The 72,089-nt window shown below is 35.4% G+C and overlaps 3 protein-coding genes across 3 annotated transcripts; 2 read left to right on the top strand and 1 right to left on the bottom strand.

Annotated features, from left to right (window-relative positions):
- The first annotated feature begins 25,106 nt into the window (after positions 1-25,106).
- Positions 25,107-25,964, top strand: LOC112770377 (uncharacterized). Its single transcript, XM_025814743.1, has one exon. The coding sequence runs from the start codon at positions 25,107-25,109 to the stop codon at positions 25,962-25,964; it is 858 nt and encodes a 285-aa protein (XP_025670528.1).
- Positions 25,965-37,957: 11,993 nt separating this feature from the next.
- LOC112772641 (SAC3 family protein C) lies at positions 37,958-43,112 on the top strand. The gene is made up of 8 exons (XM_025817605.3): positions 37,958-38,348; positions 38,426-38,526; positions 39,774-39,995; positions 40,773-40,994; positions 41,101-41,186; positions 41,372-41,468; positions 42,018-42,110; positions 42,777-43,112. Exons 1-8 carry the CDS (start codon positions 38,102-38,104, stop codon positions 42,939-42,941), a joined length of 1,233 nt encoding a protein of 410 aa, XP_025673390.1. The 5' UTR covers positions 37,958-38,101; the 3' UTR covers positions 42,942-43,112.
- An 8,248-nt stretch (positions 43,113-51,360) lies between these two features.
- On the bottom strand, positions 51,361-56,328 carry LOC112771749 (transcription factor MYB33). The gene is made up of 5 exons (XM_025816558.3): positions 55,985-56,328; positions 55,746-55,880; positions 54,056-54,426; positions 52,370-53,363; positions 51,361-51,942 (listed from the first exon to the last, which is right to left on the bottom strand). The coding sequence occupies exons 3-5, from the start codon at positions 54,407-54,409 to the stop codon at positions 51,635-51,637; spliced, it is 1,656 nt and encodes a 551-aa protein (XP_025672343.1). The 5' UTR covers positions 54,410-54,426; positions 55,746-55,880; positions 55,985-56,328; the 3' UTR covers positions 51,361-51,634.
- Between the last annotated feature and the right edge of the window lie 15,761 nt (positions 56,329-72,089).

Here is a 72,089-nt window from a genome sequence, read left to right as displayed (position 1 = left end):
TTTAGTATGAATTTTGTTCCTCCAGGAAACAAAATTATAGCTCTTCCGGAGCCTTCAATCACATTGCCTGAGCCAATAATAGTATTAACATATTCTTCTTTTGACACAAGATGGGTAAAATATATATCACATTTGAGAATGGTATGCGAACTTGCACTATCCGCAAAGCATACATCTTCATTACATATCCTTGCCATTTTTTTCAAAGATAAATAATAATAATAAAATAAGTAGTAATACAAGCACAGTCAAATTGAATTCTTGATTGGAATTATTTTTCTAAGAAACACTGTACATAAAAATAATGTCATATACTAAAATTTTATTTTAAAACTTGACACATTTAATGATTTCAAAATTCATAAACATTAATATTTCATTATTTATATACATCATATTTGAAACTTAAATACATAGAAAATAAAACTTAACAATAAGTTCTTTACATTATTTATTTACATGGATACTTAACAATCTCACATATTAAACTATTCCATCATTGATCAAATGACCAATATTTCCTTCACGATCCTCAAAGAAATCAGAAACATCATAATGAATGGTGAAATTTTCAGCATCATTTGAAACAAAATTTGTTTCCTTTCCTTTGTCATCATTTTTCAAAGATGCTTGATAAAGATCGACTAGGTGCCTTGGTATATGACAGGTACGTGAAGTGGCGGAGCTTGAAATAAAATTTTGGGGGGCCAGATAAAAGATAATTGACAAGATATTTTTAATATGGACCCATTTAATATAAGCTCGTCTAACCTCATTTCTCTGATTTGGGTGACATTGCCAAATTTGAAGTCGTTTTCCAGTGTCTTGTTCTAAAGAATTAAGGTCAAACTCATCAGATGCAACTCTTTAAACATTTGAAGGTTGTATCTCACTTTCTTCGTGATTCATTAAAATAGAAGAAATATCTACAGGGGTTGATATTGTAAAAATTATATGTTCTCCTTCTTGAATATTAGCCTTCCTCTTAAAAATGCATCAATTCTTTGATTTTTATGATTATTTTATATAAAAATTTGAATATATATCCTGTAAAATATGTAAAAAGAAATTAAAAGGATAAATATTAAAATTTATAATATTTATTGAATTTTTTTAATCAATTTATACAAATACAATAATATCAATACTTATTGAATATTCTAATATTTTTTTATCATATAAAAAATTAAATTAAATAAAAAATAAAATATAAAATAATATTAAATTACATAAATAAAAAATACTTAATTTTTTATATTTGAACTCAAAGATAGAGGGAGTGTTACTTATTGAATAGAGAGCTGCAAAATACGAATACACTCAGTTCAGTCCAAATTCAACAAGGTTTGAATGTTTAAAACTAAAAACTATTGTGCAATAAAAGGAAGAGATGAAGATTGAATTTTGATATTTTAAATCATAGTAAAGTATTTGAGCCAACTGAAATATTTTTTATTTTCTGAAAAAGTACTACTAATTTTTTTAACAAAAGTTTGGGGGGCCGTGGCCCCCTTGTCTTAACTAAGCTCCGCCAAACGTGACCAATGACCCTTTCCACCACAACGAAAACATTTATCTTCTGTTGATTTATTTTGCCCAATTTCTTTCTTTATTCCACTTCTGGTGAGATCCTCTCTTTTGAACATAATTCATTTTCCTTCCATAATTTTTCTTGTTATTAAAACCTTGCCATTTACCTCTTCTGGGGTAATTTACCACATTTACTTCAGGAAATGGGGTGGCGCCAGTTGGGTACGTTTCATGATTCCTTAAAAGTAATTCATTGTTGCGTTCAGCAACAAGAAGGTAAGAAATTAACTCAAAATATTTTTTAAATCTTTTTTCTTGATAATGCTGCTGCAGGAGCACATTTGAGGCATGAAAGGTTGAGAAAGTTTTCTCTAACATATCATTATAAGATATATTTTTCCCACATAATTTCATTCGTAAGGTGATTCGAAATATTGCTGAATTATATTCATTTGTGGATTTAAAATCATGTAGACGCAAGTGCGTCCATTCATAACGGGTTTGAGGAAGTATCACCATCTTTTGATGATTATACCTTTCTTCAAGGTCTTTTCAAAGATCTGCAGGATCTTTTAATGTGAGATATTCATTTTTCAATCCTTCGTCAAGATGACGACGAAGAAAAATCATGACTTTGGCTTTATCCTTCTTGGATGCATTATTTTCGGCCTTAATGGTATCTCCAAGATCCATTGAATTAAGATGGATTTCAGCATCTAGTATCCATGATAAATAGTTGTTTCCAGATATATCAAGAGCATTGAATTCAAGATGAGAAAGTTTTGACATAATAAAAATTTATTACCTGAGTCTTCCTAAAAATTTGATCAGAGTCTCGTACTGATAACGTGTTGTGAAATAAATAAAAAAAATATATAATAAATATAAAATAGAAAAATATAAATATGTTCTTATTTCACTATAATATAAGTAATCTATATATATATTTACTAGTATTGTAGTTATTGTACTTTAAAACCACATAGAGATAAAAGAGAGAGAAGAATATTTATAAGGTAAAGAAGGAGAGAGAATTGTTTTATTGCTTGTGTATGATGGCTCGGATATGTGCCCCTATTTATACATGTATGGAATCTTTTTTTTTTCTTAACTTTCATTTAAGTTTATTCTTTCTTGAGAATCCATGTTGATTCTTATCACAACCATTTGTGGTATTTTTTTTTTTTTGTGGTGGTGTTTCTTGGTTTCCCTTACCGATCTACTTAGATCTAAGAAAAAAATATCCTGAGAGAAGATGTTGCTAGAAAAACTTTTAGATCTAGAAATTATCTAGACCTATATGAAAAAAAGAAAATATATTTTAGTATTTTGTAGTAAGTATGTGTAGATCTAAAAATAAAAAAGATTCAGTTTTATTTTTATTTCTACCTTTTAAGATTTTTAGTAATAAAATATTGTACTCTCTATCAAACTACAGTTCAATACATAGGATATTTATCTTCTTTGTATTGATATAAAACTGATATTTCTGTGATCCTTATAAGTATTTTTTGACTTTTCTTTGACTGAAAAATAATTTTTTTTTTCTGTTAAAAAAAAAAGTTTTAAAAGCCTAAGTAATGATATACATCGGTCGACTATTTGGATAGGATGTTTGCCTAATTTGAAAGGGTGTGTTTAGCAAACTTAATTGGCCTTTTTCATTTGTTTTATCTTTGTCATAGTCAAAGTCTTGTATTACAGTGCGTCCATAAAAAAAAAAATAGACAGAAATATTTAATGATCAAGTATCTTTAGTATTTAAGTGTAACTGTATGTGTAAAAAAGAAAAACATATTACATGTACGTACGCGTTATTTTTCTTCATATGTAACTTTCTTTTGCATTTTTTTATTTTTTTTGGTCTTCTCATTTTTTGCTTCTATGCTTTTTCTTTCTCCTTTCTCTTTTTTTTTTTTTCATCTTCTAATCTTCCATTCTCTTTTTTAATTTTAGGAACAAAAATTTTTTGTAACAAATATTTAAATAAAAAATAATTTTTTTAAGAAAAACATATAATTTTGTGGATTGAATTATAGAAAAATAGCATCATTTTATTTCATCTTTTTTCTCATAAATACAAAATTTTTAAGAAAAATACAAAAATTTATAAATAAAAAGATAAAAATTCTCTTAATATAACTGATTCCATATCTCAAATTAAATTTTAATAATTAACAAATACAAATATAATTTAGGAAAATTATCCCGTATGGCATTCGAAATAGCGGAATATGATATTCTTTGTACTAACAAGTAGCCTTAGACAAATTTATCGTGTAGTAAAATTTGAAGGACAAAATTAACCCTCTTAATGAACGTAAAATGTGTTAGATGATAAAAAAAGTATGCTAAATACATACGTATTTTTCATATATTTTTATATATATAAATTATATATTGTGAATATATACCTATATTAGCTATTAAACACATTTTAACAATTTATGTAATTATTTTACGTGGATTTTATCATGATGATATGGATAATAAGGTGAGAAATAAACATTTTAAAATTTATTAAAAAATATTAATAATTTAGATAGATTAATAATAATAATAATTTTCATTAAAAAAAATTAATGTATCTTATTTATTAAATTATACGCATATAAATATGATTATTAAATTGACTCACAATATGATCATTATTTATGGTTAGAATTATTAATATTTGTTAATAATAGAATATAATAAAAAAATAATATTAAAATTTTTTTTGGCATCTAACTATTATGATAATTATTTCATGTTATCATGTCTTTGAGAATTTTTGTTAAATAGTAATTTTAATTGGCAAATTTAGTTTGATTTGTTGTGTTTAAAATTTATAAGTTCATATACTAACGAGTATTTTAATATATTTTAAATTATTATTTAATTATTATTTTGATAATTAAATTATAAAGTTTGATTTGATCAAATAAATCATCTAAATGGAATTTGAATTTATTTTAAAGATTATTTGAAAGTTAAAACATGCAAATTCTTTTGCTTATATATTAACTAGTATTTTTACTCGTAATAATATTATGGGAATATAATTTTTTTTTAAATTACGATACTCTTTGTTCTGACAGTACGAATTATGCATGGCACAAAAGATTTATAAAATCAAACTACTTTTACAAAAAAAAGTTCTAGGTCAACAAAAGTCTCTGGCTAAGTAGACAAGTAGACCAAAGTATCTGTAAATAAAAAATCAAATAATAAGATTTTTAGTTATTATTTTTATATGAAAAGTCTAATTTTTATTAATAATTAATTTTAACATTCGCTATCTAAAATTTAAAATAATTTAACGTGTATGCTTTTACATTTAGTTAGGTGTTAACTGTTAAGTTTGTTGCACAAATAAAAATAATTAATTTTTATATTTGCTATTTAAAAATAATATTTTTTCTCTCTATGTATATAAAAATATAATTAGATATTAGCATAAGAAAATTATATTGATAGTTATAAAATTAACTCAAAATTAATTTTTTAAAACAATTAAATTTTGATTCTAACTTTTAATTATAACATTAGTATTCTCTCCAAATTATATGTAATAAATATTTGAAAGAAGAGAAATGAAAATATAGATTAAAAAGATAAGCGGTGAAAATTTAAAACTAAATAAAAAACTAAAAAATTATATATGCATATAATAACACTAATAATAATATTTTTATTTAAATTATATTATTTTGTTCATTTTATTTTTTGTAGAAGAGAAAAAATAGAAAAAATAGAGAATGAGAGAAAAGAGAGAGGAAGATAAAGATGAAAAATGAGAGTAAAAGTGAGAGTTTGTTAATTTTGGAAGAAAAATATTTATTTTAATTGTAAAAAAATATCGAATGACATATTTTGATTTGTCAAATTACTAATATAAAATATAAATTATATAAAATAGTAGAGAGAAATAGAAAAATGGAGAGAGGTAGATGAGAGAATTTAGGAAGGGAGTTTATTAATTTTGAAAAAAAATATTTTCTCTCAGTTTTAATAAGAGAGTGTCATGTGACACATTTGATTGTTAAATTAGATAGTAATATATAATTCATAATATAGGTATATCTTAATTTTAATTTTAATTTTAATGCAATTAAAGAATGTCATGTTGCATATTTTAATTGTCAAATTAGTAATTAGTCATTGATATTGATAATGATATATAAAATAGATAGAGTGGTTGAAGGAACGAGAGAAATAGAGGAAGGAAGAGGGAGGATAGGAGAATTCTTTAATTTTAGAGGGAAATATTTGAATTCAATTGCAATGAGATGAATTGGTTGTAAAATTAGTAAGAAGAAGAGGAAAATTTCTTAATTTTGGAAGAAAAGATTTGATTCTAATTGCAATGAGAGAGTGATATGTGACACATTTTAATTGTAAAATTAGAAATATATAATAGATAATAGATATTTTGCTATAAAAATATTTCAAGACTTTTATAATTTATTTTTTTCACATCAATCAAACAATCAAAACTTAATATATAAAATTTTACGTTACTTTATTAAATATTTTTTCTCTCTCCTGATTATCTATCTTTAAATAAATCATAAATAGTGTGATATTAAAAACTAAAATTTATTAGATATAGTTAGATATCATGTTTTTTTATTTTAAAATTTTAATTTAAAGGTAATTTTTTTAGAGTCTGTCTTCAGTAAGCTCAAGGCTTTTGAGCTTTTCTAATAGACACAAGTGATAAATTATAAATATACCCCACATGGGGTTTAATAATAATAATAATTATTTTTTGATGTTTACCATAAATTTTTTTTTTAAATTTAACTAATAAAATCCTTAATTCACCACCCCACAGCTCCACCCCCAAACTCACCATACGGTACCCTAATTTCCAAATCCTTTCCCTGTTAACTCACCACCACCTACATGACTCTCCGCTGGTCTCAGCCTTCGCCGTCGGCATCCAGCCGAGCCGTCGCCGTCCAATCCATCTCCCCGTCGTTCGTAGGCTCTCCCTCCCCGTTGATTGTTCAATAGCAAGTCATCCATCAAGGCCAGCGTCCACGTTGGGTCCAAAGGCGAAGCAATAATTGTGGCTTTCCTTTCAAGTAATTTTGTTTAAATGCCCAAATCCTTGATTGTTAGTAGTTAGAGTATTATTGAACGATGATGTATCATCTTATTATATGGTTAGTAGTTCGAGTGTGATTGAATGATGATGTGCCTTCTTGCTATACGGTAAAAATAACAATTTGTTGCTTTTTCATTTTCATGGCCATATTGTGATCTTTTATTTTTATTTTGGGGTGGAATCGAGTATTAGTGATTACTAAAGCAGGGATTGTATGCTATATTTGTTCTGTTCTGTGCTACAAGCATGTTGGTGTAGCTAAAATTCATGCCAATTTAGTAGTTATATGTAGCAATTATAATTCTCCATTATTGTGCTACACTTTTTTTTTTTCATGTTTCGAAGGAAAGGGGGGGTTCAATGCTGTAGTGGTTTGAATAAACATAGATAATTGAAGACTGCGTGTATAAACAATGAGATGGGGACAATAAGGTGGACCTTGATTGAAGTAGGAACTAGGAAGCTCAGGTTGATGGTTCCAATAAACTTGTGCATTTTGTAATCTACACCATATTGTGTTGGCATAACTGATAAAAAAAAATCAATAACTGCTGCTTAACTTGATGTTATAATACCCAATCTTAAGTATATGCAGGTTTTTTAGCTTTGAGGGAAGCATATCAAAGAAATCTGATAATATATTTGAGTGATTCTCATGACTACACTAATATGGCTGATATGACTTTGCTGATATTGTAACAAGATGTATATTCTGGATATTTTGTTGCACTGGGTTATCTGTATATTTTTGCTAGTATTTGTTGGTTACTTCTAAAAAATCAACCCTTTTTTTTTATTTTGCCTGTAAAATATGCCCAGTTGAACATATTCAAGTTATTGTATAGTGCATGTTTGAGATAGATAGTCATATAGATAAGTGGAAGAGGAAATAAATGGGAAGATAGAAGGGTGGAGAGAAGCTTTGGAAGCAGTTTTTTTTTATCTTATATCATTTATATTTTATATTAATAGAAGTAAGACAAAGTATATAGAATTTAAAGTTTCACAGAATATTGAGGGTGAAGACTACTCCTTCGTAGATGCTGAAAGTGATGAGTATGTTCACATTGAATGGTTTGAGGAGAAAGATGTAAGTACAATACATTTGTTGAGTATATTTTGTTACATATAATATTGTATGGCTAGCTCATAAGCCTTTGTATTTGTTGTTTTGATCCAGGAATATTTAGATTCCTCAAGGTATTATGAACAGAGTGGTGGCAAGACTGACTCCTCAATGGATTACGATTTTGGTGGTATAAAATGTTTTAAATTTTATTTTTTATTTTTTGTTATACTTATTTTACTCTTTTTAAACTTAAAAATATGTCGCTTAAATTTCAGGGACAAATGATGATGATGAGGCAGAGTTGTGTACCATCCGTTACAACAATCAAAAACAAGTTTAAAAGCACTTTTTTTTCTGTTTCTATTAATTTTACTTTTGGAACTTGTTTACATTACTCTGAATCTTAAATACTTTAGAACAGGAGAATGAGTTATTCATTTTTTTTTTGTGAATGCACTTATATTTGGATGGTTGTTGCTGCTTAGTGTTTGCAGCCAAGAATGCTTTTTATTGATGTTAAATTGCTTTACAGCTTGCTAGACTTCATAAACTGAATAATACATGGTTGATTGTGCAGCAATTTTAATGATTTTTAGAATTTTGATTTATGTTATGGCTTAGTTTCAATATGAAACCTTATTGGTGGCTGAGGTTTATCTATTCAGTTTAAAAATCTAATTTGAAGCTTGTTCTTTTCTTCTTTGAGTTTCATTATGTTATTTGATCAAAACAATTTTGCTGAGAAATTGTTGGTATCCATAGCTAAAATAAATATACATGACAGTAGTTCATGAAGTTCTATCTTTGTAGGGGGGAAGAAAATCAAAGCAATTACTAGCAACCATAGTTTCTTTTTCTTTTCTATTTTTAATGTGTATTTTGCTGAGGAATTAGGGAGAATGAAGTGGAAAAATACAAATACTGCTTAGTTTGCCATTCTTAAAGAAGAAGTGGATCTGAAATTTTATGCTTCCAATACTATCAACTAAGTTTTGGTCATTACTGCATTATAGTAATGAGCGAATCTATTTTGTTTATTTTTTCAATTTTTTATTCTTGTACATAACCCTTAAAATTATTCCTATGAGCATTGCTATTTTGATGTTATCAGGTTGACTAATTTTTACATTTTTTACTATTACAAAATATTTAATGAAAAATTAAAGGGTGGACTAATAGGACCCAACCTAAGTGGATGAAACAGAAAGGAATTTCAGGTGTTTTAAAAAATAATCTCTGGGATCTTTTAACACTTATTTGCTAAATTAGTTTGCATATTGTTCACTAGTAGGAGGTAACAAGAATGCATAAGGGGAATGCAGCCAAAAGATAAAAAGGACTATCTTCTGTCCCTCAAGTAAAAGAAAGTAGAAATAACTCAGAGCACTGTTACACCATCGCACATGATAAAGAGAAATATGAGGGGTATGAAAAACAAATTATGATTTTAAAAGTACAACGATACAGCTACAACCATGATAGAAATATCAAAAGTTCATTTATTATGTTCTTCTTTCTCTTGGCACTCCCAAACAGCATTTGCATGTTGTTAATTTAAAAATCTTCTAATGGAAAAAGTTTTATATGGACAATTTCCCTATAGATAGGGTGCATCCAACTTAGTTTATTCATTTCTGTGTAATGAATCTTACTTAATCTTTTACAAATGAGTTTTATATTCTAAATAATTTAATTAATTCATATACTTTAAAGTATGTTCACATTAGCATTTTCTTAATGATGTATATGCTCTGTTCAAGTTTATAATGTGATCCTTTATTATATCTAATAAAATATATAAAAAAAAACAGATAGAGAAAATGTACTATTTCAATATATAAGTTATCTGAATCTTGAGAGTATTGTAACGATAAAAATAAAATCAAATAAACTTTTGTTTGAATCCTTAAAAAGTAAAAATAAGCTATGTTGTGAAGGAACAACCTTGTGTTCCAACTTCGATATAAGTAACTTGAATAAGCTAGGAAAGATATCTGCTGATCTTGAATAGATTTGACTGTAATAAGAGAATATGTGATGTTTCACCAAAAAGATTCTCATGTTCATTTCTAAGACAAAGATCTCTAACAATATAGCATCTTATTCATAAAATATAATACAAGATGCTACTATCCTTGCAAACACTACCACAAAAGAGACCAAAACTTTCTTAGTCTTAACAACAGCAACCATTTTAGGAGGTCATAGACAATGGACTTTCACTTTTTCCTCACTCTATGGCCAACACCTTCCTTGTGAGACGACGAAGAAGAGGAAGACATCGACGATGACAAGCCAGAATGGCGTTTGTTTTCGGCCATATCCATGTGAAACGCCTTCTGGACATCGTCTTTGAGCTCCATGAATCGCGCCTTCTTGATTCGCTGCTCTTCTTCTGAGCCCTTCTCTAGGAAGAAAACATCTGGTATGAGGTCCTCCAAGAAATTGTCAAGCACCTCGGAGCAATGGGGAAAGAATCGCCTACCATTCTCAACTGGATACAAGTCCAAAGACAAAAACATACTCAAGCAACTTTAGCAATAGCATAACATTAAATTATGCTAAAGTGAAGTAACACCATTGTTTCTTATCATCTCAAATTGAAAATTGCATCAAATTCTCTTCCTATAGTTCAGTTACAAAGTACTACAAGTGATTACAAATGTTTCTTTCATACATAACATTATAACAATCAAACTATAAAGGACAAAAAGACACTCAAAAAGTAGTCTATTTTTCTTAATTATGAAATTCATTTAACTCCAGAATTTTAGAAAAAGTTTCAAAGTTGTGATGTAAATATCTTAGTTGCATTATCTAAGACAATGATTCAGGCTAGTTGGTCAAAATGGAGGAGTGTTTAGGAATTTTTAAGGGAGAAGAAAAACCATCATAAGGAAGCTACTTGAAACACTCTCTAGGACATACCTGTTTTTTGAAGGGATGGCAATCTTAGTTGCATCTTTTTGGTTTGAACAGCCGGAGTTTCATTCAGTTCTACTTCGCGATTAGCGCTTGCACGCTTCAAAGCCGATGATGTTGTATCCAATGAGGCTGAATCCACCTAAGCATTCTCAATGGCAACTCTAGCCTCAGCAGGAAATAACAGCCTAGCAAATGCAACTACAACATAGAAAGAAAAATGAATATTATTTCTAAGGTAAAATGATAAAGAAAACATGTCCAAATTGCCTAAGTTGTTGAAAGAATTTGCTACCTCAAAAATTATTAAAATAAATTAATCTGATAAACCCTAAAAAGAGAAAGCTCACCGAGATAGATCTCTCCAAAGAATCTGCCACAGATTTTTCGACCGATACGAAACTTGTTCCCAACTGGAGGCTCCATTAAAGGTCATCCTCTTTTGACCAAAATCCTAAAAAGGTTTGAGAAAATTGAGCAGAAAAACGAAATGGAGTCGTTGTTGAAGAAGGCAGAGGACAGTGAGTAGAGAAAGAAGCAGAGAGACATCGCGAAGAAGAAGAAGGCAGACCGAAAGGAAGAAACCATCGTTTCATCGTTTGAGGAAGAAGACGGAGGAAGTGGGTGGAGGGAAGAGGCAGGGGCGCATAGCTGTAGCAAGTAAGGGTTTGGTTATGAACTTTTATATTGGGCCATTTTAAAATATCAAAAGAGTTGATATCTTTAAGTGTAATTTTTAATAAATTAATAATAATTTAAATATAAATCATTAGATCGTTTGTCAATCTAATCTAACGCTTCAAATTGAATAGTGCATCAGATAAGTTCATAAGGGGTGGACTGATTTTAGACAGACCCATTTTGTTTATGAAATTACAACTTTTAATACTTAAGAGGCCAAAATAAGTTTAAAATATATAGTATATTCGAAGGTTATCCAATTTATACATATTTATGTGAATTTATAAAATTTACTCAAATTTATTTTAGTTTATTTAAATCTAAATTAGTAATTATTAAATTTATTTCTTTTATTAATCTAAATTCATAAACTTGTAAGAATTTAAAAGTTAACTCGAGAATTTAATAATTTTATTTTTTAAAAAATAAAATCCGTAAAAGCAAATTATGAATATATCAAATCAAAATTTACAAAAAAAAAAAATTACCAATTAAAGATAAAAGATTAACAAAATGATATATGAAAAGAATATTATTTAATTGTTAATATTAAATACATATTTTAATTAAGATAGACTCTTTATTTATAGTGAACAAACTTATATGCTAAAAACAAAAATAAAAAACATATATTACACTATATATATTGAAAATAGTTTTAAACTTGTAAAAAATTCTTAATAATTAATAAAAATTGTAAGAAAGAGTTGAGATTTACAAGGTAAAAAGAATAACTCAATTAATTTAATTTAAAGGGCAAAAAACAATAAATTTAAACTATTTAATGTAACATTTGAAAAATAGTTCAGATAAAAATAAAAAATAAAAAATACATTTAACGTAAAATACAATTTTTTATAGTAGGATCCAAAATATTTTTTTTTCTTTGGTTCGGTTCGTGTATATTTCACTTATATAGAAGTGAAATATTTAAGTAAAATATTTTTACATATTTTTCATATATAAAATTGCAAAATATGACTAAAATTTTTAATATATATTTTGTTAGTGAAATATGAAAATGATATATAAAATAATAAATTTTAAGATTTTTCACAAATTAAAAAATTTTTAGAAAAATAAAAAAATGAGCAAAATTAAATATTTTAACATTATTTTCCATCGATTTTTTAATAAATTTTTAATTCTATAAAATTTATGATAACATATGTATTTAAGAGTTAATTTAAAAAAATAAAAAATAAAGTTTTATTGTTAAAAATGGCTTAGAAAAAAATGGCTTGACATAATTCATATAAATCATTGACAGATGAATTCATTGTATATTACGATGAAACAGACCAAGTGGGGTAGATTGGACATTTTCATCCATTCTAAACTGAAAAAAGGAAAAATCGGTTGCAGGTTTTTTGTAGACCTTTTGTGATTGATATGCACAATATTTTTATACACTAAATCTTGACTACATGTATTATTTAATATATATCTCAATGGTTGTAAAAATTGAAATACCATATTCCAAATAAATAGAGTGACATATGTGAACATCTTCCTATAATTTAATTGAATCCATATTTCTCGTCCATCAAGTGTAAGTTTTACTAAGGAGGCAAAGAGCTGTCTAGCTGAACCTTATAAGGAAGCCATTGTGATCAAGGTGCTGGATAAGCATTATGGCTACACGGCTCTTATGCATAAGCTTCGGATAATATGACGCATCAAGGGAGGATTTGATTTGTTGGATGTGGGATTTGGGTATTTTTTTGTTAAATTTGATATGGCTGCGGATCGTGAGAAAGTCATTCTTGGTGGTCCGTGGTTGATAGACGGTCACTATGTTGCAGTAAAGCCATGAGACGTGGATTTTAGGCCATGTGAAAAATCCTTCAGATCAACGCTAGTATGAATTCGAGTCTGGGGACTTTCAATTTGGTGTTACCAGGAACAAGCAATGTTGCGAATTGCTTCTACAATAGGGGTTCCGGTGAAATAGACTTGGCCACTAAGCTTGCAGAAAGAGAAAAATATCCCCGAGCTTGTGTTCAAATTAATCTTGGATTGCCTGTAATCAAACATATTATAGTGGAGGGTATGACTCATGAAGTGGAGTACGACAGTTTACAGCTGATTTGTTCTACTTGTGCACGGTATGGGCATGATAAATCATTGTGCAGGGAGAAGGAGTCCTTGGAAGGAAACGGTGATTGTTTTGGTGATGATGGAAAAACTAATAAAGTCCCGACACTAGTGCCACACAACAATCTTGAGATTCAAAAAGAGGCTGAATTGGAAGCTGGTGATTTGGGTGAGAATTCTCGTAATTCAGGTGAGAAATTAGGAGTTGTTAAAGGGAAGGATGCGGTTACGGAATCATTGGCTCCTCACGTACCTGATGGTCATGTTAATGAAGCATGCATGAATGATGGAGACGGCTGGCAATAAGTTCTGCGTAAGGGTAAATTCACAATGGGTCAGCCATCAGGTTTGAAGGACCAAGATGGAAAGCAGCACAAGTATGGTTCGAGAAGGATTCCAAGGCCCAATTTGTATGGTGATGGAGGCAAATCAATTGGCATTAGGATGGGGAAGCGAGAAAAACATGAAATTGTGCCATCTCTATCGCGTAGAACTCCTGCACGTCGTAGAATTTCTCTACAGAAGCGTCCGCGGCCTTTCTCCCTGCAGAACTCGCCAGTTGATAAAAATGGTGGCGTAACGGAGGAAACCTTAGTAGATGGAAGTATGGCAGGTGCAGCATTAGGGAGTCCAAAGGTTGCAATTATTGAGGATCAGAGTGTGCCAGTACCGCAGGACAAACCACCTATTAAGGTTGGTGATTCTATTTAGAGTTTATGTTCTTATTTATTCTGTCCCTATTATTTATGGATAGTTTAAATATGATTGTTTGGAATATTAGGTGTGCTTCTAATAAGTTAGCCCGGGTGCATTGTAAGGAACTTGTTAGGAAATTTAGACCTGTTTTCTTTATTGTGGTTGAAACTCACTCCCCTTTTCAGCATTTAAAATTATTTTGGGAAAGGTTGGGGTATCACTCTGTTGGTATAGTGGAAGTATAGGGGAATAATGGAGTATTTGGTTTCTGTCCTCTATGAAGGGTGTTTGTTGTAAGTTCATTGATGCTTTTGATCAGGCTGTTACTGTTGAGGTTCAATCTGATAATTTAGTTTGGAGGTGTAGTGTATTTATGGTAGTCCTCAATTTAATAAAAGGATTCTCCTTTGGGATTATCTTGTTGCACAATCCATAGTATTTCAAGGACCTTGGATTGTTCTTGGTGATTTTAATAAAGTCAAATTTTCTCATGAATCTAAGGGCTGTCAATTTTCTCATCAAAGAGCAGACATGTTTGCTACTTCATTAGGAGATAGTGGTTTGTTTAATCTAAAGACTATTGGGAGGCGGTTTTCTTGGTACAGGAGGGTGAAAAATTATGTTGACGTGGCAGCAGTTTTAAATAGGCTTCAGTCTAATCATTGCCCTATTCTGGTGCGTTGTAAAGGTCGTCCTCAGCCTAAAGGGAATCGACCTTTCCGTTTTGTTGTTGCTTGGGCTACTCATCCAGGGTATAGGGATATTGTGAATCAGTCATGGTGGTCTGGTAATAGAGGGATTCATGGCAAGCTTTCAAAAGTACAGAAGAATTCACTAGAGTTTAACTCGAAGGTATTTGGAAACATTTTTGTTAAGAAATGTGAATTAGAGTAGCAGATTAATTATTTACAAAAGCGTTTGGAAGTGGTGGATAGCATTTATTTGCGTCAGAAAGAGCAACAGTTGCTTGATGATTATAATAATACTCTAGTGCAAGAAGAGCTCCTATGGTTCCAAAAGTCCAGAGAGCAATGGGTAAGGTTCGGGAATAGGAATACAAGATTCTTTCATATTCAAACTCTTGTGCGAAGGAAGCATAATAAAATTCATGGCCTTTTTCTCAAGGATGGAGTGTGGGAAACTGATCCAGAGGTTCTGAGTCAAGAAGCAGAGTCTTTCTATAAAAGCTTATTCTGTCATTTGGATGATGTTAATTTGGGTTGCCTTGGTGATGTGCCTCTTCCTTCTCTGAATGAGGAAGCTTGCAATAATCTTACGGCACCAGTTATTATGGAGGAAGTCAGAATAGCTGTTTTTCACATGAACTCTTTTAAAGCTCTGGGTCCTGATGGGTTTCAAGCTTTCTTCTTCAAAGAATATTGGGAGATCATTGGTCTTGATGTTTGGAAGATGGTTAAGCAGGCATTCTCCGGTGTTACTCTTGATCCGAGAATGTTGGAGACTTTACTGGTTCTTATTCCAAAGGTTGAATACCGGTATCTATGAAAGATTTCAGGCCGATTAGTCTCTATAATGTAATTTACAAGATCATCACGAAGGTCCTTGTTAATAGGCTTCGTCCTCATCTTGCGGAGATTGTTGGCCCGCTTCAAGAAGGATTTATTCCGGGACGAGGAACTCCTGACAACATCATTATTGCTCAAGAAGTTCTCTACTTTATGAAGAAGACTAAATCAAAGAAAGGCACACTGGCCTTTAAGATTGATCTGGAGAAAGCTTATGACAGAGTTGACTGGAGGTTTTTAGCTCATACCCTTAAGAGCTTTGGTTTTCCTATTCCTACAATTAATTTGATTATGAATTGTGTCACTGCTTCTTCCTTATCTATTCTTTGGAATGGGAATCGTCTGAATGGCTTTACTCCTAGTCGAGGTCTTAGACAAGGAGACCCTATGTCACCCTATCTTTTTGTGTTGTGTATGGAGCGATTGGCATGCTTTATTAGTCATCAGGTTGATTTGGGCTTGTGGGAGCCGGTTGCTATTTCTAGAGGGGGACCAAGAATATCCCACTTAATGTTTGTGGATGACTTGCTTCTATTCTGTAAAGCTACAAAGAGATAAGTGCGAAATGTGATGTTGGTTTTAGAGACTTTTTGCAAAGCATCTGGGATGAAGATTAATGTGGAGAGCGCTTTGCTCCAAGAATGTCTCTTCAATAAGGAAAGAGGTTTTCACTGGGGTATCCTCTATCAGATTTGTCCAGGACTTGGGCAGGTATCTTGGAGTTACCCTTAGCCATTCTAGGGTGACTCGTTCAGCTTTCAATGGTGTCCTGGATAAGATACGGAGTAGGCTAGCAAGCTGGAAAGGGAATTTACTCAATCGGGCTGGTAGACTCTGCTTGGTTAATTCTGTTGTAGCCGCTATTCCCACGTACCAGATGCAGGTCTCTATTTTTCCCAAAGAAATCATTAGTAAATTGGAGTCTATGATGAGGAATTTTCTTTGGAAAGGACAAGTTGATGGAAGAGGATTGAATCTTGTTAGTTGGAAGGTACCGGTTACTCCAAAAAAATATGGAGGTTTGGGGATTAGAGATCCTTATTGTGTAAATATTGCTCTTCTTGGGAAGCTAGTTTGGACTTTTTTCCAGCAGCCAAACAAGCTATGGGTCCAATTGTTGGATGCCAAATACCGATCATCTATATATGACTGTTTTAGTGATCCTAAGAACAAGGGCTCTCCCATTTGGAGGTGTCTTTGCAAGGCTTGGGAAGTGTTGAAGGATGGGTTTGCTTGGTGTATTGGAGATTTAAACCAGAATTTTTGGTTTTCTAGCTGGAGGAGAGAAGGACGGTTATCTAATGAGATGGATTATGTTCACATTTCTGATTCGAATCTCCGGATACAGGATATTTGGTCGGTTGGTAGGTGGCATTTGAATACTCTTTATTCTCCTTTATCTCAAAATCTGAAAGGTAATATTCTCTCTTACAATCCAGATGAACAAGCAGGTCCGGAAGTGGGTTGGTATTGGTGTGGGTCTGCTGCCAAAGTCTATGACTCACGCAATGGTTACTTGTGGTTGTGTAAGCAGCTATTTGGTTGGGAGGAGCGGGAGAATTGGCTTTGGCTTTGGCGTCAGCTTGTTCCAGAAAAGCATAAGTTTTTGGCTTGGTTGTGTCTTAAGGAGGCTCTTCCCACTGCAAGTTTTCGCTTTAGAAGAGGGATGTCGTCATCGGATAGGTGTCCAAGATGTCTTTCTAGCCAGGAATCGGTTTTACATTGTATTCGGGATTGTCCAAAAGCTCAGTTTGTTTGGCATAGGTTGGATATTTCTTGTCATCCTTTGGATTTGAAGAACTGGTTCTTGTATCATAGCAGAGAGCATCCGTTCAAGTTCTTTTCGGGACTTTGGTAGATATGGAGAGCAAGGAATAATGACATCTTTAATCCTCATGAAACTTGGCCTCCGAAAAAAGTGATTTGTCTTACATTAACTTCAGAAAAGGAGCTTAGGAATATTTTTGAATTACAACGTATGTCCCTTCCCTCTACTCTAAATGGTTTTTGGAAGCCCCCATCCATTGGTACTTTTAAGATTAATTGTGATGCTAGTTATTTTGGTTCGGGTGATAGTGTTGGTTTTGCTTGTGTTATTAGAGATTGTAATGGGAGTTAGCAAAGGGGGTGTTTGGAAATGATTGAGAGTAATAGTATTCTTCAAGGATAATTGTTTGCCATTTGGAGAGGATATCTCTTAGCTTGGGATGTGGGTCAACGCGATGTTATTTGTGAGATAGATTGTGTGGAAGCATTTAATCTTGTTACTAATCACCAAGATGGTTTTGGGTCTATTGATCCATTGGTGCTCAAAATAAGAGATATCATGCATTGGAATTGGCGTGTTGACTTTTGTTTAATTATGAGAGATGCAAACACGGTGGCATATACTATGGCAAAGATAGCGATGAAGTTACACCTTTCTCATGTGGAACTTCTTTCACCTTGGGAGGAGTTTAAGAATAGTCTTAAAAATGATTGTCTCTCTATTTAAGAAGATCCTTTATTTAGTTTTTCTTTTTTTAGTTTATTTCAGTCACCAAAAAATTTTGATAATTGAAAAATATAAATATAATTTAAAATCTAATTTTTTTTATCTAACATTTACTCAAGTGTTTAAAAAAGTTAGACGGTATGAAAAGAAGTTTTTTCCACTCTACTAATGCAAGTATAAAAAATGTCACGATACCTCTTTGATTACTAAAAAAAGGGTTACCATATGTGTTAAAAATAATGCACCCAACAAAAAGAACTTGTACTTCTTACACAATTTGAGGGATCAAACTAAGAATATATGAAGAATGAAGAAGTTTTGAATAGAATGTAATTTTCTGCTCTTTTTTTACTTTTAAGTAATCTTCTTAAGTACTTCATCTTTTTACATTTTTTTTATAAACTTTGTTTATCTTATGCCAACTTAGTATACACATGTACTTCTTCTCAACTCTATACCTCTTAGTTTATCTTGTTTAAATTGCACATATACATAAAAAACTACGTTTGGTACTGTTATGAGTATTCTGTATACCTAAAAAATTAATATTTTTACTGTTCACAATTTCTAAGACCTAATAATCTTTCTTAACTTCATGTTTCAAAAAGATATATTTAAGCAAGATTCAACTCACTTTCTCGTTTATTTTTTAGCCATTTCAAAAATAACTTCTCATGACTGTAATGTCAACGAAAATGCAGAGACAAGGGATTATTGTGGATGAAAAAAATTTCATGCCCTAAGCTGTTCAACCTGTGATGTTTATGGTTTGATGAACCAGAAGGGATTAAGAGAGGGAGAGAAATAAGTTCTTTTCATTGTTGAAAAAAATAAAAAATCCCCTTAAAAAATATTTGTTGAGTTTTTACACCTTATATACTACGTATTCTTTATGTACTCTCACTAAAAAAATAATTACAATGGTAAGCCTATTATTGATAAAGAAATAATCTAGGTAACACCCTCCCACAAGCTAGAATTGTGTAAATCTAACAATCCTAGCTTGGAAATATTAGCAAAAAAGGACTCGGTGGCAGAGCTTTGGTAAGAAAATCAGCAAGTTGATCCTTGGAATGAACTGGCATAAGATGAATGAGACTAGACAAATGCTTTTCACGAATAATGTGACAGTCCACTTCAATGTGTTTGGTTCTTTCATGAAAGATGGGATTATTGACAATGTGAATGGCTGACTGGTTGTCACAGAATAGAGTGATAGACTTTTGAAGCGGCAAACCAATGAAATCTATTAAGAAAGATAACCAACTAGCTTCACAAGTGACAACAGCAAGAGACCTATATTCAGCTTCTGCAGAGGACTTGGCAACTGTGGTTTGCTTCTTACTCTTCTAGCTAATGAGAGAGTTCCCAAGCATGAAGCAATAATCGGAAACAGAGCGACAAGTATCGGCACGGGTAGGCCAGTCAGCGTCGGCAAATCCTGTGAGATGCAGATTAGAAGTATAGGAGAAGAAGAGACCAGTTGCAGGTCGGCCTTTTAAATATCAGAGTACGTGAAAAGTAGCCTGTAGGTGAGAAGTGGTTGCACAGTCCAAAAATTAGCTTAAACATCCCACAGCATAAGAGATATCGGGTCTAGTGTTTGTGAGGTAAAGGAGTCGGCCGATGAGCTGTCTGTAAACAGTGTTGTCTGTTAAAATGGTGCCTGATTCCTTTGAGAGTTTCTGACTATAGTCAAATGGGGTAGAGAGAGGCTTGCAATCTAGATAACCAAAATCTCTGAGAAGGTCCATGGTGTACTTCCGCTGATAAATATGAATTCCAGAGTTAGAGCGTGCTACTTCCATTCCCAAGAAGTATTTGAGATCACCAAGATCCTTTATTTTGAAATTGTCATCCAAATTTTGCTTGATGAAATTGATTTCACCAATGTCATTACCGGTTAAAACCAAGTCATTAACATATACTAGAATGGCAGTCAAACTTTCAGATTGTTTCTTGATGAAGAGTGAATGATCATAAAAAACTGCTTATAACCAGCATCCACAAGAGTCTGAGTGAGCTTAATGTTCCATTGCCTGCTTGCTTGCTTAAGCCCATATAGAAATTTTTGCAATTTACAAACCAAATCTGGTTGTGACACAACCAAACTGGGTGGTATCTTCATATAAACTTCCTTGTCCAAATCTCCATGAAGGAAGGCAGTGTTGACGTCCAGCTATTTCAAATGCCATTTCTTTGCCGCAGCTAATGCTAACATTACTCGTAGGGTAGTCATTTTGACAACTGGACTAAAAGTATCACCATAATCTACTCCTTGCACTTGAGTGGATCCTTTTGCAACTAGCCTCGCTTTGTGCCTCTCTATGGTGCCATCAGGAATGAATTTTACCCGAAAACCCCATTTGCAACCCACAGCCTTCTTGTCTTTTGGGAGTTCAGTGAGACACCAAGTTCTGTTCTGATCTAGAGCTGTCAATTCATCTTGTATTGCCTTTCTCCAACATTCATATGCAGCCGCTTCCTCATAAGTGCTAGGTTCTTGATTTGAGGTGATGGCTAGAGAAAGTGACTTATATTTTGGGGTTAGTTTATCATATGACAAGTGTTGTGAGATAGGATATAAAGAGTTAGAGTTCGCAAAGTTGCTAGAGTGAGTTGTGTGGGTTATCATACAATGATAGTCCTTCAAATAAGCAGGTGGTTTCTTGACTCTTTCAGACTTTCTAGTAATGCAGTCATGCGTGATGTCAGAGTGTTGTGATACAGGTGCATTGTTAGTGTGTGGTGTGGTAATTGGTGCAATGGTGTGTGAGGAAATTGGTGAGTGCATTGAGTTTGAGAAATGTTCATTTGAATCTGTGAATGTGGTATGTGTGGGTGATTACAAATGATGTGTGGATGGTGTATCATATTGAAAAAGATTAATGCATTGTGGAGTACGAATGGATACCACAGAAATATCAGTACTAGTGGAATGTAAAAATAGAAAATGAGTTTCATAAAAAGTTACATTTCTGGATATGAAAATTTCCTTTGATTTTAAATCAATAAGTCGAAAACCCTTTGTTCCTAATTTAAAACCAAGAAAAGCTGTTTTTCTGGCTCTTAGGTCTAATTTTGTTCTTGAATTTGTTAATGTGGAGGTATATGCAAGAGAAAGAAATACTCTTAAATATGAAAGGTCAGGTAAGTTACCATACAAAAGCTTGTAAGGACTAGCATTATCCAGGTTAGTGCTGGGCAGCCTATTAATTAGGTGAATGGCGTGAGCAACTGCGTATTGCCAAAAACAATGTGAAATTCCTTATTGAAATAGCAGTGCTCTAGCAACACCTAAAATATGCTGGTGTTTTCTCTCTACAATTCCATTTTGCTTTGGTGTTTCTACATAAGAAATTTGGTATAAAATTCCAGTTGATGCAAAAAAAGGATTTTAGAGTGAACTCCAGCCCATTGTCAGTCCTTATACACTTAACTTATTTTTCAAATTGTACTCTGACAAAATTTACAAAATTAATAACCAATTGTGATGCTTCAGATTTGGTTTTCATAAAAAAATCCAAGTGAATCTGCTCTTGCCATCCACCATAGTAAAAAAATACCTATGTTCTTCATTGGAAGGGACAGAAATAGGACCCCAAATATTCATATGAACTAAGTCAAAACAATCTTTTATTTTAGTTATACTAAGATTAAAAGATAATTTCTTTTGTTTTGCAAAATGACATGAATCACAAGGAAGTTTTGAGCAATACAATCTATAAAAGGATAATACTTTTTCAGGAAAATTAATTTATGCATGGGTGTGTCCTAATCTAAGATGCTAAATGTTATTGTGCTCACTGTGTGAAGGTGTGGTGGGATGAGTAGTAGTCGTAGTTGCCGCCAATGAAGCTTGCTTTGTTGGAAGAGGAGAAAAGTGAGAGAATTCTGGTTCTCTACTCATTGTATATAATCCTTTTATACACTCAGCAATGCCAATCATCTTTGATGTGGATCTATCTTGTATCTCACAACACTTATCATTGATTAATAGTTGACAATGTAAGTTTGAGGTTAACTTTGACACAGATATCAATTTAAAATCAAGAGAAGGAATGTATAAAACATTTTTGAGAAAATTTTTTTTAGAGAATGTGATTGTGCCAATGATGGTGCTAACAGTTTTGGTCTCATTTTGCAATATCACATTGATTGGAGCAATATTTTGAAAACTTGCAAAATCTTTTAAGTCAAAAGTCACATGATCTGTTGTACCGGAATCAATGACCCATAGTGCAGATTTTGGAGTGATAATACTCATAATTCTCGCATTAAAATGTAATGCAATGATTTTACCTAGAGTGGAAGTCTGAATGGAATTAGTCAAAATTTGATTTGCATTATGAGGTTGTTGCTGCACACTTTTGTCTTTGATCAACTCTAACAAGACAAATCTTTGCTCTGGAGTGAACCTAGATCTTGATATTCCAGTGTTCTCTTGGAGACAATTGAGTTAGAATTGTTTGTCACTGAGTATATCATCATGCCCCTCAGTGACCACGTGATTGATGATGGTGTTATGTTGCTGCCGTTGATAGAAATGGGAGGAGTACCCATACTTCTTATAGCATACATCTTCTATGTGGCATTGCTTGTTGCAATGAGAGCAAGCCAATGTAGTTCCATGATTCAGATTAAAAAGGATTCAGATTTTCTTCCTTCCAACTCGTTGATCGGAACAGCTATGTTCACTAAGAAAGAATCTTACGAAATAGCCTCTCATCAAACTCTATTGGATGAGTTTGAAGGAAGAGGTAAGAATGGGGGAAAGAAAATGTCTAAAGAAAAATTAGGGATAGAAAGAAAATGACAAAATTGGATTGATCTCAATTCACAACTTTTTTTTTCTTGGTTGCTCTCCACACTCACCGCACCATGAAGAAAATCTCATGCCCTAAGTTGTTCAAGCTGTGATGTTGATGGTTTGATAAACCAGAAGGGATTAAGAGAGGGAGAGAAATAAGTTCTTATTGTTGAAGAGAATGAAAAATCTCCTTAAAAAATATTTGTTGAGTTATTACACCTTATATACTATGTACTTTTTATGTACTCTCACTAAAAAAATAATTACAATGGTAAACCTATTATTGATAAAAAAATAATTTAAATAACAGTAAAATTGATGAGGATAAGACAACTTAAGCCACAATGAATAAGAATGTCCGTGGAGAGTGTGGTGACGGAAAATTTGTCAATGCAGCAAGTGCCATTGGTGATGTCAATACAAGACGAAATTGTCACGTTGATTGGCCAAAGCCAAACCCACAAAAGGTTAGGCAAATTGAGATTTTGAACCAGCCAAACCCATTGCTTCCAGCTCTTGTATAAAAAATTAGAGTAAAGTACCATTTGTACCCATGAAAGTTGAAAACGCTGACAAATGTACCCACGAGAGAAGAAAACTACCAAATGTAACCATCAATCGTGACATTTGTGGGACGAAACTAACCAAGCCTTATTCCGGCGTTGACTCCGTTAGTAACTCATCCTCCGTGGCACTTCCCGGCGTGACATGGCTTGGGGGGGCCTCTTATGTGGAAATTATAAATAAATACAATTGGATTTCAAAATTAAAATTTTTTTTAAAAAAAAGGGGAAATTAGAATTGAACAGTTATTAAAGGTACACCTCTTCCCGCATTTCACAGAACAGAGGGTAGAGCCCTAAGAGTAGACAGTTCATCTTCTCCACTCACAGAAAATCTTTGGTGCCGACGATAATCTCCGTGTTCAAGAGAGGGTGCTTGTTGGTGTGTTTCGTGTCAGCTGTTGGAGTTGTGTGGTCTCATCCATAGGTAAGCACTAACCTTCGATTTCTCTGTGTTGGTTTTCCGGTTTTTTGGTGCATGGTTGTGGGTATGTTGTTTTTATTAGGGTGTCTTCTCAGTGGCTATGATGTGATTCTGAGTTCGTTTTCTCTTCTCTATACATGTGTGTTTGCAGATGGCAACTATCCACATTACGCTAGTCATTAGTCACAGAGGAAAATTTGAAAAAGGGTGATGATGGGAAACTGGCGTATGTTGGGGGTGAGAAAACAGAGATTGAACGAGTGAATGTGGACACGCTTAATAAGTTCTTCATGAATGACCTAGTAAAGGACATAGGGTACAATGATGTGAGCGAGCTTTACTGGCTTGAACCTGGGAAGGAGTTGAATGGTGGGTTGAGGTTGCTTAGACTAGACATGGATGTGGTGAGTATGTATGAAGCAGCGATTGCTAATGGGAGGAGAGTTGAAGTGTTCACCGAGCATCCAGTTGACCTTCCTGAGTTCGCAGAAGAGAACAACGAACCGGAGCCAGAGCTTGAGATATTAACTGTTAATAGGACCCCAGTGAAGCACAGAACCAAATTGTGTGTTAGGAGACCCCCAACCCCAAAGAAGAAGAGAAAGAAAGTGGTGAAATTGAGTGAGACTGTAGGAGGTGTGCCTGGACGGGATGCTCAAACAGAGGATGCTGCGGGAGAGAAAGAAGTCCATCATACCCCAAGAAACACACAACAACCAGAATTCAACAATGATCAACCAAATATACCCACCCATTCACCAAAGGTTACCTTCGATGAGGCACCAAGGATCATTCAGCTACCAAATCCACCCACTGAACCCAACTTACCGCCATATCAACCTCCGGAAAACACTCATCCACACCCTGAACAACCAAATGTGTCAGCTGCAAGTGAAGAAAATGGAAACCAAATTCCAGTTTCTGCGGAGTCAGTGGCTCCCACTGTGGATAAAGGGCCTGCCAAATCTGTCGAGGTTTTCACACAGTACATCCTATAGCCTTGTCAAGAACCCGGTACTGGTAGTCAACCCAGTAGTTCACAGCCCGAACCAGATATAAATGCAGATATGGGTGGTGGTAGTCAACAGAAGTCCAAGAGACGATCAACAGTCAGACCTCCACCTTCAGGGTAAACATTCATACCCAACCAGGATCCAAACAAGCATCCTTTATTCTATATACCTGTGGATGGTGAAAATATGTCAGAGGCAAGTGCAGGGATGCATTGTTACGAGTCGGAGGAGCTTGATTCCGTTGCAAGTGATGATGAAGACAGTGAGCAGGTAGCATTTCCTCAAGCGAATCCTGATGCTCCAGTGAGGGAAGTAAGGTTGGAGCTTGGCATGGAGTTTGAAAATCTGGACCATTTCAAGAAGGCAGTTAGGAAGTTCAACATCAACTTAGGGAGAAGCATATTCTTTCTAAGGGTGGATTCAACTAGGTGCAAGGCCATATGTTATGATGAGAGTTGTCCGTGGCAGATATACTGTGCAAAACGGTCGTTTCCATTAAGCTTTCAGGTGAAAACGTTTGTGAATGAACATACCTGCAGTAGAGTTAACAAGAATAAATCTGCAGATGGTAAATGGGTTGTACAGGAGCTTGAGGACAAGATCCTTGATCATCCAGACTTGACTCAAAGGCAGGCACAAGATTTTTTCAAGAAGGAGTATGACGTGATTGTGAACGAGAGGAAGATATACAGGGCTATGGTGAAGGCGAAACAACTAATAGAAGGGAGTGAAATAGCTCAGTATGCTGTTCTTAGAGACTATGCTAATGAGATTATGAGGACCAACCCAGGCTCCACTGTGAGGATTAGTACTGATTATGTTGAAGGGACTGTGCACAAATTCAAAAGGATATATATATGCTTGGAAGGGTGTAAAAAGGATTTTTCGGTTGGCTACAGGCCCTTTATAGGGTTAGATGGAACTTTTTTAAAGGGATACTACCCTGGGCAGTTGTTGACTGCAATCGGCCATGATACCAATAACCATATCTATCCGATAGCATATGCTGTTGTGGAGTGCGAATGCAAGGATAGCTGGAAATGATTTCTGGAACTCCTCCAAGAAGACATAGGTAATGCTGCAATCAATGGTCACAACCCCTCAAGAGTTTAATGCTGTACTGGATAGAATCAAAAGGGTTAATCCCCATGCTTGGGACTATTTGAACAGAATCCCTCCAAGTCAATGGAGTAGGAGTGGTTTTAGTGAGTACCCAAAATCTGACAATTATACCAACAACAACTGCAAATCATTCAATTCTAGGATCAAGAAAATGAGAGGGAAACCTATCGTAACTATGCTGGAAGAGGTGCGGTGTTATATGATGAGTATAATTGCAAGAAACAAGAAGGCTTTGGTGGGTTATAACGGGGTAATCACTCCTGTGCAGCAGAGTAGGCTTGAAAAAGAGAAAAGGGAGAGCAACAAGTGGCGGCCGTTTCCCACCGGAGATGATCCTGGAAATGTCTATGAAGTACAGTGCCTGCCTCATAAGGTTATGGTGGATATAGGAAAGAGGACTTGTTCTTGTAGGTTTCGGCAACTGACTGGCTTGCCGTGCAGGCATGCATGTGCTGCACTGGCATACCAGAATAGGAAGCCAGAGGAACATGCACATAACTGGCTTTCTATGGGGGCATATAATAGCACATATGAGTATGTCATCCAGCCTGTCCCTAGCCAGGAATACTGGCAATATGTTGATCTACCTCCTATATTGCCCCCAGTATACAAGAAGCATATTAGGAGGCCAAAATTGAAAAGAGACAAAAAGAATGACGCCCCAAAGGAACCCCAACCAGATCCTCATAGGGCCCCCAGAAAGTATGGCCCCATCACCTGCAAGTAATGCCTAAAGGTACACCATAATTCATATGCTCCCATTACTTGTGCTTTCAATGTCAACAAAATGAGAGTTCATGTTACATGTATTGCAGACTGGACACAACAGTCGTAGCTGTTCCAAGAAGAAGGAAGCCATGGCTGGGAGTGCTGGGGGACAAAGTTCAAATCCACACCCAGCTGCTGAGGATGATGGGGATGAGGCTGCAAGACTGGAGGAGATGTTTTGGGAAGAGACTCTGGAAGCTGTTGAAGCAGCAGCATCTCAGCCACCACATGTAAGTTTAATGATGTATTTTACAACTTCATTCTAAAAGTTCTTAATGAAATCAATCATATGTGTCTACTGTTGTAGGAGACTACCTCAGCTCCTCAACCGATTCCTAATCCAGTGAGGTCTCCTTCAACTAGGCCAACAACTACAAAAAAGCCACCAAGAAAGAAGAAGAATCTGCGAAGACCACCACCAACTACTCACCAACCACAGTCTGCTCCAGTAATACCAGCTACTACTACTCCATCACCCACGGCCTCTGATGTGCCACCCACTGTCACACCTCAAACCATGCAAGCTGCCTCCCAGGGGACTACTTCCAGATTCATGGAATTCATGCCTACTCCCACAGTAGGAGGATCAAGCTCAACTCGATGGCCTCAGCCTGCCTTCCGTCCACCACCGAAAAAGAGGTCAACAACTGCACACTTGAAGGAAGGATCAAGCGGCAGCAGCAACTCCACTCCAATTCCTTGAAGCAAGAGTCTTTATATAATGTTTTTTTTGGTACTGTGTCATGGCAGTTTATGTTACAATTGTTGGATATGCCACATACTATACCTACAATTGCTTATGTTTTGGTTTTTGGTGTTTGTGCATTTGTTGAAAAGTCACACCTATGACTAGTATAACTTGAATACTTCAGTTGCTCAATTTCTACGTACCTATGAGCTTATTTTGCCTTTTTTTCATGTTATTTTGGAGCAGAAAGTAAAAAAGACTTGAAATTAGTATTAGTAATAGATAACTTCTGCAAATTTACAAGTCTTATAAGACTCTTTTTGACATTTTCTGGATTTCACATGTCTACAAATGACATATATAGAATCGAACATGGGTATTTCTGTCAAACCCTAACACTGAAAACTACTTGGGCTCAAAATCCCCTGAGAATCAGATACAAAGTGCAGACAACATTACATACGACCACCATTGACATAATCACAAGCCAAATTCTAACTTTACTAACTTCAACTTCACACTTCCCTAACATCATCAGCATCTTCAGTTCAGCCTTCGCGTCATTAGCGTCTTCCTGCATCTTTCTTTCTGACAGTGGTCTCCTTAAACCCTCCCATTGCCCTTCGATTTCGTCTACCCATGCAAAGAAGTTGTAGTCCGAGTTCTATACATGGCAGAAAAACTATAATCAGATACAGATTCAACTCACACAGAACAGGGTGTAAAATGGGTTACCTTCCAATTGGGACAACGTACGAACCACCTCCCAGGATTCATCGCCGTCCCTGACTGTAACAGCGTCACCCCCAACCCACAGAAACATCTCCCATTGAACTTCCTATCGTGTACCCTTCCTGAATTTGAGCTTCCAGACACACTACCACTGCCAGTCGAAGTTGGAGTAAACAGTCTTCGCCTCGACATTGGTATAATTTCGAAGATTTTTGTGAATCTAGGGTTAGGGTTCTTATTGGGGATGGAACAAGGTTTGAATTTGGAAAATTTTGGGGTTGAAGATACATTATAACGGTCACACACCTCAGCAATCCACGTAAGAGGCCCCCCAAGCCATGTCACGCCGGGAAGTGCCACGGAGGATGAGTTACTAACGGAGTCAACGCCGGAATAAGGCTTGGTTAGTTTTGTCCCACGAATGTCACGATTGATGGTTACATTTGGTAGTTTTCTTCTCTTGTGGGTACATTTGTCAGCGTTTTCAACTTTCATGGGTATAAATGATACTTTACTAAAAAAATTAAGACACTTTCATTCTCAACTTTTTTATTTTATATGACTTTTTTGTTAAAAAATCTATTAAATAGTAATAAAAATTAATTTTGTTGAAGTTTTATTTGTAAATCCCCCAATTTTTTTTAATATAACCAACTATGACCGCTATTATTACTATCTTTTTTATTCTCATCATTATCACTTCTACTTCTACTATTTTTATTGTATAACCATATTTTATCATTATTGTTTTCGTCAATTATTTTTTAGATTATGCTAAGTAACTAATGAGTTTTTTAAACAAAATGAACAACAGGCTCTAAAATTGGCCCAATTCAAGTAAAACACACTACATTCCAAATTACTCACCTAAATCTTAATATTAGAATAACCATCCACACACCTAATGAATTGAACATCCGATATATCAATTGTTCACATTGTTTAATATTTTCATTGTCTACCTATACTTTTTCTTAATTTTTGCCTGTGATATCATTTCTAGCAATAATCTTTTTTTACTTAACCACTACTAGTAAAAAAAGTTCTTATAAATAAACTTATTGATAGTTTGTGAAAGTTTAAAATCCCACAAATTATAAATAAAACTCTCAACAAAAATAATTTTTATTACTATTTAATAAATTTTTTAACAGAAAAACTATTTTATCCTAAAATGAAAAGTTGAAGGTTGAAGGCTGAAGTTTTTTTTTTTTTGAATAAAAAACGTATTATTTTTTATGAAAATAGAAAAGGGTCGGATCTGAGCATCTGACTCTTTATTTTTTTTTCCTTTTAAAAGAGATGTGAGAACTTCAAGATATATAATAACATATATAAAAAAAGAAATAATAAATAAATAAAACAAAAAATAAAAGAGAAAAAAAAGTGAAAGAGGAGTTTATATCTTAGTATCTTCTTTTACAAACCTCATCATAATTAGATGATATTTTATGAAATGACATGAGCTAAGCCTCAGAGTGGTCCCCTGAAGTTACACTCGTGCTCCATAGTGGTCCCTGAACTTAACAATTACTCAAAACAGTACCTGAAGTTACACTCCGGGACCCAGTGTTGTCCTTCCGGCACATTTGCTCCAGCTGGCGTGTTCGGAAAGTTGATGTGGCTAAGTTGGTGACACCTAGGCAACGCTAACGGCTAGCTGAGGTGGATGAACAAATTTATTAACTCAATTTGGTTCCTAATTCGAAGTTTAAAATCCCTAATTCCCAAATCTGAAGCTCAATCTCCAGTGCCCTTCTCTTCTCGTCTGGTCTCTTCCGTTGGTTTCTCTTCAGCATCTTGATACCCAGACGGCAATGGCTAGCGCAAGCAACGCTGCTGGGAGCTCGAACAACCCACGATCGTTTGAAAGTATCATGAGAAGAATGAACAGGAACAGGGACTCGCGTTTGCCAGAATGGTGTAGATGCGGTTTGAGACCAGTGCTGCGATGGTCAACGGCGGATTCTAATCTAGGGAGACCATTCATGGGTTGTCCAAACTACAATGTAAGCATTTGTTGTTGTTGTTGTTTGCTGTAATTTTGGATATAAATTTGGTTGATTCTTTTACCTTGGTGCAGACTGTAGGCAAGAAGTGGTGTGGTTTATTTCTGTAGATTGATAAAATTCTTGAAGAAGATGTGATGACATGTGATGGTAGAGCAAGCCCTTCAATTGATAATGAAGAATGGAAGCTGAAGTTTGCTTGGAAACTTAGAAGATTAGAGTCTGAAGTTAGGGTTCTGAAAGTGGGTGGAGTTTTGGTGTTTGTATTTATACTGCTGGTTACAGTAGCTGTTTTTGTCTTAAAGTTAGATAGGCAGTTTGGCCAATTGTATCTGGGAAGAAACAAATGACTTATTCATGTTCTTGCTGTAGCTGTTATTTTGTTTGAAAGAAATGAAAATTAAGTGATTGAGACTAGTGTTCTTGCATATTTTGGAAATTGAAAAAACAAGACGAACTACCAGTTTATTCATCCAAAATATAATTGTTGTCAATAAAATGGGAATTGACAGTCTTTGGAATGCATCTTAATTGCATATGAAAGTACTAAATAAAACCAAAAATCTAACATTGATCTCTTCAAGAAAGTCATAATTCATATTTCATATTGTATTGATTACATCCAAAATAAGGCATTATAAAGTCAGAACAATAGTCACCAACTATATCAGAATTTTCAAAACATAAGTGTCATAAGTTTTCAATCTCCAACACTGGAATTGTAAGTAAGAAAGCATACACAGTAAATTACTTCAGCCAAACAGACAAATAAAGACACCATACTGTCCCTAAATATACTAAACTAAGTCAATAATTCTTGGTTCTAGGTGGCTTGAATCCAAGATTAGGCATAAATCGCATTGTGGTTGCTGGTAGATTCCTTGCTGTTTCAGTGCTTGCAGGCTGAGTGCTTGTGGGGAGAGTGCTTGCAGAGGGAGCAGATGGAGTGCTTGCAGATGGGGTGCTGGTTGGTTGGGTGGTAGCAGTGGGTATGCTTGTTGATGGACTGGTCTTTGTTGGTATGGACAACTTTCTCTTAGGAGGCATTTTGGGTGGCCGAACAGGGGGTGGTTGCACCTATGTATGAAACACAAAAAATTTAATGTGACTAAGCAAAACTAAAAGAGTGGAATATACATGTATATATATGGGTACGTAATATTACTAACCTGTTGCGAGTCATCAGTTTCTGACAAAATACGCTGACTATGATCAAGCTGAATCTCGACCTGATCCTGTGACAGAGCTGGGGCATCACCACCATTTACAGCAGCAGTTGGAGCAGAATTATTGACCTCAACTCCATTAGCATCAGAATTAGCAGCAGCAGCAGCAGCCGCCGCCATAGTAGCTGATTCTTCGTCAACAGCCCTCTTATGACAGTTCCTCTTTGTGTGACCTGATTCACTACAATAGCGACAATGTCCTTTTTTATGAACTCTTTTTATGGAGGTCTTCGGCTTCTTGCCTCTACTTGGCTCCTCATCAGCATCCTTTCTTCTTTTCTTCTTAATTGGCCCTGGCTTCTTCTTGAACTTTGGTGCTTAAGGTCTATTATGTGGTGATTTCTCCCACAGTGCCTAGCCAGGGATTGGATTTATATGGAAGGCATATGTGTTGTTGTATGCTTCCATGGTCAACCAGTTATGATAGAATTCATATGGCCTTCTACCAGCCCTGGCCAAAGCGGCACATGCATGCGCACATGGCATCCCTACACAAAATTAAAAAAAACATATTTGTAGGCCAAATAAACAAAATTCCAACTGCAAATAGAAAATAAAAAAATTAAAAAATATGCATAAAAAAATCATACCACTTAGCTGCCAAAAATCACAGGTGCATAATCTCTTGCCTAAGTCCACAGCCATATTTCATAATCTGCATTACCAGACCACATGGGAACCCAATTTTTTTATTCTTTTCTTATCTTTTCCAACCTACTTCTCTGTATTGGAGGTAGAATCCCATCATTGTTCCTCAACTTCACATTGTTTTTGGCTATAGATCTCATGACATACATCCTGACCTCCTCCAACAGTGTGATAATAGGCTTGGCTCTAGGTTCTTTGATCCGTGAGTTGAAAACCTCACATGCATTATTGCAGATGTTGTCCATTTTTGGTGCACTGCTGAAGAATGCCCTGCTCCATGAAGTCTTTGGCCATTTGCATAGATAAGTCCAAGCATCCTTATTTAGCTTTTCCAATTTTTTCATCCCTTCGACGAATCCCTCTTGAGTTGTAGACCTTGCACTTTCCCAAAGCAAACCTCTAAGTTGATTATCCTTCCACTGTTTGTTGAAGTTCCTCCATAAATGCCATACACAGAATCTGTGATGGACATTTGGGAACACATCCTGAACTGCATGAATAAGTCCCTGCAAACCCAACAAGTCAGTAACAAAGTTTCAAATCGAGCCTCAAACAGGTCCCTCATGTTATTTTAATGAACTCAATTTGGTCCCTAAAGTTGTGTAAGTGACATCAACTTGGTCCTTTAGCAGAGTAAACAGATACTACCCCCTACCTATAATGCAACCACAACTATGCAGCATACAACAATTACTCAATGAGTCTAAATAGCAGTAAACAGATTTATGTGTATAAACCAGCAAATTCAGCAAAGCTGTTAAGTTGTAAATAAAATTTGTAACCATGAAAAGAATAATGATGTTATTTATCATCAAATGACACCTTTCAATTAAGGTAAAAAGCTCTTTGTCAAAGGCTCCAGGTGAACATATTAATATAGTGCTGGTAGTATTTAAATACAACAATTATTTAAACTCAGCAGGTATTTAATACAACAATTATTTAATTTACACAGAAGTTATTCAATTTATACTACTATTATTTACAACTCAGCAGGTATATCTAAGAATCACTACCATTATTCAACATATCTAGCAATAAACAAGAACAATACCTTTTGCATGTCTGAAATAAAACACCAACCATGTTATTTGTAATCACCCAAGTCTTGGTGCAGCAATTCCAGAAACCATCACCAATTCTCAGTGTTTTCGATGGACACTATTGCATAAGCAATCACATAAATGTGATTGTTTGCGTCTTGACCAATTGCAGAGAGGATTTGACCACCATGTTTTGTTTTTAGAAATGCTCCATCCAACCCTATAAGTGGTCTACAGTCAGCTTTGAAACCTCTTTTACACCCATCAAGGCAAATGTACATCCTATCAAAAGTTGGAACTTCATCAGGATTGGGATGAGGTCTAACACCAATACTAACAGTGGAGCTAGGATTAGTTTTCAGTAATGTCAACCCGTAATCCCTAACCATACCATACTGGGTAGTAGCATCTCCATAAACTATGGCCCTAGCATCCCCTAGAGCCCTTGTCATTGAAGACTTGTTGAGGTCCAAGTCGCACTTGCTCTTAAAGTACTGTGTAGCTTCACAATGTTTAAGGTTGGGATATTTTCTTAATTTCCTAACCAGTTTGCAACTCAGCCACTTCCTGTTAGCTAGCATGTTCTTAGTCTCTCTAGGACAAGTGTGATCGTCCATAAATGTCTTGATCTGCCAGCAGTTACCCTCACTGTCCTTGGAAGCATATACTACCCAGCCACAGTCCTCTCCCTTACACACAGCCTTCATCCTTAAACTGTCATTCTTCTTCCACCAGATCCGTCTTTCCTCCTGGATACAGTACTCACGAACAGCTTCCTTAAATTCCATCTTTGAATTAAATTTCATCTCAACCTCTAGTTTAAGCTCACCAAACCTTCCTCCTTCCCTAAATACCGAAAACACCTCATCTGAATCAACATCCTCTAACTCATCCTCAAAGTTTGGTGGAGTCTTTATTTCCTCAGAGTGCCAAGACTCTCCACCATCAGATTCATCATAAGCTCCATCTTGAGCATCATAATATGCTCCCATTTCACCAACCTTAGGAATCGGGCCAAAGAAGAATTCATCATCTTCAGACCCTGAGTCTGCAGACACAAGACCGTCATCCTCAAGCATAACTGAACTCTTTTCATTAACTTCTTCATTATCAGTTGTAGTCCTCTTTTTAACAGTACTCTTCTTTCCAATTGATCTCTTCATAAACACTTCTTCTTCCTCACTGGAGACATCATCACCAGCAGGCCTATACGGTTTGTCTTCTACACTGTCATAACTATCATGGCTGTCTGAAGATTCTTCCTCACTAGACAAGCTAACAAACACAGTTTCAGGATCCTTTCCCTTACCAGATGCTCTTCCAAAAGTTCCAGTTGCAGCTGATCTTGTTAAAGGTCTCCTAGCATGTAATGCTGCATTTTTTACTTTTTGAGAGCCTTTCTTTGGTATATCAGACCTCCTTGATTTTTGTGATGCTGATCTTGTTTGAGGTTTTGAAGTGGGCTGGGCCGTTGACTTTGGTGGTGGGTTGGGCTTGCTTGTAGGAGCAGCAGTGGACTGGCCCATTCTTTTTTGTGGTATGTTGGTCTTAGAACTAGTAGCAACTGTGGGTTTGGCCATTGTTTTGGGTGGTGGGGTGGGCTTAACAGTGGGAGCAGCAGCAGTGGGTGCTGCCATTTTTTTGGGTGGTGATTTGGAATAACTAACAGCAGATGCAGTAATGTGACTCTTATGATTTGACTCTGAAATACCTTTACTAGTAGGCATAGTTGGAGGGATTGTTGTTGGATTAGGAATTGTGGTATTTATTGGTTCTGAGGTTGGAATTGGTGGTGATATGGTGGAAATTGTATTGGCTGTCACATTGATGGGGGAGGGGGGTATGCATGTGGAATAGGATCTGCTAGCACTATCAACTCCTTGCCTTTGGATGATGCTACTTCTGTTATCTCATCAAACACAGGTTCGGAGACCCCATGTTCATAATACACATGGACAATTCCCTTGTTAGTTTGAGTAAGATAACACATCTCCATAAGCTCTTTGTCATGTGTCAAAGCTCTAAGACCACTTTGCAATGGCCTATTAGGCACCAGCCACCAACAGTGAGTCACATTGTCATACCCAAGTGTCTTATAGTAGTCTCGGACAAAAAATACATCAACTGTGTCTATGTCAAGTCTCGGCAACTCAGAAGTCTGTCCACCACTGTAACTCACACTTCCATCACACTCTGTCACGAATAACCCTCCATGGTGAAATATGATGGTTATACAAGGGTCTCCCATCTGCAATTTAAAAACAAAGTTTAATGATCAACCACATTAACTGTAAGTGCAGCAACGAATAACAGATAAGAAACAACTTTTCACCATGACAAACAACCTTTATACAGTCAACACTTTCATTAGCCTAACCACTCAGAAAACTAGTTGCGATCAAACCCTAGCTAAATATTGTGAAACACAATCATGCATACCCACAGATTACACTCCAAAAAATTATTTCTAACTGCTGAAGAGATTAAACTAACAACCTTAACAAAAAACAGAGCATTCCTTATATCACATTATATTTTTTCTTTTTTTCCTTACCTTTTTCAGAGAAACCAGCCTTCGATACAGTCTTCGTTTGAGGCAGATGACGATATCCGATCCTATATAGCAGTCTTGCTCCAAAGAAATCGCAACAGTTACAGCAGTTCATCCACCGCCATTGATGAGTATAGGGGAGGAGGGGTTTTTGTTGTATTTTGAGGGAGGGAAGACAATGCGTTATGTTAACGTTTGATGAGGGACTCTTCAAAACCAACTTTGGACTGAAACGACATCGTTTTAGGGCATTTACGCGCCACCAATGATACTACGTCGTTTCAGCGTTGCCCATGTGTCACCAACTTAGCCACATCAGCTTTCCGAACACGCCAGCTGGAGCAAATGTGCCGAAAGGACAACACTGGGTCCCGGAGTGTAACTTCAGGTACTGTTTTGAGTAATTGTTAAGTTCAGGGACCACTATGAAGTACGAGTGTAACTTCAGGGACCACTCTGAGGCTTAGCTCGAAATGACATGCATGAAGTTTTACTTTTTCAGTTTTTCTTCTTATCTCTTCTGATTCCACTTTATTATCGACTTTGTAGCCAGTTAGTGCGAGTAAAACCCATAATGGTCCCTCAGATTGAGCCCGTGCACCAATGTTACCCCTGACTTTTGAATTGCTCTAATTGCACCCTTCAGATTGAGTTCCGTGCGAAATCCTGGTCCTTCCACCCAATTCGGCGTGACTCAGCAGCCAGAGCGCTGAGCTGGCTGCTTATGGTCCACGTAGGCAGCCTTAAACGGCTTGCTGATGTGGAGTATCATCAAAGAATCTCCGAATTCCCTAAATTAGTCCCTGATACCAATTATAAACCCTAAGTTGTTCTTCCCTCTTCCTGTGTGAATTGGTTCGTCGTCCAGCTCAAGCTCTTCTTCCCTCTTCCTCTTATTCTTCTTCTTCGTCCTCTCCCGCCATGAGTGACAGTCATGCTTCTCGGAGGTCGAATCGCTCATCTGCGACCGGAAACTGGAGAGAGAACACTGTGCGTAGCCAGTGTTCAGCAGTTCCAGAGTGGTGTGGTTGTGGGTGCAGGCCTGTCCTTCGGTGGTCAGGGACGGAGAGTCATCCTAATAAGCCGTTCTTCGGGTGTCCGAATTATAACGTGAGTGCAATTACTGTTTGAAATTTCTAGTGTTGGTTAGTTGAGGTAGTTGTTTGATAAGGTTGATGCATATTTGCAGACTAGTAAAAAGAATTGGTGTGGGTTATTTGTCTGGGTAGATCCGGTACAGGATGAGGTGCCGCTGAAGTCTGATGAAGAAGATGAGCATGGTGGGATGAAGATGAACATTGCATGGAAGGTGGGCAAACTGAAAGCAGATGTGAGAAATGTAAAGCTGATGATCTAAGTGCTTGGTATAAGGGTATTCGTGTTATTTGTGTTTATGTTGATGTTATTGTTGAAAGTTTGATTAGGGTGAGAACTGAAATACAGAACTAGTGTAATCCAGTTTATGAACAATGTAATTGACATCAGATTGTTTTTGATATATTGAATGACTATTTGGTTTTGTTTTTGTAAACATAATTGAACACCCAATTATGTTATGGATAAACAACAGTAGGAAAAGCTTACATAAGGCACAATTCATAACTGAATGACAATAAAAATAGTTCATATAAAATTTTGCAATAATGCATTGATGACAATAATAAGCCAAAAAATACTGAGCATTGTTTCAGCTAGATTCCAGCAACTTACTTAGTATTTAAAAGTTGCAGAGGTGTCTATAAATCACCATGACCAAACAAAAAAGACTAAGATAATTGTTCCATAAAATATTACAATCTTTTATAATTTCAACCTAAAGCTAGGATCATAATCACTTCTTCCTTGGCGGTTTGAATTCTAGGGTGGGCACAAACTTGAGGAAGTTGGCGAGTCTTGCTGCAGTTGCCTCACTAACTCCCTCCATTGGATTGAATGATGTAGAGCCAGTTGGAGTAGGTGACCTTTTTCTAAGTGGCAGTTTCTCAGGTCTTGTAGGTGTGTTCTTACGTGGACCATAAGCAGCCAGCTCCGGCTGCTGAGTCACGCCGGAATTAGGTGGAAGGACCAGAATTTCGCACGGAACTCAATCTGAAGGGTGCAATTAAAGCAATTTAAAAGTCAGGAATAACATTGGTGCACGAGCTCAATCTGAAAAACATTATGGGGATTTACTCCGGTTAGTGCCGTCTCTGCTCAATTTTCACTGTCTAGTAGTGTTGTGTTGATATTTAATTAATTATTGTGTTATTCGAATCTCATGATTTTTTACTGCTTCAGTTAGGTCTCAGTTGTAAAGCAAAGACTCTTGAAACCTGTCAAGTGTCAAGTACTGAATCAGCAAAGTGCTGAGTGCTCTCCTGTTAAAAACAAATAAGAAACAAGATTCCAACCATCATGGAAGCTCGTCGATCAAGGAACCAACACCAGAATCTTTCTTCTTCTTCTTCTTCTACCTCCTACACGCAGAAAAAGCCTTCCAATGTGACACGTCATCAATCCAAATTTTCATCTTCTGCTCGCTCTCATTCCAACGCTGCTAGGGTCCCCTTCAATAACGCGCAGGAAGACGCTACTGATGCTGATCCTCAATCCTTTCCCGATTTTAACCCTTTAGTCGGAACCTGTCCGTACATGTGCCCAGGTAAATTAAAAAAAAAATAGAAAAGAAAAAATATTTATATAGTTGAATATTTTAACAGGTTTTGTCTCCATTTGCAGAACGAGAGAGGATCCAGCGTGAAAACCTCCGTGATTTGGCAGTCTTTGAGAGGCTACATGGAAATCCTGCAAAATCATCTCCATCCCTTGCCGTGAAAAAGGTAATGAAGTTTCTCTCATGGTATCTGGTTTTAAATTATTAAATATACACTTGTATGTACTTTTAGAAGGATGTACTCTGCTGTATCAAGCTCAATTTGCTTTTTCTTTTTTTATTGGCTCTTTTTTTAAGGGTTAAGCTAAAAAAAATTGATGATGCCAAGCACCAATTCAAGAGTCAACATTATGTGTCTGACTGTGTGTCTGTTAAGAGTAATATATGGGTGTTAAATAGAGTTCCCAGAACTGTGGGAACTGTGATACAATAGGTACGGCACCCAAAGAAGATGAAGAAATATTTTCTTCTATATTGATTGATTTTGTTAAGTGTACAAAGTCTGACCAAAATAACAGAAATGGAATGCTAAATAAGGTTTCGGTTCTTGACCTTACCTGATTCCTTTAATCCTTTCCTTTGATCAATTCCCATCACTAAAAATCTGCACATACTTAGGATACTTGTAGCGTTTGGTGGAGAGACAGAGACGGAAAGACTGAGACTGAGAGACAGAGACTAAGAGACAGAAATTGAAATAAATCTCAGTATTTTATTTGGTGCAAAATGGGAGACAGAAATTAAAACAAGAATGAAACTCTAATTTAATTTGCACAAAGAATAAAATTGAAATTAATTAATTGAAATTAATTAATTGAAATGAGGGTATTTTAGGTATAAAATGTTATTAAAGTTTTAGTCTCTATCTCTAAAAATTTTAGTCTCCTGTGTTCCCACTTTTTGGAGGTACTGAAATACTGAAATTTTGAAACATAGACAGAAATTTTAGTACCAGTCTTTGAACCAACAAATATGATACTGAATCTCAGTCTCTCAGTTTCTGTCTCATTACCTCAAAACAAACGCTAAAAGGGGCTGAAATCACAGGAACCTTAGATGGATTGAAGCAAATCTTTGACTGGAATATGAAAAAGTTGTCAATTAGGGAGTCTGCTGGGAGTCTCAACTGATAAACAACATTGCCAATCTTGTTTGAAATCTGATAGTGACTAAAGTATATAGGAGAAAGCTTATGTAGTTGGCTTTTCATTACACACTGAGTGTTGTTTGTATGATTGTAATTTTTAGAATACACAGGGATTATATTTTTCCTCTTATTTCCTTTTATAGTTGTTTAAAGTCATATTCTCTGTATATGTCATTATAATTTATAAGTGGCTTTTAAAAGGCTTGTCTTGTCTGATATTCAATATCTCTTGGTTTTGCAGCTTTTCATATTTTATTTTGCTTCAGTTTTGCAGAACTATATCGACCAAATATATCCAACCATTTGATGTGCGGCCTCTAAATGTATTGGAAGATACTTTAAATTATCTTATGAGCTTGCTGGAATCTAAAGAGCATCCTTTTGAAGTGGTTCACGACTTTATCTCTGATAGGACAAGGTCCATACGTCAAGATCTTACCATGCAAAATATCATTAACAAGAAAGCAATTTATATGTATGAGCAAATGGTATAGTTTTCTCTTTTGGATTTCTATGATTTGTGTACTTTGTATATTTCATCATTTATTGAGGTTAGCTTTTCACAAATGACACTACTTTATGTTACTTAGGTTACACATCATAGGTGATTTTGCAACTTCAGGTTTTGTTAAACTTGGAAGGTCCATGTTTGTCAGATTCAGAAATTGCATTTTAACGTTTAACACATTCACTGAATGGCTAAGGAACTTGATTTTCAATACATATGTTTAATTCTGAATGTCAAAATTAAACCCTAAACTTGGATACTGAAAATCAGAGAAAGGAAGACTATTTGCAGTATGGGTTCATGTGATGACTTGATAGAAAATAAAGTAGACTTGTTTTGAGAAATCAGTTCAGGATAGTACAGAGGATTTACATACTATGAAGCACAAAACCATGCTGACTAAGACCTATAACAATCTGGGGAAGGAAAAGTTTATCTATTTCAATGATTTAGTTATGTGTGAATTTTGCTCAGAGACATTTCTTTATCTATCTATACGTTGATTTTTACTAGTGTTTCAGTGTTTGTGTACAATATTTGTTATGGCATTTTTTAATTTTGCACGAGTTGTTTCCCCCTTTTCATGCTGTGTCAATCTAAAGAGATTCACGCTATTTACATGAACAAGATGGATTATGATGTCATTCCCTTTATTAAATGAGATGCATTTATCTTCTTCTGAAGTGATTATATTTCTTGCTGCCATGTTTCATTTTGTAAAATTCAAATAATGAGCTGAACATGTTTAATCATGCAGGTGAAATTTCATGTTATATCACACCACAAGCTTCGGCATTCTATGAGTGATCCAAACATTGCATCAATGCATCATCTCAACTTGGAACAGCTCACAAAGACATTGGCATCCTTGTTCAATCTGTATGAAGCAAATCGAAATTCAACTTATGTGCATGAGAATGAAGCTGAGTTCTGTTCATTACATGTGCTTCTTCATCTTGACTCTTCTAGCAAACCAACGGTTAATCTTTACATCATTGGTGTGATAGATTTTTTTTTCCTACTGTCCATTCTTACTTTCATCCTTGTAGGGTCCTAAGTAATTGTTGCTGTTTTTTGATCCACAGGTTGAACCACTTTCTTTGTGGTTTTGCTGTGTACCAGCCCTAGTACTGAAGTCAAAAGAAATGCAATTTGCCAGGAGAATCTTAAGGTAATATTTATCCTAATAATTGACTTTCTTGTGATACTTTAATAAGTAAATGAATGTTCTTTTGCTATCCCAAAAATAGAAAAAAGGAAAATGGATGTTTTTGTTGGTTTTTCTTGAGGCCATATCATGTATTTAATGATGAGGGAAGGCATGCCCATTACGAATGTTCTCTTTCTTCTTGACAGGTCTTTCCGCCTTGGTAATTATAAGGAATTTTTTTGGACCACAGCATCTCAGGCATCATACCTTCAGTACTGCGTTATGGAGCCTTATATCAATGAAGTAATCGCTTTAACTAGTAACTGCATTCTTTTATATTCTGTCACATATTTGACTGATGGTTGCTTACTTTCCTTGTGCATGTTTTTCTATGTTTTGTGATTGTAATAGACTAATAGCCCTCTTGATTTTTTGTATGACTTCATGAACTATTCCAAAAGCTTACCAAACCTGATCAAACCCAAGTGAATTTGATGCACTCCGTCTTACCTTTACTAAAAATGAAATCCATGTTGTATCTACTGCTAATATGTCCCATTTATTTCCTCTCTAAACCTTCAACTAGAGTTTATGTTATCAAATAATAATAATAAATAGAAGTGCACAAGGCATGGAGACATGTTGGAGACTATTCTTGCATCTTGTTTGTTTGTCTCTTCCTATCCAGTGCATGTATAATGTTGAATAAACAGTTCTTTTTCATGTCTATTTTCTAACATTTTTTTCTTTTACATGAATTTTGTTATATGTGAAGATATCAATTCTTTTCATAATATATGTTTTTATATTTAGTGATACGGGATTTGAGTGTTTCGATACATTTTTTTAAAGGTTCGTGCACTAGCTATATCATGCATAAATTTTGGGGGCTACAAGCTTCATCCATATCCTCTGTTCAACCTTTCAAAACTCTTGATGATAGAGGTATGAATCTTAATTTGCTCCTATCCATAAGTTGCACCTTGTTTCTCTTATGTACATAAACTGTCGGTAAGAAGTAATAATTGTGCTATGTAATAGTGTGTGTAAATTTCCAAGTAGCGTAAAGGTTAGTTGGTCATTAGAGCATCTTCTATGTTCGGTTTCAGTTCAATTTCATGTTGGATCCACAAAATGTCACATTAGCATTTGTGGGACCATATGTTATAAATAGTGATTTTAAACTAAATAACAGATTTGTCAGTTCAATGTTTGGTTTCAATTCGGTTTAAACTTTATATAAGGTGGCAAAATATAATTGGTTCTCCACCAAGGTGAAATTGTCTCTATACTGAGACCGGTCTTATTTAATCAATCATCTCCAATGCAAAGTGAAATTTGGAAATGGTATTCTTCCTGTATATGTGAGATTTGAAACTTTAAAAGCGTTCAATTGAAGTTGCTCTTATACTTACTCCAAGAAACAAATAGTTGGTATCCAGAAATCTAGGCAAACTTGCTTAAAGCAAGCTATATCTATAGGCAAGAGATTCGTAAGATTGTGTAGTCACGCCGTAATATGTTCGATGTTGTTGAATGAGATGTTTTTATCATGTCAATTGATCTGTAGACACATTCTAAGCTATGTTATATTCTGCAATCTGATGACAGGAATCAGATTTGGAATCCTTTTGTAATTCATGTGGTCTCAAGACTTGCACAGATGAATCTGGAAATAAGTTACTTCCCACAAAGCAAACTACCTTTAGTCATCCCAAAGGGGGGTTCCAGCACTATAGTTTCTTGGGCTTGCAGGAATATGAAAGTAAGTTTTAGGAGATAAGACCGAGCGTCATAAAAGATGGTGGTGGTTATATTTATTTCTCTTATGTATCATGATAGATACCCTCTTGCATGAGAGCACAAGTTTACTACTCGTATGTCTTAAATAAGTTTTCTTGTAATTTACACAATTTGGTTTTGGTTCCTATAATTTCTGTTCCTTTCTTTTCGTTTCCGGTTCTTAAAAGTTTTAAAGTTTTGATTTTGGTTCCTGCCATTAGTTAATTTGGTTAAAAATTGTAGCAAACGACAAGACATCTCACATTAGTTTAAACCAAGTAAATTAACATGGATTAAATAAAAAAATGACTTTACAGGACTGTAACCAAAACTAGTCTATTTTACAAGGACCAAAATGTAGTTTAGATAAAGTATATTTTGTCATTAATATTTTTAAAAAATTTTAAAAATATCTTTAACGTCTAATTTGTTTTATTTTTTTAATTTAAAAAAATTTAATTATGCCAGATTACTAAAAAATGTAATATACATTTAAAAAAATGAACTTAATGACTAAATGCACTCAAAATCAGTTATTTATAAATTCGAGCACTTTTGAGTTTCAGTGTGTAAATTTGGGGCAATAGACAGGAGTATCATTACCGATAAATTGTATTCATTAAAAGAGAAAAGAATAAATAAGTTCTTGATTTTTTGATTCGCAAATATTTTCATCTTTAAGGATTGAAAAATACATTTAAGTATTTGATTTCTTCAAGACTTGGACATATTTATTTCTTCATTCACATGAGTTCGTCAAATCTAACGAAAAAGTCTGATATGACTCCTGTTGTGCTAACCTGACCATTACGGATGTACACATGGAGGGAAGCTTTTCAAAACAGGACAAATAGGTCTCCAGACATTGAAACGATGCCGTTTGATTAGGGATACTCCGAACAAACTCTAATCCTGAGCATATATGTAATACTTATAACACCCATATCACACTCAGAGAATTGCACAAAATCCTAAGAAAAGTAACGATCAAACTCCCTTCACTCTGTTTCTCCCTCCAAAATAATCACTACGTAGAAAAGTAATCATTGCGGTGCAAGTCGCTATTGGAGAGGATGAAGAAGGTTGCATTGTGCTCTTAGTTGTTGTCTTCGCCGTCGAAGGTAAAATACCTTGCCTAGCGATTCAGTTGTGGGATAAAATGTTTATCTAATGAGGAGGATGGTGAACCATAAGCAACTACTAGACAACCATCCTGGCAAGCTAGTACCAGTTTAGTAAAAGAGAATGGAAAGACTCATCAAAATTAGAACTAAATTGATGGCAAAGTAGATTGGTGACAATGAATAAAAGAGGTTTGAGATGAGCTCCAAAGCAACCAAAGTAGATATAGATCTCATTAAACATACTTGCTCATACAACAAATGGCAATTGACAGGTACCTACCTAAAATTTTTTAATCAAGTATATTCTCTTATAAATGACTTCATCAGTTTTTTTGTTAGGATTGTCTTATTTTCCTTTTGTTTCAGGCATGCCTTGCATATATGTACTTGCTGCCATTAGGAAGAGACATGATCAACCACAAAATTATGTGCATTCCTAGCTATGTATGAAGTCAATTCATGGGACATATGCACATTTGCATTAAACTTGTGCCAAGTGAAGAAGTTTGACCAAGATTTATCCATCATCAAAAGACCAATTGAAAGGCCAAAGGTGCACAATAAACAAAATGATCCAACTGAGCCATTCATGCAAAGAGACAAATTGAAGAAATCATTTTGTGTGACATGTAACAAGTGTGGTGAAAAAGACTACAACTACATAACATGTAAAGAAGCTCCTTCCAACTCTAATTGAAAGCCAAAGACAAAGAGGGCCAAGAAAAAGGATATCAGCACCTCCCAATTGCTGGTGGTGTTTTCATTGCCACAATCAGCTCCCTAATAGATGTAAGTTGATTTTAGAGACCCAATTGAAATATTAGACTATAGGATTTTATGTGTCTAAATTGAAAATGCTAAAGGTTGAATGTATCTGGATGATAAATACTCAAGGAACTTATTTGTCTAAATGTCATATACATCAGAAACTAATTTGTTATACTTTTATGCCCATGATGCTTCTAACGGCCAATTAGCCAGCTCAACAACCCAGCAACAACTCCTTACTATAACAGTGCATTATTTCTAAATGTGACTGTTGTCTAATTTTTTTGGGTTTAGGGTTTAGGGGAAGAGGCAAAGTGGGATGGGAATGGAAGCGCGGAAGAAATGTGGAGGGAGATGGCAGAAGTTATTAGAAGAACAGCAAAAGAAAGTTTTGGTGAATCTAAAGGAATAGGACCAAGAGACAAGGAGTCCTGGTGGTGGAATGCGAGTATATAAGAAAAGATAAAGATAAAAAGGGAATGCTTTAAAGAGTGGTCTTTATGCCGCAATGCAGATAACTGGAAAAAATATAAGGCGGCTAAGAAAGAGACAAAAGTGGCTGTAAGTGAAGAAAGAACAAGAGCATATGAGGGTCTCTACCAGTCTTTGGACACGAAAGAAGGAGAAAAAGGTATATATAGAATCGCAAAGAGTCGGGAAAGAAGAACGAGAGATTTGGATCAGGTTAAGTGCATAAAGGATAAGGATGGAGAGGTGTTGGCTCAAGAGGAGAAGATTAATGAAAGGTGGAAGAGCTACTTCTACGAGTTATTTAATGAGGGACAGAAGACTCTTCCGAGCCTTGGTCGATTATGCACAAGGGAAGAAGATTAAAACTTTAACTACTATCGAAGGATTCGAGACTTCGAGGTAAAAGAGGCTCTAAAGCAGATGAAAAATGGCAGGGCAGTAGGACCTGATAATATCCCGATTGAGGTTTGGAAGGGTCTTGGAGGAAAAGGCATCAACTGGTTAACAAAGCTTTTTAATGAGATTTTAAGGTCAAAGAAGATGCCTGATGAGTGGAGAAAGAGCACCTTGGTACCTATCTACAAGAATAAGGGGGATATACAAAGTTGCGGAAACTATAGAGGGATTAAGCTTATGAGTCATACTATGAAGTTATGGGAAAGGGTGATAGAACGGAGGTTGAGAAAAGAGACACAAGTAACAGAGAACCAATTTGGATTTATGCCAGGCAGATCTACCACTGAAGCGATATACCTATTAAGAAGGATGATGGAGAGGTATCGTAGTAATAAAAGGGATCTACACATGGTGTTTATTGATTTGGAAAAAGCGTATGATAGGGTACCAAGGGAGGTCTTATGGAAGGTTTTAGAAAAGAGGAGAGTAAGGATCGCATATATTCGGGCAATTAAAGACATGTATGATGGGGCCACAACTAGTGTGAAGACTCAAGGTGGTGTGACAGAGGAATTCCCTATTGGTATAGGATTACACCAGGGATCATCCTTAAGTCCATACCTTTTCACATTAGTCTTGGAAGTACTCACAGAGCACATCCAAGAGCCTGTGCCATGGTGCATGCTTTTTGCCGATGATATCGTCCTTATGGGAGAGTCAAGGGAAGACCTAAATAAGAAGTTGGAGTTATGGAGAGAAGCTCTAGAAGTGTATGGTCTGCGTATAAGCCGTAGCAAGACGGAATATATGGAATGTAAGTTTAGTCTGAGAAGGGAAAACTCCAATATAGAGGTGAAGATTGGAGAAAACATCCTGCGAAAAGTTAAAAGTTTTAAGTATCTTGGGTGCATCATACAGGATAATGGAGAGATTGAACAGGATGTAAATCATAGGATCCAAGCAGGTTGGTCAAAATGGCGGAGTGCATCTGGTTTTATATGCGACAAAAAAGTGCCTTTAAAACTTAAAGGTAAATTCTATCGCACCGCTATAAGACCGGCTATGCTGTATGGTACGGAGTGTTGGGCGGCTAAAGGGGAGCACGAACATAAGTTGAGTGTGGCAGAGATGAAGATGTTGAGATGGATGAGTGGTCATACGCGATTGGATAAAATAAGGAATGAAGATATAAGGGAGAGAGTTGGAGTAGCACCCATTGTGGAAAAGATGGTTGAATCGCGTCTCAGGTGGTTTGGACATGTGGGAAGAAGACCGATAGAACATCCAGTCAGGAGGGTGGATGAGATGGAAGATGGACAAAGGGCGAAAGGCAGAGGAAGACCTAAGAAGACCATCCATGAGGTGGTCAAACGAGATCTACATGTAAACGGTCTCTCTGTAGACATGATACATGACAGAGCACAATGGCGTCGTTTGATTCGTGTAGCCGACCCCACTTAGTGGGACAAGGCTTTGTTGTTGTTGTTGTCTAATTTTTTTGAATAAATTGTTGTATCATGAATTGTTATGTTTTTATACATGTAAATCAAGTCCAGAATGTAGCTACCCCAACTCTTTCAAATCTTACACTAGGTCCAACAGAACAAGGACTACAATTCTAATACCACCACCAGGACCAACAATAACTCCATCCAAGCCAATAGCCCCCACATCTACCACTCTATTTAGGCCTCCAAAAAAAGATCCATTCATTGCCCAACACAAAACTCATTCAAAACAATCAAAGTTCATACCAAAACCAAAAGTCTTTAGGTCACCAGCTCCATTTGTCCAAGGTCCAATCCCATCTAACACACAACCTACAATATAGAATTAGTTTGCTCCACCAACAACATTAACAAATGTATCAGCATCTAAAGAAAAATTAGTAACTCCAAGCACTGCTACATCCAAATTGATCAAGTTCATTCCCAACCCACCATCCAACAATACAAAGAAGTGAAGAATTGTGCTTTTATGTTGTTTTGGGCTAAGTTGCACTTTGTAATAGTTTATGGCAAATTCTATATACACTTTTTTTTTATGTTACTTATTTTGTGTTGCTTGTTCTTTTCTCAAAATAAACTTGTTAATGGTACTATACCATATAGTCATATAAATTATTGGCAGACCTGTTTCCCTTTTTTTTTTTTTTTTTTTTTTGAGTTTTAGACTTGGATGTTTAATTTCATAACTTTAATGTCAGTTCTTGAATATTTGTTTAGCTATTTTTTGCCAAGTTCAATTGCATTTCACACAGACATTGCAAGATACAGGATATATAAACCATTTATATAAATGACATATTTTATTTCACTGTAAATCAACACAATTTTTTCTTTAATTATTGATCAAATACTACACCTTAAAACAACTATACTCGAGACAATTAAAAGAAAATACAAATGCACCATCTTATTGATTTTTTTCATCTTTAAAGCAACCATCATCTTCTCCAAACATGTGATCCTATTTTTCAGTTCTTGCTCCCCATGATGCCCTTCAACATTCTCAGTATTCTTCTCTTCTAGATACCTTGTATCAATGATCTCAAGTCTTGCAATGTGCTCATCAAGCCACACAAAAATTTGCAATATAATTGTTTAACCTACATAACGGTCTACATAACTCAAAAATCATTTGGTATTTGAGGCGAATCTTAATACAAATTCAACAAAATCCTTTACTTACTTTATAGAATGGACACCCCAAAAAAACTCTGTTAAGGTTGCTGCCGGTCTTCGACATGCACATGGTTGCATATATTCTACAAAAGTACTTCGGTGAGACACCATCTTTCTCATCTCTTGTATTAGGACACGAGCTCTCAGCGGACTATTCTTATCTTTCTCCACCCCCACTTTTTCCTTGAGCTTGATGAAACTCCGTCAGTAGCCATGGGACGAAATACTATTCCCTTTTTTTGTTCACCATCACTCACAATTTGAAGGATTAGGGCTTAGGATAACAGCATTATTTCAGCAGCGTCTGAAGACCAATTTGTCCTATTTTAAAAAGCTCCTCTCTACTAATGCACCTGTAACGGTTAGGTTAGCACAATGGGAGCTACATCAAGTTTTTTTGTTGGGTCTGACAGATCATATGAATGGAGGAATATATATGTTTAGATTTTGAAGAGTCCAAGAATTTAAATGTATTTTTCAGACTTTTTTTTTTATATGGAAAAAATATTGGTGTTTTTGTTAGAAATGAGATTATTTGGTGTAATTACAGGTAGGTGAATTTTGTAAGTGAAAAGTCAAACACGTGGGGGCATGTTGAATACATGGCACCATCTTAGCCAACACGTGGGGGCGTGTTGAATAATTTTCATAATACTGTAATACACTTCAAATGTCAATATTCAACTAAAACACCATTTTTATTTCTATATTTAAAATAATTTCTGTATTTTTCAATCTTTAATGACAAAAATATTTGTGAAACAAAAAGTCAAGGACCTATTTATCTTTTTGTCTTATAAAAAAAAACGTGGAAACCATTTGTACTGTATAGGCATATATAGCTATCTTTGCATGCTTGTCCTGCTGAAGTTATTCACCTTTGCGTGTATATTTGATTCACTAAAGCAAACTTTGTTACTAGTAGTGTTTATGGTGAATTCTCTTTTTCTGGATATGTAAGTGTTGCATTTGTCCATGGTGACTTTAACCGTAAATACATGTATCTTTTAATTTATTTATTTATCAAATTAATTAATATATATTATTTAATTTATTTTTAATAAATATTTTATATTTTAACATATATTTTATATCGATAACTAATTTAATAGTTATTTTTAATATATACATAACATAGTTGTAAATTCTTTTAATCGTTTGTCAAAATAAAAAAAACTTTAAAAACAAATACAAAAATCTTCATTTTCTAAAATAAATAAAACATACATTAAATACCTAACTATTGTTATATTTATAAATCCAATTAAGAGATAATTTTTAATGGTTAATAATTAGTCTAACTTTTTAAAAATTTCACTTTTACCTCCACATTTTGCCAAACAAATAAGTCATCTCTTTCTCCCCATACAACACCCATCTAGGAATGACAAAGGAATATATAGGATGGAATTTTTGCATTACCTAACCTTATCTCATTTGTCTTATCTTATATAGAACCCGCTTCGTTATTATTATAGATAATAAAATTTTGTATTCTAACCGTACATGTTGAGTATCTTACTCGCTCCTCCGCCCCCTATAATTTTTAAAATCCACCGTATAAATTAAATTTCAAAATAAAACCATAAACAACATTCAAACATGAATTAAGTTAAGACAAGAGGCATATAATATCACGTATATAATAAATTTTTTTATATATTAAAACAAGAATCATACAATGTCATATATATACCGAGAGGTAGAGCTAGATACACACAAAACACGACCTCGCGCCATCACTAAGTCAGGTAATTACCCACGGTACGAGTTGTGCTCCCATCTCTACATCCATCATCACGCACTCTAATCCCTCACTAAATTGGCGTATCTGCAGAGAAAGCTTAGCAGATGTTGAATATGTCAATTTGCAGAGAAAGTTTGCGTCTGCAAAAGAGCTACTTGTAAACATCCAAATTTTATATTTGAAACTATTAATCTAAATTCGACTCATCCTTAGATGACATAAAGAATGTTCGTTCCTTGTTAACTAAATAAAATCTTAATTTTTCATTTATTATATTTTATATAAGTGGTTATGCTTTAGGATTTAAGGTTTCGGATTTAGAATAAAGAATATTTAAATTTTTTGTTTAGGGTTTATCACCTAACAAATTAATCTTTATAAAGAGATGCACTCTTAACTTCCTCCTTCTAAAATCTAAATTCATAGAAAAGAAAAAAAAAAAGATGAGATATCTAGTGAGCATGAAAAGGAGATGGAGTGTATGAAGTGATAATTAGATTAGCGATCTTGCAAGCACCATTAGTTTTGAAGCCAAGCAACACGTATAAGTTATAACCTTCATAGCAGTTGAAGTGCTCATCTTGGAGTATTGCACGTTGCACCATCTCTATATACTACTTCGCCCTTTGATATATTTCTCTCGGTGGTTGTAAATATCTCTCTTTTGTTTCCATTTTTTATTTTGTTAACTGTTAATGGCAATGGCATGTATACAAGATGAAGACCACTTGGCTCAGTTCAGGGCACAATGACACAAATCCTACCTTCAATTTGGTAGGGAGAGTACTTTATCTGGGAAAGGTGATCGGACTGATGGTGATGGCGAGAGTGAAGGAAAGAGGGTGACAGGGATGTTAGAGGAAGAGAAAGATAAATTTGTGGAAAAGAAAAGTTGGTTGAGAAATGGTCAAATAATTGGTTTTCTATCACTTTTCTTATTTATATTAGTTTAGTAGTTAAACTTTTATGGTTGGTAGGCAGGTTTTTTTAAGAGTTAAAACTTGTATTGGTTTTTAAAATTACACTTGCGGCTTAAATTGGTCCCTAAAATTTTAATTTACATCCGTGACTAACGAATTTACATCCGTAACTCACGTTAGTCGCTCGACTATTTTCCATTGACATGAAAGAAATTCGTTTATGCTGTAGAGTTAGATTTGTCAGTGGAGATATATGTTGCTTAGCAAAGTAATATGGCAGTAAGTAGAATTTCACACAAGGAATGAAGGTTAAACTGAACTAAGAATTATTGTTCTATTATATGACGAGTGGTCCCGACATAAATGCCACAGATAATAATCACGGGTGAATAGTATCAATATTATCACAATTTTTTAGCAGTAAAATTGACAAAGCCACAGGAAAACATGATTCTCTAACCATGTATTTTGGTACTATAAATCACACATAGTAAATCACACATAGAAAACATGCTTAAAAAGGTAACAAGAATGAAAAACGCAATTTTCCTTTCAAATTAGACATCTCAGGATTTTCTTAACCACGATCGGAACCTTGACAGAAAGCAGGCATGACGCTCCTTCCGCAAGAACCAAACCCACATACCTGACTCAACAGAGAAGTTCCAGAGCTTGTATGCTTGGAGTCAGTGGCTAAATCATCTTCGCGAAGGGCAGGTATATCATCAGCCATGCTGCCTTGCCTCATGTCGTGCCCCGAACCCTGCTGAAGCCAATCCGAAGCAAGCAAAACATCTGGCCGGGTAATTTTGATCGCAGACATGCCTTGATTTTCACTGTTCGGGGACCAAACCTGATCAACATTCTCTGTTTTCACAATGTTGTCTGCAGAAAATTCAAATGAACTTTCAGTCTTTCAGAGATCAACAAAATTGATTTTAGGCAAACACCATAAAAGAATTAAGGGGAACACTTGTCTTTTCAGAAAAATTGATAAAAGTGAATTTTTCGGATACTAGGGATGAATAAAATTTTAAAGTTCAGTTTAGGAAGACATACTATGCTTTCTGGATGCATAGGGAGTTTCGATAAGTTGTTTTCGATAGAAAGATTCATCAGTTATTTCGGAACCAATATTTTAGGAATATATTGGCACTCAAAAAACCAAAACTACAAAATAAAACAGGAAAATTCTAAAATAGCAAGTTTCAGATTATATTGAAGTAGAATGTACACATCTCTAAAAACAAATAACACGCATGGATCTGTTTCCAATAATTATCCTTCATAGCACAAACATAAAGGTACTAACCATTAAAGGAACGAACTGTTGGGTGTTCATCCAATGAATTTGCACTGGCACTAGCAACAGTGCACTCATTCAATATTGAAGTTGCACCGAATGGTGATATAGTGTCAGTGTAGTCTTCCCAGTCTGTCTCATACTTGTTCAGAGTGGAGCTGAGTGCTCTGTCACAAGGAGTTGCGGTAGATGAATTTGAACTCTTGTCAGAATAATGGTTCTTTGAATTGCTCAGAGTCCTAGCCTGATAAAGTAAAGCATCCAGCAGGCCACTATTTTGTGGGGAAGAACAATCTGACTCCAGTGCACTAACTGGCAAAGGAGATTGAATGAAATCATCAACTGACTCAAGTAAAGGAGGTGGTGGAGATGTACTCCAGCTACCTACATCAGTTTCTGGATATTGGAGTGAAGGGAGCTCAAACTTCACAGCCTCATAAGCCGGCTTAGAAGTAGAGGAATTGCCATTCGAAAGTGAATGACTGTAACAAATGGAGCTGTGTGGAGAGGGTCCGAGATCAAAGGGAGATTGCATGCCAAATGATTGTGCAATCTTGTCAGGCGTGTTATCCTGAATTTGATCAAATGGATAAAACCAATTTGTGTTCATACCACCAGATCCAATAAAAGGTGTTGTTGACTCACGGAGACGCTTGTGGTTAGGTGATGTTATTTGTTCAAACTTACAATACTTGGAAGAGTCAAAACCTTTCAGCATACCGGTGTAAGCAGAAATATCAGGAAGCTCAGGTGGATATGGTAGGATTCCCTGACTACCATTCCAACTGTCAAATATTGCACTGTGTATCTCATAATTTTTGTGAACAAAATCATGATGCATATTATTGCCACCATCAATACCACCAGAGCTTCGGCCATGTTGATTCTCTTGCACTGCTTGCACGCACAGTTCAGGAGGATAAAGTGGCAAGCCAGCACGTTGACGCCTCTTGATACGGGTGTTCCAGTAGTTCTTTATTTCATTATCTGTGCGACCAGGCAACTACAAGCAAAAGAAATAAAACAATGAAATATATAAATAAAATAAGTACGTAATTTGGAAAATGGTAATTTTTAAAAGACAAAATTATAGAAGTGACTGATTGGTCCAACATCCTTATTAGTTATGATCATCTGCATGAATAATTTAAACCCTTAGATCATAAACATATACATCTCCATGAGTGTCTTTACAATTAACTCCATCTCAAAACATATGTACCAAATTCTATAGACAATCATTGCTATAATTGCTATAGACAAAAATTTTCATACTAGTCTATTATCAACTTAATATGCTTTATAATCATAATTGTTGTTGCCCCAATTTAGCAGTTACCTTTTTGTCCTACTCACGAGACACATGTTTATGAAACAGACAACCTGCTAACTAATAGACATGAATGGTTACAGTGACGGTTGAGTTGTCTAATTTGTAAAATCATAACTAAGCTAATTTGCAGTTGAAGTTATCAGCCTCAATGTTCCAAGTCCAATATAGAATCACCCCATTTTCAATCAACAAAAACAACGTGGATATCAGCTGTGGTATTTCTTTGCTACAATATACAAAGTAGACATAACAACACTGACATCATTACAGGGGAACAAAATCCAGAGATTTCACAAAAATCTAAAACAAAATTAAAAATAATTATGATATGTATGACTGACAAAAATATACAATACGCTTACATGTGCAGCCATGCGTGCCCATTTGTTTCCCATTTTAGCGTGAAGTTCAGCAATCAACCTCTCCTCTTCTGCGGTAAATGCTCCTTTCTTTAAATTTGGTCTCAGATGATTAGCCCAACGCAATCGACAACTTTTTCCACAACGTAATAGACCTGAGTACTTCTGAACAGCATTCCAGTTTCCCTCTCCATGCTTATTAACATAATCGACCAACATAGCATCTTCAGAAGTTGTCCACGGCCCTTTCTTCAGAACAACACCAGCATGTCCTCCCTTACTCTCATCATTCAACTGTAACCCTGTCTGATCATTGGCAAGAACTTCATCTTCATTCTGATTATTCAGTCTTCTCATTGTAGATTATATAGTTTCTAAAAAACAATTTACAAACAGAGAAGAAAGCCTTTAAAATAAAGAAAACTAGGTTAAACAAAGAAAGGTTCAAATTTTCTTTTGAAGCCACATAATTTTGTTTTATTCTATTATCAGATTTCACATTGGCATAAGGGATAGAGCAACAACCTTCATTAACATAATACAAAAACCTTGAAAGCAAGTTATTCAGACAATAAAGAAGGAAACAAGAAATGATGTATTCATAAAACTATTTTTCTCTTGATTTGCCACGGTATCCACTGCCTGCGGCAAAGTTTAATTTCATCGCTGCTCAGTCATCCAATTAAAGGTTACCCAGCTGGCCAAGAAATGCTCTCCATTCACATGACTGAGGGATCAAACCCCCACTGTTTGGTTAAGGACTTAGTGAGTTGATCAATAGACCACATCCTCGTGGTTTTTCAATAAAAACATAATTACCACAACACTTAAATGGAAATAATTGTATATAAGCACCACCATTGCAATGTAGCTCTATCCTCCCATAGATGACAAAGCGCAAGTAAGGGATGCAATGAACACAACCATTCAATACCATCTTTCTACCTCAAAAAAAATCTCTAACTCTATCAATCAATGATACTCTCTAGCATGGACTTACCAGACCCAAAAAAAGAAAGAAAGAATAATATCCCACTACAATATCACATTAATCATAAACTTACCCAATCTGGAATTATATATATTGAGACTTGAGAGTATCACAACTCATAACATTACTGTCAGCTTAAAACGTAAGAACAAAATCACCATCCCCTTAAAAACCACGAAGGTCAACCATACTAGTAACACAGAGTTCATTTCTCCTACCAACCCACAATAAATAACACTCAGTGCTGTCAGGGTAATTTTATATTAATATTAACCATTTGATAAAAGAAACATGCCGCTTTACATAGAGCCTATTGGGACATATATTTACAAGAATAGGGTCCAAGCCACAGCCCTAGTCTACTTAACAATCATACAAATTCTTGGGGTTTGCGGCATGTTTTTACCTTCTTGAGAATCTTAGTATAAAATTCTCCAGAAAATGTCAAAGCATTCCCCGGAACAATGGTTTAAACAATTGTAAAAAAGGCCCGAAATTTGGGATTTAAAAAAAAAGTGTCTACATAAGGTGCCCAGAATATTTTTATTCACTCACAGACAATATATATAAAAAAATAATCAAATTAACTATCAGTTTCACAATGAAAATGATAAAAATATTCACCGAATAAATTTCAATTTAATAATAACAGGAGCATGAAAACAAGAAGGGGGAAAAACAAAGAACACTAGAAGACGATACCTGAAGAGGACACGACACGGCGACGCTAGGATCCAAAAGCGATTATTGTTTAGCGTGCCGCGAAATCCGAAGGAACACGAATCGGAAGTTCAATTGAGCTACAAAACTGAAGGGCAACAGTGCAAAACTGTGTCCCTGAAAATATGCACAAACAAAAATAAATAAAGATATGAATAATGAGCTTCAAGCTATTGCAAAAAGAAAGTAGCTAAAGAAAGCGGAAATTTCACGAGAAGAACCTGAAAAGATGAAGAATCGTATCGGTTTCTGATCCTAATTTGGGAGAAGACGATAAAATTGAGATTCTGCGGTAAAAATTGATGGCCGGTATTGGGAGATGCAGGGTTCTGATTTCTAAAGGAGCTGAAGGAGGATGAAAGAGAAGAACATGGTGGAAAATTCACACTAACACCGCCATAAACAACAACGTCAACAACAACACTAGTTTCTGTAGATACAGATGGGAAAGAGATTCAGAGAGGGAGAGAGAGAGAGAGAGAGAGAGAGAGAGAGAGAGTGCGTTGTGTGTGTGTGTTTTGTGTTGGAAAGAAGAATGATGGCGAGTGAAGGAACGAAGTAGGACAGAGAAAGACACACAGAAACGGGTAAAAACGTAAAGTACATCTTTTTTCTTTTCAATATTTTCCATAGGATGGGTGAATTTCATTTAATTTTACCCTCGAGGTTAAACAAGGAATTTTTTTAAATAAATGAAATAAATATTTTATTTACCGAAATAAACCATTTGTAGCATTTTTACTGAAATGTGTCGTCACGTATCTCCTTTACACAGTAAATAAGTTAAGACATGAGACGACGTGACCATATTACGTTTATCCACGTGTTGTGTATCTCGCTTATACCGTAAACCAGATAAGAGTGCATGATATATATATATATAGAGCCCGGTTGGTTCTGGTATCTTCTCATGAGACCACCATATAAATATAATACCATGAGAAGATCAATTAAATTCTGTCCTTATTGTTATCCATATGAAACAAACTATATAATCTAAAATGGGGAGATCCTTTATAATCAATTACTTGCGATTAAATTTTTACATTATTATACTAGGCTTTATTACAATCTTTAAACTTTGTTATATCTTACTTCTTTAATATATTCATATCCTTATACCTTTATTATTATTCTAAACTTTGTTAAACAACTAAAGACTTTGAAGAACTAAAGTCCATAATCTATTAAAGATAAGTGTAGCGGTGAGAGCCGTCCATACGTTGGTCAGTCGAGTGAGCATACCTGGTTACCTCTTTGAAGGCAATAAAATCATTGGTAAGTTAGGATGGTCCCGTAGCATAAGTCTTTAAATAAATAATGACTGGAATTCTAAAATCTTTAGCTGAATTAAACAAAGGAAAGAATAATTCAATAATAATAAGGAATAATGATACTGAAGTCTCAAGTTCATCCTCAGAATTACAAGTAGTAAAATTAGAAGAAAAGTTTTATAACTGGTCTGTACCTCTTATAAGCAAAAACGAAGTTTATAAAAGACAAACATCTTGGAAACAAAAAGATAATGAAATACATATGTTAGAGCACAGTTACCCAGGAACTAGTAATAATCACATCATAAACATACTAGAGGAAGAAAAACTAAAAGAACATTAACAAAAAGGTTATAATTTTATTCGTATAGGACTTATCCAAGTAGCCGCCAAACCTAACTTTAGACTAGGAATTAACATACCTATCTTAATGGTATTACGGGACACAAGGTTTAAAAAATTTAGAGACTCACTAATAGCTATATTAGAAAGTAATTGTCATGATGGCCCTGTATTTTTTAATTATTATCCAAATTTTTTTATGAGTCTTAAAAATGAATTCACCTCTGAAGCTCTCAAATTATATATTAAAACACCTAAAGACATCATTGATGAAAAATATGATCCTTTTGAAGTAATTTATAAAATATATAATAAAATTACAAGGATAAATTATAACTTTAGGGCTAGAGAGAATCATCAAAAGACGAAACTATTATTATTCATGTCAATTTACGAAAGTCTTTTGTTCAAACACCTAAAAAATTTCAACATGAAGAACTAATGGGAAATATCCTGAAGAATGGATTTTAGAAGATATAGTAGAAGAAGACAAAATAGAAAATACAGGAATTAGAGACATTATTAGAGAAGGTCCAAATATTAGACTAAGAATGAATAGGTCTCATTCAGTTAAAATACCAAATTACCAGAATAAAGAAAAATATCACCAAGACATTTTATAAATAATTTCGTCATAAACGATGAAGTTATAGAAATAAATAACAATAGACCACATATAACAACTTCTTTATATGAAATAGAAAATAATTATTCACCAACTACCTCTCTATCCTAGAAGTTATAATAAAAGAATAACCTTTTTATGCAGAATATAATACAGGATTAAGAAAATGGTATTTTGCTAGATATTCTGAAAAGGAAACTATAGAAATAAGAAAAGAATTTTATGATTATTTAATAAAAATAAAATTAATTTATATTTCTTCTGCTTCTTAAAAAATTACTTTCATGATTTCAAAAAAGAATTTTGTCCTTTAACTAAGACAACCACTACTTGAAAAACGAGTACAGGATAAATCGTAGAATCCCAATATCCACCAAAAGAAACCAGAAAACTACAGGTAGCACACAATTTAGAACTAGAAGCCACCCTATATAAAGATAATGGAATAGAAGAAAGTGTAGACAAACGAGACATTAAAAAGGTACATCAACAACTTAACTACACTAACACAGTCCTAGATATTATGAAAAATCAGTTAGAAAGAATTGAATATAAACATGAACAACTTAAGCCCATAGAAAAATCTATATATAAGTTTCAAAGTCCTGATGTAATCAAACTTAGAACAAATGTGGAGGTAGACATTGACGAGTTAAAAGAAAAATTTAAGTCTATAAGTCTAGAAAAAACAGCTGTTAATACAATAGAAATTAACAAAATGGCACATAAAAATTAGTATTATCCAAAGCTAAGAAATTATTATCCAAGACCAACCCCGGCTGACGTAAGCCTTGAAGAAAGAACACAACTAGTACAAAATAGTTTTACTGGATCCGAATTAGTAGAATGGAATTTAGATGGTTTAAGTGAACAAGCCATTTTAGATCTAATGTGTAGTATAACTATGACAACAACTACTTATAAGGCAAAACGAGCTACTGATAGAGAAGCAGCAGTCGTGATCACACAAGGGTTCACGGGGCAATTAAAAGGATGGTGGGATAACTTTTTAACTATACCAGAAATAAAATTAATCTTAAGTAGTATAAAACCAGAAGATCAATCACAAGACGCCACAGCAACCTTAATTTTTACAATTATAAAAAATTTTCTAGGAGACCCAAATATTTTTAAAAATAGAATAGGAACCCAACTAATGAACTTACGATACCCTACAATGTTTGACTACCGATGGTATAAAGATATTTTTATTTCTAAAGTTATGATGAGAGATGATGCAGCAGCTCCTTTTTGGAAAGAAAGATTTATAGCTGCCCTACCCAAACTCTTTTTAAAAAAAGTTTTACAAAAACTACAATCTCTATTCGGTAGTCAGATACCATATGAAGGCCTAACTTTTGGCCAAATACATAATATAATAGTACAAAGTGGAGTAGAAATATGTACTGACACTATATTACAAGAGAAAATGCGAAAAGAAAATATGAGCAATAAACGAGAATTAGGAAACTTTTGTCAACAATATGGCTTTACAACTAAAAAAGTACCTAGCAATCAAAATAGAGTCATTAAGAAAAGAAATACAAAAATTTATGGGAATAGTTATAGGTATCAATCGAAAGAATCTTACACAACAGGAAATAAGCCAAAAAAAAATTACAGAAAAAAGAAAAAATGGAATAATCAAAAGAAAAGTAACAAGAAACAAATAGTTTGTTGGAAGTGTAAAAAACCAGGTCATTATGCTAATAACTGCAAAACAGAAGAAAAAATAAATAAAATTAGTAATAAAGAAGTAAGAAAAGTTTTAGTGGCTATACTAATTGACAGTGAATCAGAAATCGAAACGGAAAAAGAATATTCTTCTGATGATTTAAAAAATTTTATACAACAATTAGATATACCATCCTCTTCAGATGATTTGGAAAATTTTATACAACAAAATTAGTCTAGGACCATGATAAACCACTATTTTATGGTTTATCTTGTGTTTAATTGAGTGGTTTTTATCAAGTCTTCACCCACTTATTCGTATGATTTACATGATTTTATAATCCCTTCCTAATATTGTTTTATGATTAAAAACTTGCTTCCTAGAGATCTTTAATTAGTATATTTTAATTCTCCTTTATACCATTCGATGCCATGACCAGTGTGTTAAGTGTTTCAGGCTTTATAGGGCAGGAATGGCTTAGAAAATGGAGAGGAAGCTTGCAAAAATGGAAGGAACACAAGAAACTAAGGAGATGACCAGCGAACACCGACGCGCGCGCATGGCACACGTGAGCACGCGGAATGGAGAAAATCGCAGCGAAGCGTGCGCGTGCCTGACGCGCACGCGTGGATTGGAGTCTGCACGAGTGACGCGAATGCGTGGACAACGCATACGCGTGACAAAAAAATCGCTAAATGACGCGAACGCATGGACGACGTGTACGCGTGACCTGCACGATCTGCAGAATTAACAGAAATAGCTGGGGGTGATTTCTGGGCTGTTTTTGGCCCAATTTTCGGCCCAGAAAACACAGATTAGAGGCTATAAAGTGGGAGAATCCATTCATTCATAAAATATAACAGGGGATATAACATTGATAATTCACAAAATTTTAGGTTTTAGATGTAGTTTTAGAGAGAGAGAGATGTTATCTCCTCTCTCTTAGGTTTTAGGATTAGGATTTCTCTTATTTTATGGTTATTTCTTCAATTCAGGTTCAATGTTCCTTTAATTTATGTTTCTCTTCTACTTTTATTTACTCTAATGCTTTTCCTTGTTAATTACTTATGTTGCCAAATTGGCTTATGTACTCTTTATGTTAGATTTGAATATTCTATTTAATGCAATTTGAGGTATTTCAGAATTAAGATTGTTTTCTTCTATTTATGATATAAATAATTTAGATTTTTCCCTTTTGGCTTTGGTTGAGTAATTGGTGACACCTGAGTTGTCAAACTCAGCAGTTGATTGAAAATTGGGAATTGCTGATTAATTTGAATCCTTTTAAAGCTAGTCTTTCCACATGAGTTGACTAGGACTTGAGGAATCAAGTTAATTGATCCACTTGACTTTCCTTTATTTAGTAAGGGTTAACTAAGTGGGAGAAATAACAATTTTTATCACACCTGATAAGGATAACTAGGATGGAATTTCCAGTTCTCATACCTTACCAAGAGTCTTTATAATTATTAATTTATTTTTCCTGTCATTTAAATTACTTGTTCTCTATTTCAAAAACCCAAAAACACACCTTATTCTATAATCAATAATAAATCACACATCCCTGCAATTCCTTGAGAAGACAACCCGAGGTTTAAATACTTCGGTTATAAATTTTATTGGGTTTTGTTACTTGTGACAACTAAATTTTTGTACGAAAGGATTCTTTGCTGGTTTAGAAACTATACTTACAACGTGATTATTTTTATGAAATTCTTTACTAGTAAGAAATCCGTTCATCAAAATGGCGCCGTTACCGGGGAATTTGCAAATGTGTGCCTTATTATTGGTTATTATAAATATTTTATTTTGCTTGTTTATTTTTTTTTATTTTTGTTTTTAATTTTTATTAGTTACTATGAGTTCTCACCCCCGTCGCTTTGAGTTTGGTTCTAATGTTGTTGAAAAGAATGGAAGCTATAACAGGAACATGCATCGAGGTCAAAACAATCAAAGATGGAAGGAGCCACGAGGATCTGATCAACCCTTTCGGCAACAACACCTTCCAAGGTACCATGAACAACGACCATTCCACAATGCATGCCAAGACAATAGTTATGGTGGACCTTTTTGTGACAACCAACCTCCACCAAACTACTATGGTCAAGAGCCATTCCGAGGTGCATACCAAGATGATAGATATAGTGGACCTCCTTGTAGTTACCAGCAAGCTCCATCATATGCCAATGAACCACCTTCTCAACATAGCTTTGAACCACCATACTCACAAGCCAACCACAACCATTCACCTCCATATGCCCCTAACCTCTACCCACCCCAATTCCAATCCAATTACTCCCGAGGACCACCACTTCCATATGTACCATATCCATGTCTGTCGAACCAAGAATCACAGGAACGTCTCAAGGACACAGTGAACCAATTTCATGCAACCCTTCATCAATTAGAGCAAGCGATAAACCGATTAGCCCCCAGTACGAAGGAGACACTAGAGGCTCCAGTGGACAGTAAAGAGCACGACTTTGTACTGGAACAAGTAGAGGAAGATGAAATTATCAAGGAAGAAGAATTCGTTGAAGACTTAGGAGACGCTGAACCTCCATGGGAAGCAAGAGTTGTGGAAAATTCCGCCCAGAAATTTGTAATTGATGCTAAAGAGGATAGTGCACAACTCCCAAAGCATTAATCTTATGAAGAACTAGACGAAACAAATCAAGAAGCAAGTTTCTTTGGTAATGATGATCATGAATCAAGCTCTCCTAGTAATGAATTTGCATCTGTAATTGAATACTTTGAGACTGAAGATTCTGCCTCGAGTGAATATGAAGATGATGTGGAAGTAGACTTTTCTCGACCTCCAACTTATGACTTGAGTGATGAGGAAAAAATTGAAGACTTTGATCAAGACGAGGTTGCAATTGAAGAGGTCTGTCAGGAAATAGAAAAATTCACAGAGGAGTACAAGGAAGTAGAACTTGCAGAACCACCAGAAACACCTCTCCCACGGCCACTACCACCTAATACAAACTTCAAGTGGGTGAAATCCTTAGCCTTTATCTTTACCTTTCCACTTGAATATGGTTTTCTTGAAACCGATGGCCAGCTTAGAGCTCTTTGTGGCTTTAAGAGCAAGAGGGAGATGGTTGGTAATAATAGTTGGCACCTAAGGTTCAATATGGTTCCACGCTCCAAATGGAAGTGCAAGGATTGGTATAGAGCTCGAGTGAATGAATTTCAGAAGAAGTTTGGGTATTTCAGAAAAAATTTAGGTTGTGTACTGCCCGGTTGGAATAATGAAGATAACAGCAAAGATGGGTACAAAAGCAAGGTTTGGGATCCTGAGATTTATTCTGACAATCAACACCTGTGGAGCCTGAAAACCTGCTTTGATTTGCTCGAAGGCTTTACATGCCTAGTTTGGGACCCCAGAGGATATTGGAATTGCAAGCATTGGTAGAGATTTCTGGATGAGTTCAAACTCAAGCCACCATAACAAAGAGCTCATCAAATGTCCAACTTAAGGACTTTAACTAAAGTGCTAGGTGGGAGACAACCCACCACGGTATGATCGCCCCTTCTTCAATTTTAATTTTATTTCATTTTATTTGTTTCTAGTTTCATTTTATTTTATTTTATTTTCTCTCGAATCATTCATAACATCTACATCTTGCATATTGCATAAAAAAATGCACGCGACGCGTAAGCGTCGCTGACGCGCCCGCCTCATAGGTGCTTTCGAAACAAGAAGAAAAGAAGTAGAAAGTCACACGAAAGCGTGGCTGGAGGCGTGCTTTAGGCACAAACACGCCCACGCGTGTGCGTCCCTGACGCGTCCGCGTCAATTGCAAAATCAGCCTTCCATGCGTACGCGTCACCCACGTGTATGCGTGACCCTACAAATCGGCGTAAAGAGGTGTCAGGCCGAAAGTTGTGCTGGCCTGGTGCGGGCACTGTGCCCAAGGCACAAAATCACCCACGCGTACGCATCCCTGACGCGTGCGCGTCATTTTAAATTCTGACCACCCACGCGTACGCCTGGGCGACGCTTACGCGTCCCATGGTTAATGCAGTTTTCACGTGCACGCGTGCCCTGCGCGCGCGCGTCGTGTCCCATTTTTAATTTCCCTCCATTTTATTCTATCTTCTTGATGAGCGGATAATTTATACGCTTTTTTGTATTGTTTTTGGGTAGTTTTTAGTATGATTTAGTTAGTTTTTAGTATATAATTAATAGTTTTTAAATAAAAATTATATTTCTGGACTTTACTATGAGTTTGTGTATTTTTTTATGATTTCAGGTATTTTCTGGCTGAAATTGAGGGACCTGAGCAAAAATCTGATTCAGAGGCTGAAAAAGGACTGCAGATGCTGTTGGATTCTGACCTCCCTGCACTCAAAGTGGATTTTCTGGAGCTACAAAAGCCCAATCGGCGTGCTCTCAATTGCGTTGGAAAGTAGACATCCTGGGCTTTCCAGCAATATATAATAGTTTATACTTTTCTTGAGATTTGATGGCCCAAACTGATGTTCAAAGTTTGCCTAAAAATTCTGGCGTAAAACATCCAAACTGGCACCAGAATTAGAGTTAAACGCCCAAACTGGCACCAAAGCTGGCGTTTAACTCCAGGAACAGCCTAAGCATGAAAAAGCTTCGATGCTCAGCCCAAGCACACACCAAGTGGGCCTCGAAAGTGGATTTCTGCATCATTTACTTATTTTTGTAAACCCTAGGCTACTAGTTCATTATAAATAGGACCTTTTACTATTGTATTTTCATCTTTTCATCTTGGATCATCTTTAATCTTTGATCACTTTGATCTTTGATCTTTTGAACTTGTATGTTCACGTTTAGAGGCTAGCCTCACGGCCATGCCTAGACTTTGTTCTTATGTATTTTCAACGGTAGAGTTTCTACACCCCATAGATTAAGGTGTGGAGCTCTGCTGTTCTTCATGAATTAATATAAGTACTATATTTTTCTCTTCAATTCACGCCTACTTCTTCTCTAAGATATTCACTCGTACTTCAACCGGATGAATGTGATGATCCGTGACACTCATCATCATTCTCACTTATGAACGTGTGCCTGACAAACACCTCTGTTCTATCTGCAATAGCTTGAGTGTGTATCTCTTAGCCTCCTGGTTCACGACGCATGGTTGCCTCTCCTGACAACAGAGCCTTCCATTCCGTGAGATCAGAGTCTTCGTGGTATAGGCGAGAACCATTGACAGCATTCCTGGGATCCGAAAAGTCTAAACCTTGTCTGTGGTATTCTGAGTAGGATCTGGGAAAGGATGACTGTGACGAGTTTCAAACCTGCGAATGTGGGGCGCAAGTGACAGTGCGCAAAAGGACAATGGTCCTATTCCGACGCTAGCGGGAACCGACAGATGATTAGTCGTGCGGTGACAGCGCATATGGATTTGTTTTCATCCGAGAGGATCATACAGCTTGCCATGGAATGAGGTAACGCATGGTTGGAAGAAGGCAATAGGAAAGCAGAGGTTCGGAAGCAACAAAGCATCTCCAGACGCTTATCTGAAATTCCCACAAATGAATTACATAAGTAACTTTATCTTATTTTATATTTTATTTATATTTTAATTATCAAAACCTCATAACCATTTGAATCTACCTGACTGAGATTTACAAGGATGACCATAGCTTGCTTCAAGCCGATAATCTCCGTGGGATCGACCCTTACTCACGTAAGGTATTACTTGGACGACCCAGTACACTTGCTGGTTAGTTGTGCGAAGTTGTGAAAAAGAGTTGAGATTACAATTGTGCGTACCAAGTTGTTGGCCCCATTGAGATCACAATTTCGTGCACCAAGTTTTTGGCGCCGTTGCCGGGGATTGTTCGAGTTTGGACAACTGACGGTTCATCTTGTTGCTCAGATTAGGTAATTTTATTTTATTTTTAAGCTTTTTATTTTCGAAAAAATTTTCAAAAAAATAAATTATTCTATGTTCTTCAGAATTTTTAAGAATGAATTCTAGAGTTTCAGATGATGCTTTTATCATCACAGGAGCTGGTTGATTCCCATCAATTTGGCTGTTGTATGTAATGTCCTGCTGAAGCTTGGCTAGCCATGTCTAATCTTTTTAGACTGAAGTTTTAGACTAACATTGCATGATTCCTGGAATTCGTATAAAAAAAATTTTGAATTTCCTTATTTTCTTTTTCAAAACAATTTTCAAAAAATGCAAAAAAAATTGATAAAACCGTGAAAATAAAAATAATTTGTGTTTCTTGTTTGAGTCTAGTGTCACATTTTAAGTTTGGTGTCAATTGCATCTTTTTAATTTTCTTAAAATTTTTGAAAAAAATTTTCATGCATTATGTTCTTCATTGATCTTCAAGTTGTTCTTGATGATTTTCTCTGGTATGATCTTTGAATTCTCTTGTTTGGTGTCTTTTCTTATTTTTCATATGCATTTTTGAATTATTAGTGTCTATAGAATAAAAATTTCTAAGTTTGGTGTCTTGCATGTCATTCTTTTCTTAAAAATATGTGTTGATGTTCATCTTGACATTCAACGTGTTCTTGCATGCATTGTTTATTTGATCTTAGTTATTCATGATTAGTTTCATTTTGTTGTTGCTCTCTCTCATCATTAAAAATTTAAAAAAATTTTCAAAATTATGTCTTTTCAAGTCAATAATACAGAGAATTGAAGATTCAGAACATACAGCAGAGGAATTATAGAGAAAAAGCTGGGCGTTCAAAACGTCCAGTGAGGAAGAAAAACTGGCGTTTAAACGCCAACCAGGATACCTGGCTGGGCGTTAAATGCCCAAAAGGGTAGTATTTTGGGCGTTAAATGCCAGAATGGATACCATTCTGGGCGTTTAACGCCAGGACAACACAAGGGAGGTAAGTTAGTTTTTAATTCAAATCTTTTTCAAATCTTCATACTTTTTCAAAATCAAATCTTTTTCAATTTCCTTCTTAATATTTTCGAAAATTTTAAAATTTGATTTTCAAAATCTTTTTCTTATTTTTATTTTATAATTTTTGAAATTAATGCTAACAATTAATGTTTTGATTCAAAAATTTCAAGTTGTTACTTGCCTATTAAGAAAGGTTCAATCTTTAAATTCTAAAATAATATCTTTTAGTTTCTTATTAGTCAAGTAATCAACTTTAATTTTTAAAAAAAATCAAATCTTTTTAAATTATTTTTCAATCATATCTTCTCAACCACATCTTTTTCAAAATAATTTTCAATCATATCTTTTTTATTACTGATTTCAAAATCTTCTTCAAAATCACCTAACCACTTTCTCACTTTTAATTTTCGAAAAACCATCAACCACTTTTTCAAAATTCTTTTTAATTATTTTAAAATTTTTAGTTTTATTTAAAAATTTGTTTTCAAAAATTTTTCTCCCTTCTCACATCTTTCTATTTAAGGACTAACACTCCTCCTCAATTAGTAATTTGGACTCTCTCTCCTTCTTCATATGTTCAAATTCGTATCTACCTACCTCATCCCTCTATTCCTGTTTTCCTCTGACACCTCAAGGAATCTCTATACTGTGACATAGAGGATTCCATACTTTCTTGTTCTCTTTTCTTTCTTATGAGCAGGAACAAGGACAAGGGCATTCTTGTTGAAGCTGATCCGGAACCTGAAAGGATCTTGAAGAGGAAGCTAAGAGAAGCTAAAGCACAACTCTCTGGAGAGGACCTAACAGAAATTTTTGAAAAAGAAGAAGACATGGCAGCCGAAAATAACAACAATGCCAACAATGCAAGGAAGATGCTTGGTAACTTTATTGCACCCTCTTCTGACTTCTGTGGAAGGAGCATCTTAATTCCTGCAATTGGAGCAAACAACTTTGAGTTTAAGCCTCAATTAGTTTCTCTAATGCAGCAGAATTGCAAGTTTCATGGACTTCCATTGGAAGATCCTCATCAGTTTTTAGCTGAATTCTTGCAAATCTGTGACACTGTTAAGACCAATGGGGTTAATCCCGAGGTCTACAGACTTATGCTTTTTTTTCTTTGCTGTAAGAGACAGAGCTAGGACATGGTTGAACTCACAACCTAAAGAAATCTTGAACTCTTGGGAAAAGCTGGTCAATGCCTTCTTGGCAAAGTTCTTTCCACCTCAAAAATTGAGTAAGCTTAGAGTGGAAGTCCAGACCTTCAGACAGAAGGAAGGCAAATCCCTCTATGAAGCTTGGGAAAGATACAAGCAGTTGATCAGAAGGTGTCCTTCTGGCATGCTTTCAGAATGGAGCATCATATGCATATTCTATGATGGTCTGTCTGAACTGTCCAAGATGTCATTGGACAACTCTGCTGGTGGATCTCTTCATCTGAAGAAGATGCCTGAAGAAGCCCAGGAACTCATTAAAATGGTTGCAAATATCCAGTTCATGTACACTTCTGAAAGAAATCCTGTGAATAATGGGACAACTCAGAAGAAAGGAGTTCTTGAGAATGATACTCTGAATGCCATATTGGCTCAGAATAAAATATTGACTCAGCAAGTCAATATGATTTCTCAGAGTCTGACTGGAATACAAGCTGCATCCAGCAGTAATAAAGAAGCATCTTCTGAAGAAGAAGCTTATGATCCTGAGAACCCTGCAATGGAAGAGGTGAATTACATGGGAGAACCCTATGGAAACACCTATAATCCTTCATGGAGAAATCATACAAATCTCTCGTGGAAGGAGCTACAGAAGCCTCAACAAGGCTTCAACAATAATAATGGCGGAAGAAATAGGTTTAGCAATAGCAAACCTTTTCCATCATCTTCTCAGCAACAAACAGAGAACTCTGAGCAGAGTCATTCTGGCCTAGCTACCATAGTCTCTGATCTATCTAAGACCACACTAAGTTTCATGAATGAAACAAGATCCTCCATTAGAAATTTGGAGGCACAAGTGGGTCAGCTGAGTAAGAGAATTGCTGAAACTCCTCCTAGCACTCTCCCAAGCAATACAGAAGAAAATCCCAAGAGAGAGTGCAAGGCCATAACCATGACTAACATGGCCGAACCTAGAGAGAGTAAGGAGGACGTGATTCCCAGTAAGAAAAACCTCATGGGATGTCCTCTGAACAAAAAGGAGTTCCCCTTTGAGGAACCAAGGGAATCTGAGGCTCATATAGAGACCATAGAGATTCTATTGAACCTACTTCTGCCATTCATGAGCTCTGATGAGTATTCTTCCTCTGAAGAGGATGAAGATATCACTGAAGAGCAAGTTGCTAAGTATCTGGGAGCAACCATGAAGCTGAATGCTGAGTTATTTGGTAATGAGACTCGGGAGGATGAACCCCCCTTGCTCACCAATGAACTGAATGACTTGATTAGGCAGACATTACCTCAGAAGAAACCAGATCCTGGAAAATTCTTAATACCATGTACCATAGGCACCATGACCTTTGAGAAGGCTCTGTGTGACCTAGGGTCAAGTATAAACCTTATGCCCCTCTCTGTAATGGAGAAACTAGGGATCTTTGAGGTACAAGCTGTAAGAATCTCACTAGAGATGGCAGACAATTCAAGAAAGCAGGCTTATGGACTTGTAGAGGATGTCTTGGTAAAGGTTGAAGGCCTTTACATCCCTGCTGACTTCATAATCCTAGACACTGGGAAGAATAAGGATGAATCCATCATCCTTGGCAGACCTTTCCTAGTCACAGCAAAAGCTGTGATTGATATTGACAAAGGAGAGTTGGTCCTTCAAGTGAGTGAGGACTACCTTGTGTTTAAAGCTAAAGAATCTCCTTCTATACATATGGAGAAGAAGCATGACAAGCTTCTCTCAATGCAGAGTCAAACAGAGCCCCCACATTCAAACTCTAAGTTTGGTGTTGGGAGGCCATCATCATGCTCTGAGTATCTGTGAGGCTCCATGAAGCCCTTTGTCAAGCTATTGACATTAAAGAAGCGCTTGTTGGGAGGCAACCTAATTTTTTTTACTTATCTATGTTCAATTTCTATTGTTATTTTATGTTTTCTTTAGGATGATGATCATGTGGAGTCACAAAAATAAAATCTAAAACCAAAAATAGCATTGAAAATAGCACACCCTGGAGGATGAGCTTACTGGCGTTTAAACGCCAGTAAGGGTAGTAGAATGGGCGTTAAACGCCTAGTCTGGCACCATTCTGGGCGTTTAACGCCAGAAAAGGGCACCAAGTTGGCGTTTAACGCCAGAAAGGGAAGAAAATCTGGCATTAAACACCAGAAATGGTAGCAACCTGGCGTTTAACGCCAGGATTGGCACTCCAAGGGGCGTTTACACGCCAAAATGGTGCAGGGATGAGAAATCCTTGACACCTCAGGATCTGTGGACCCCACAGGATACCCACCTACCTCAACTCTCTCTCTCTCTCTTCTTCACACCTTCCCATAACACCCTTCCCCAAATACCCCTCACCAATCACCTCCATTTCCCTTCCACCACTCTTCCCCATAATTCCCACCTCACAATTCAAATTCAAATCCTTTCCCTTAAACACCCAACCCCTAATACACGAACCCTACCCCTCTCTCCACTCCTATATAAACCCCTCATCCCTCATTCATTTCCACACATCATAAACACTCCTTTTCCCCCTTGGCCGAACCAATCACACATCTCCATCTCGTCCATTTTCTTCTTCTTCTCCTTCCTTCTTTCTTCTTTTGCTCAAGGACGAGCAAACCTTCTAAGTTTGATGTGGTAAAAGCGTTGCTTTTTGTCTTTCCATAACCATTTATGGCACCTAAGGCCGGAAAAACCTCTAGAAAGAGGAAAGGGAAGGTAAAAGCTTCCACCTCCGAGTCATGGAAGCCGGTTCAATTAAGAAGGCTTGACCTCAAACCTGTGGCTAGGGGATGGTTGGAGTTTATCCAACGCTCTATAATTCCTACTAGCAATCGGTCTGAAGTTACAATAGACTGGGCTATCATGATCCATAGTATCATGAATAGAGAGGAAGTAGAAGTTCATGAGATCATATCCTTAGAACTCTACAAAGTGGCTGACAAAACCTCCACTTTGGCAAGATTAGCCTTTCCTCATCTCATCTGTCACCTATGCAATTTAGCTGGAGTTGTCATAGAAGAAGACATCCTCATTGAAGAGGACAAGCCCATCACTAAAAAGAGGATGGAGCAAATGAGAGAGCCCACTTATGGACCTCAACAAGAGCATGAGGAAGTCCCTCATCAAGAAATCTCTGAGATGCCTCAAGGGATGCATTTTTCTCCACACAACTATTGGGAGCAAATCAAAACCTCCTTAGGAGATTTGAGTTCCAATATGGAACAACTAAGGATGGAGCACCAAGAGCATTCCATCCTCCTCCATGAAATTAGAGAAGACCAAAGGGCCATGAGGGAGGAACAACAAAGGCAAGGAAGAGACATAGAGGAGCTCAAGCGTTCCATTGGATCTTCAAGAGGAAGAACTAGCCGCCATCACTAAGGTGGACCCGTTCTTTGATTCCCTTGTTCTTATCTTACTGTTTTTTTTATTTTTATGCTTTATGTGCTATCTATGTTTGCATTTTCATTACATGATCATTAGTGTCTAGTGCCTATGCTTTAAAGTTATGAATGTCCTATGAATCCTTCACCTCTCTTAAATGAAAAAAATGTTTTCTGAAAAAGAAAGAGAAGTACATGAATTTTAAATTTTAAAATAGTTTAATGTGGTGTCAATACTTTTTGTTTTTCTAAATGAATGCTTGAACAGTGCATATTTTTGAATTTGTTGTTTATGAATGTTAAAATTGTTGGCTCTTGAAAGAATAATGAAAAAAGAGAAATGTTATTGATAATCTGAAAAATCATAAAATTGATTCTTGAAGTAAGAAAAAGCAGTGAAAAAGCTTGCGAAAAAAAAGTGGCGAAAAAAATAAAGAAAAAAAAGAAAAGAAAGAAAAAGAAAAAGCAAGCAGAAAAAGCCAGTAACCCTTTAAACTAAAAGGCAAGGGTAGAAAAAGGATCCAAGGCTTTGAGCATTAATGGATAGGAGGGCCCACAGGAATAAAATCCTGGCCTAAGCAGCTAAACCAAGCTGTCCCTAACTATGTGCTTGTGGCGTGAAGGTGTCAAGTGAAAAGCTTGAGACTGAGCGGTTAAAGTCATGGTCCAAAGCAAAAAGAGTGTGCTTAAGAGCTCTGGACACCTCTAATTGGGGACTCTAGCAAAGCTGAGTCACAATCTGAAAAGGTTCACCCAGTCATGTGTCTGTGGCATTTATGTATCTGGTGGTAATACTGGAAAACAAAATGCTTAGGGTCACAGCCAAGACTCATTAAGTAACTGTGTTCAAGAATCAATATACTGAACTAGGAGAATCAATAACACTATCTGAATTCTGAGTTCCTATAGATGCCAATCATGCTGAACTTCAAAGGATAAAGTGAGATGCCAAAACTGTTCAGAAGCAAAAAGCTAATGGCCCCGCTCATCTAACTAAGACTGATC

The sequence above is a fragment of the Arachis hypogaea genome, chromosome 18 (assembly GCF_003086295.3).
Source record: "Arachis hypogaea cultivar Tifrunner chromosome 18, arahy.Tifrunner.gnm2.J5K5, whole genome shotgun sequence".
In the NCBI taxonomy this organism is placed as follows: domain Eukaryota; kingdom Viridiplantae; phylum Streptophyta; class Magnoliopsida; order Fabales; family Fabaceae; genus Arachis; species Arachis hypogaea.
This window is presented reverse-complemented; position numbering and strand designations above follow the sequence as displayed.

Excerpts from the sequence above, each read along its gene's own strand:
- LOC112770377 (XM_025814743.1), top strand. The coding sequence starts at position 25,107 with ATGTCAGAGGCAAGTGCAGGGATGCATTGTTACGAGTCGGAGGAGCTT.
- LOC112772641 (XM_025817605.3), top strand. The coding sequence starts at position 38,102 with ATGGAAGCTCGTCGATCAAGGAACCAACACCAGAATCTTTCTTCTTCT. Across the intron at positions 40,995-41,100 it reads ACTCTTCTAGCAAACCAACG|GTTGAACCACTTTCTTTGTG; the intron begins GTTAATCTTTAC and ends TTTGATCCACAG. Across the intron at positions 41,469-42,017 it reads TGGAGCCTTATATCAATGAA|GTTCGTGCACTAGCTATATC; the intron begins GTAATCGCTTTA and ends ATTTTTTTAAAG.
- LOC112771749 (XM_025816558.3), bottom strand. The coding sequence starts at position 54,409 with ATGAGAAGACTGAATAATCAGAATGAAGATGAAGTTCTTGCCAATGAT. Across the intron at positions 53,364-54,055 it reads GGGCACGCATGGCTGCACAT|TTGCCTGGTCGCACAGATAA; the intron begins GTAAGCGTATTG and ends TTTTGCTTGTAG. Across the intron at positions 51,943-52,369 it reads AACAGTTCGTTCCTTTAATG|ACAACATTGTGAAAACAGAG; the intron begins GTTAGTACCTTT and ends AATTTTCTGCAG.